At 58.4% G+C, this 69697-nt stretch overlaps 1 protein-coding gene across 1 annotated transcript; it reads left to right on the top strand.

Moving 5' to 3' along the window:
• Positions 1–11386: 11386 nt before the first annotated feature.
• Positions 11387–36398, top strand: LOC111142632 (reticulon 4 receptor). Its single transcript, XM_022495940.1, has 2 exons — positions 11387–11433; positions 34923–36398. The coding sequence occupies exons 1-2, from the start codon at positions 11412–11414 to the stop codon at positions 36320–36322; spliced, it is 1422 nt and encodes a 473-aa protein (XP_022351648.1). The 5' UTR covers positions 11387–11411; the 3' UTR covers positions 36323–36398.
• The last annotated feature ends 33299 nt before the right edge of the window (positions 36399–69697 follow it).

Raw genomic sequence — 69697 nt, 5'->3', positions numbered from 1 at the left:
AAGGAATTAGGGATGGTTGGATGTCCCTTTGCAATACAGAGTTCCCTCATGACCAGACAGTGTCCAAAACGCAAGTTCAAGGTGTCTGATGACACCACTGGGCCCAATTCTCTCAGACAGGAGGCCACAGCCATCTCCAGGCACTGCCTGCTAGCGTCTCGGGTCCAAAAATGGGTGTTTAAGTGGACACGGGTGCCTCAGGGCTGGGTCAGGGCTCCAGACTCCATAGAGAGAAAGAAGGTGTGCAGCTACCGTCTTCTCGACCTGAGTCTGAGTCTTGGGCTCTGTTCCTCGGAGGCTCTGCTGCGGTCGAAATGGTTGCCCCCCAATTTATAGGTTGAAATCTTAACCCCACAGATGATGGTACTAGGAGGTGAGGCCTTTGGGAGGTGTTTAAGCAAAGAGGGTGGAGCTCTAATGGATAGGATTAGTGACTTTTTTTTTAAGATTTTATTTATTTATTCGACAGAGAGATAGCACAAGTAGGCAGAGAAGCAGGCAGAGGGAGAGGGAGAAGCAGGCAGAGGGAGAGGGAGAAGCAGGCTCTCTGCTGAGCAGGGAGCCCGATGTGGGGCTCAATCCCAGGACCCTGGGATCATGACTTGAGCTGAAGGCAGACACTTAACTGACTGAGGCACTCAGGCGCCCCGATTAGTGACCTTATAAAAGAAGCTCCAGAGAGGCCCCTTACCCTTTCTGCCATGGGAGGACACAGGAAGCCTATGACCCAGACAGAAAAGGGCTCTCACCCGACAGGGCTAACACCTGATTTCAGACTTCAGCCTCCAAAACTGTGATCAGTAAATTTATGCTGTTTATAAACCAGCGGTGTTTTGTTATAGGAGCCTGACAAACTGCGACAGGCTCAGTACCCCTTCTCCATGGCAAGAACCTCCAGTGGGCCCGAGCCCGGGCCCTAGGATGTGTCTGGAAGGGATGAGGCTGGGTCAGACTCTTGGGACCTCTGGTGTGGTCCATCCTAGGGCCTGGAACAAAGCAGGTCATTAAAAGAGCTAAGCCTTTCCCCACCCTCACCCCCTAGTGCTCCATCATTCCCGAACACGAGCCAGCAGATATCACCAAGGCTAATCTGGGCTCCCCAGACCAAGGAGCAGAACCCCTCTTGGCCCTGTCCAGGATCCACCTCCCCTATTGCTTCAAGGGAGCTAAAGGGGTGCCTATTCCATCCACATCACTCAGTCAGGAAGGGTTAAGGCTACAGTGTGGGGGTTTGAACCCAGCCTGTCCGAACATCAGGACTGGGGGTCCCCCAGCACATTCTACTTTCCTCAGAAGAAATGGAAGGAGGCCAGAGAGTCTGGGAGACCCCATCACAGCCCACAAGAGAGAGCCAGCTGGGTCTGAGTCCACTGACCACTCACGCCCTCCCCCCACCCGGGAGCTCAGATGGGGCCACCCCCTCCTTCAGCCATCTGCGCAGCAGCCATTTCCTCAGCCCATCGGACAGGGGACCTCTGGAGAGTAAAAGCCAGATAGCTCAGAACTCACTTTCACGTCCAACAGTGTGGAATGGGTGGATGGATTCTACCCATGGGGCCTACCCACCGCCAGGAAGTGTAGTTCAGAGGGGGTCCCAGGCAGGACAGGTGTTGGGGAGAGGGGGGCAGAGGAGGGTGCTATGGGACTAGGCCCCACAGGGAGAAAAAATGGGCACAAACAAACCGCCTGAGCCACAGTCTGGGTCACCACTGGAGGGAGTGTGATCTCACTGCTCTCTTCTGTATATCCCAGATTTTTTGCTAACAGACATATATGTGTGTGTGTGTGTGTGTGTGTGTGTGTGTATACACTTTTATTTTAGAACAGTTTTATATTTATAGAAAAATTGGGAAGATAGTCGTCTAGGGAGATCCCATATACCACACACCCAGTTTTATCTATTGTTAACATTTTATGTTAGGATCTGTAATTGATGAACCAATGTTAATATGTGATTATCAGCAAAAGCCCATCCTTTATTCCTATTTCCTTAGCTTTTACCTGATGTCCTCTTTCTATTCCATGATCTGCCTGAGTTTTAGTCACTGAAACTCCCCAAGAGCAAAGGAACATGGAAGTGTGGTTGGCTGGGGGGGCCTCCAGCTCATACCTCCCCCAGCACCCACCCCAGGGCCACAGGCATCTCAGCCTCCCCAAGAGGCAGGCCTAGACAAAATAAAGAAAGGGACTCACCGCACATCTAGTTTGGTGCCCTTCCCCACTCCTTACTCCCAAGAGACCTTCCAGGCCTCAGTTTCTTCATCTGTGACATGGGCCCAGGCTGCTGTCACATCCCCACCCTGATCCAGCAGGCAGCAGATCCTTCCTTCTGATTTTGGCTGTGGCCAGATACTTTTGGGGGCTGGACTCTCCACTTCCAAGAGTCTGGGTCTCCCAGATACTGTGTCCCTGTCCTGGGGCTTGGGAGAGGGGGGAGCACCCAGCCTGCTACTTGCAGGGCCACACAGGAGGTGTGTGTTTCCTGACCTGGCAGGTGGAGTAGCTCCTGGAGGTACCTCCCCCAGTTCTTATTCCCCCCAACCAGTGCCGCCATCCTCCCACCTCCAGCTCAGCCTCCACTGAAAAGGTGACCTTTTCCCCAGAAAGCTCTGCCAGGACAAGACAAGCTGGTGAGTTATGGGGCAGGGGAGAGCCATGTGCTCTGCTTCGGCAAGAGCGGCTCTCCCATCTCTGGTCCCAGAAGCTCAGCCTTAGGGCTGTCCAGAGCTCCAGCTTCTCAGGCACTCCCCCCAACCTTGGACATGAGTAGATAAAGGGTGGCTATGTGGATCCCTGCAGAATGGACACTCAGCCTTTGCCAGCTCGCTCGGTGCTTAGGAGCTAGCAATCCGAATCTTCCAGGCAGCCCTCCCTAGATCACCATTTCCTTCTCCCAACTGATCTATACCTCTGCACCTCCACAGAGACATCCCTAGGTAGGCCCTGCAAAATCAAGGACTCTTGACCTGTTTTGGGACACCTCCCCCTCGGGGGTGCTGTTCCCCTCCATGTTCCACTCCTCTTGTCCTCCCTTTTCCTGTTAATTCTCCCTCCTATGAAATAGGTCTCAGCCCTTTTTGCCATCAGAGAAACTGAGGCTAGGAGGGACAGGGACTGTTCAGCGACACGTGGCCAGTCTGTGGGATGCCTGGGATTTGCTGGCCACCTGTGACAATTGGCGACAGCTGGGGCTGATAATGTGATGTGGGCGAGGAGAAGCACCGAGGGCTGGAGGACCCAACAAGGAGCACCGAGGGCTAGAGGCCAACCAGGGCAACTCCACGTGAATGTGGTACTGCTCCCCAGAAGCAAAACAAGAGACCAACTAAAGCAGGCCTCTGCCAGCACAGCACCAAATGAAGACAAAGGGGGAGCAGGTGCCTAGAGGTGCTTTTCAGCAGCTCCCCACGTTTGGGACAGCCAGGAGAGCCCCTGCGTGCTGCCTTGTCCAGATTGGTGCACAAAAGATGGTGTCATTTGTTTTATTTTAAAATAATGCTTTATTTCCTATTTTGGATCCCCTGGCCTGTGATATGGAATAAAAGGAGCACAAAGAAGCATCTCCCTCCCTCCCCATCTCCAGTCACTTGATACCCTCAGCCCTGCCTTCAGGTGCCCCCGTACTTCCCCCCACCAGCAATAAAAGTGGGTGTCCTCCTCATCACTCCCAGAGCCCTACCTGCAAATATCCTCTCCCTCACCACCTCCAGTCATACATATAGGTGTCCCCTCGCTCATCCCCCCCAGCCATACATACAGTTGTCTCCTCCCTCCTAACAGTAGCTGCAGGAGCGCCCCTCACCAGAGCGAGTACCCCACCTTGATGAACTCTGCTGCCCCATCAGGGCATGGGGTAACAGCATCTCATTGTAATTTAAATTTGCATCTTTCTCATTCCAAGTGAAGTTGAGCCTGTCTTTTGGGTTCATTTCAGGTCTTGGCCCATTTTTCTCTTGGGTAGTTGGTCTTTTTCTTACTGATTTGTAAAAATTTGTTACAGCGAACAGTGGCCCTTTGAGAAATGAGTTGCCTGTATTCCTGGTTTGTTGTTTATCTTTTTATTCTGTGCCCCCTGCCAGGCATCTGCCTTTTATTTTCATGAGAGTGAATATATCCATCTTTTATTTTATGGCTTCTAGGTTTTGCGTAATTCTTAGAATGATTCAAAATTACAGACTTTTTTAAATCCTTCTAGTAGTTTTACAGTTTTGTTTCTCCTTTTAAAGCTTTGATCCATTTGGAACTTATTTTAGTGTCAAGTAGTGAGGTAGATTTCCCCCAAATGTCTATGTTTAGTTGTCCCAAGACCCTATATTTATATTATGTATTTTGAACTAGTTATTGAATTATCCATTGTTTTCTCCTGGATTTCACCTGCTCCCTTCTCATATTTGCACCAGAGTCTCTTGCTGGATTTTCTTTCCTGTCATCTGACTGTCCATGGGCTGTGTTAATTATTGTGGTTCTAGAACATATTTTAGGATCCCACATGGCTGGTCTACCTCGGTTAGCTTATTTTTAAAATTTTTCCTGGGTTTCTTTGCTCACATATTCTTTCATGTGAACTTCAGAATTGCTTTGGCAGGGCCTCTTGATTTATTCAGAGAACAAGCAGTTAGGACTTCAGCAAAGCCAGAGGAAACGCAGCACCCAGGGACCAGCACTGGCTTCTTCTAGCTGACCTGTGCACGCCCCCCGCCCCCGCCCCGCTCTCCAGGCCGACCACGCCCGGGGGTGGAGTGCGCAGGCGCAGTGCTGTCCAGGGTGCTGGGCTGTGGTTCGGCTCCTGGCCTTGGAAGAAGAGTGTCTCAACAGAAGAGCAGAGGCTCAGGACCTAAAATCTGGATGTCCTCACTTGCCTATGGAAAGGGAGGTAGTCGTGGGGTTCTATGGGCCCAAATGTGGGTCGTTCTGTCACATGTCCCTGAGCAGAGTCAGCCAGGCCCCATGGCCAGAGCAGGTGGGCAGCACTGGGCACGGAGGTCCAGGTGAGGATCCAGGCCTTTGGAAGGTGGCTCTGGTCACTCCACTGAACACTCATTCCAGAAAAGGCCTACGGGCAGGTGGGAGGCAGAAGCCAGTATACCCTCAGTATGAACTTGTGCATGCTCAGCCCAGAGCCTGGAGCCTGGGACCTGGGGCCTGGGCACTGATTGGAGCCTTCCAGGAACCTGACCCCCAGGCTGGTCAAGAGTGGTAACTAGGAGACTTGCATCCAGGACATGGGTAGCCCATGGTTCTACACCGAGGACTCCCTTACCTGTTCCTCAGCTGCATCCCCTGGGGCCCAGTTTCAGTTTTCATAGTGGCTGACCTGGGAGAGCCTCACCTGGGAGAAACCAGCCACTTGGATGGGCTGGTGAGGCAACGGCACTGAGCAGGGGCTAAGCTGGGGTGGGCAGACCCCAGATGTTCTGATGTAGGCTGGAGAAGCGTCTCTGCAGCTGGCAACAAACCTCGGCCAGCCTGGACTGTCAGCAGGAATCCTGGCTAAAAATACCCCAGTCTCAGAGGCCCACCTGCTGCCACTGCCTCAGAACCCCTCCTCACACCAGGCACCAAAAATGTGCCCTTCAACCCCTGTGCAAGACACTGGCAACGGGACCCATTGAACAGATGAGAAAACCTGGGCCCTGTGCCCGGTGAGCCCCAGCCCAATCCCCAGTCTCCAAGACCAGCCGTAGAGAACAAGCTCAGTGATGCAGAACAAAACCTTCCTCCCTGGGGCTCAGTTTCCCTACATGTATCTTGTGAGGGTGAGGGGAATGGGAATCTAGCTGAGCTATGAGGTATCTGGAATTGGCCTCCCAGTGTGTTGAGTGTGTGTTGAATGACTGAATTACTGAGCAAGAGAGCAGATGAAGGCATTGAAGGGAACAAGGTGAAAGGGTCCTCCATAGCACCCTATGGGTGGGAGGTCTGAGCTCTGGGTGGGGCTGACCTTTCTCTGCCCTCAAACACTACATCTGGGAAATGGAGTACATCTGTTTGTCTGTGGATCATGGCAGCCCAGAGGAGGGGCTCAGAGAGCCCTAGGTAGAGCAATAAAGGGCACTGAGTCTGAGTCCAACGAAGGCCCCTCACTGTGGTCCCAGAATGGATCTGAGATGCCTGCCTTGCCTTTCACTCCTTTCCACTCCAGCTGACAGCTGGTGCCACGCCTAGTCCCACCTTCCCCACTCCCCAGGTCCCCTTACCAGGTGTACCCCCGGCCCGGTTTTGACCACTTCCTGGGCTCCTAGTATGAACAGTGCATCCCAATTTAGATGTCACTGTTGGGTGGGTGGCTCTGGAAGGATCCACATTCCCTGCAGGGGTGGAAGAGGGGCATGAATCAAACGCTGATGCTTTGGGCAAAGCCTGGGTACCCCATCTTCCAGAACTTTGCCCCGAACCAGACTTTGGGTCCTCAGGGACCAGAATTCTCTTACTCATCCCTAGCTGAGAGACCACCAATCTGCTGTACCTGCTAGGAGAAGACCCTGAGTTCACTCTTCGGTGACCACCAGGGAGCCCTGGGATTTTATGCTTCCCTTTGGAAGGCAGGAGACTGGGCAAATCTAGCCTTGGGAACCAAATGCCATCAATATATGTCCCACTCACCCTGAGTCTCCTCCCCTCTTCAGGCTCAGGCTCCTATCCTGGAGTCTGGCCACAGGAGTTCTGGGTCAGCCACAAGGAGAAGAGCAAGGTGGTGTGGTGAGAGTCACCACTGTGCATTGTACATGCTTCACCTGCAATCCCCAGCAGCCTTCTGGAGGTCAAGGTGCACATGGCTTAAGGGGCACACCTAGCATGAAAGAATCTGGGACTCTGTCCTGTAGGAGGAAGCCCCTGTTCAATGCAGAGGTTGGAGGTATTTGGAGACGAGCAGACTGGTGGGATACCTTGGGATGCTGCCAGGGGTCAGGCTGTCATCCGCTTCCCTATAACGGTTCCGATTGCTGCTGTGTATGGCTTTAATGAATAAGAGATGAGGAAGCAGATTAATTTTGGCATAATATGCACCAAAGTTGGGTAGAGGGACTCCTCAGGGGTGCAGGGCTGATGACAGAAGACCAAGACACCCCTTGAAGCCCTGAGGTTGGGGATGGTAAGGGGCTTGTTGGGAAAGCGGTGACTTTGGGCAAAGGTGGCCTTGGGAGGGGCTTCCAGGAGGTGGGTCAACCTAAACTCCCCTGACCTCTGTTTTCCTGTCTATAAAATGGGTAGTGGTAGTGGTGTCTCCACCACAGGACAGAATGGAACGATGCACTTAGCTGGCTTGGCATAGAGTCGTCTCAGGCCTCCGGCAGGCAGCCACCCTCTGTGGTGCCAGCAGATGGCAGGCTGGTGCCCCCCAGCTCCCTGGCACTGGGACCATATTCCCAGCCGCCCACTCAGAGTGCCAGGAAGGGTCACATTGGAGCAGCGCCTGGATGGCAGGCACAGGTTTGCTGCAGGAACTCTGAGCTTCCTTCCAGGTCTCTCTTTGCACTGCCCTGGGGTGGCCCAGAATGTGTGCAACAGAGGCCATGTCCCTTGCTTCCCCACCCACTCCCTGGGAAGACACTGGAGTACTGAATGCCTGTAGCTCCCGCTCTGGGCTGTCCAAGCAAAGCCACCACAGGCCTGTCTCTCCAGGATAGAAACAGGCTTCTAGGGTACCTGGGTGGCTCAGTCATTAAGTGTCTGCCTTCAGCTCAGGTCATGATCCCGGGGTCCTGGGATTGAGCCCCGCTTTGGGCTTTCTGCTCAGCAGGAAGCCTGCTTCTCCCTCTCCCACTCCCCTGCTTGTGTTTCCTCTCTCGCTGTCTCTCTGTCAAATGAATAAATAAATTTTTTTAAAAAAAGAAAGAAAGAAACAGGCTTCTGGGAGCCTGTGGAAGCAGCAGCCTTCTAAGGAGTTGAATTGTGTCCCTGTCAACACAGGACCAGCCACAGCCGAAGGGTCCCCTTGTCCAAGTTGGATTCTATGAGTAAACGTGGAGGTCTGAGTGAAAATCCCACACTGTCCATTAGGGCCCCGATTAACCCTCTCAAGGGATAGAAGTGGACAAAGGAGTGACAGCGACCAGCTGACCCAGCCCAGGAAGCATTAACATCTGCCTTGCCTACAGACTGCACTGAGCCCAGAGAGGCCAAGGGGCTGGCCCAAGGTAACACAGCCAGGAGAACTTTCTCATGCCTGACATGCTGATGGCGAAGGCCAGTCCCCAGGATGGCGGTGGTGGTGAGGCCGCCCCACAACAGTACCAGGTCTCACTGGTGGGGTGTGGTGGGCTGGCAGAGCTAGCAGAAGGCCATAACCTACATGTGATATATCTGAGAGGAGCAATGGCAGACAGAAGCCCAGCTCAGGTAGGAGTGACGGGTCTGTGTAGCCTAGAGAGCAGAGTTGTCTATAGTCCTCAGACCATGCCTATTCTTGGTCCCCAGGGCTATGTGTCCAGAAAGCCTAGGGAACTCAGATCACTGGGACCCAAGTGGCCTGTCATCTCTGCACCCCTGCTGGACCTTCCAGGAACTGATCAGTGTAGACTACGTTAAAGGGGCAGTGTGTGGCCAAGCTCTTCCCACAGGCTCTCTGGCTTCCCCCATGGGGGTTGCCCTCAGGGCTGGCTGCAGCCCCTGTCAGCCCTCCCCGCTGACTCCTCACCAACTGTCATGTGCCCTCTCTCTCTTGCCTTTGGGCCCTGGGTGATAATGGCTTCCCCACCTGCTCTCCTGGGAAATGTGCACTGTACCTCCTGCTGTCCCACACCTGCCCACGTCCTGATAATTGTGCCTCACCAAACCTTTCCCACATCTCCAGCCTGAGGAGTGAGCCTTCTCTTGCTGGAGGCTGAATGACTGCCACCCAGCCCTGCTCAGCAACCTCTCTACCTGCCTTCAGCCCCCTCAGGACTGGCCCTCACCTACCCACCCCAACAAACATCTGCAGCCAACACCCAGGGGTCATCCCACAGGTCCGGTTGCCCACAAGGAAGGTGCTGGCCAAGGTACTGACTGGGAGCCCAGGAAACCTGTCCTATGCCCCACGGGGTGGGCTCTCACTGCACAGACCTGTGGGCAGGTGGGAGGCCCAGGTGCCAGCTCAGAGCAGCCAGAAACATCCGGGCTTGGCAGCTGGAGAGGCTCCTGGTGCCAGAATCCTCCATACGGCAACACTGGCTCCCCGTTCCCTCCTATGTGCACTTGTGCCCCAGAATGACTGTCCCCAACTGCCCTCAGGAGGGGACTTTGAAATTACAGGAAAATGGAATCACAACCTTCAGCAGCAGTGGGCCAGCCTGGGGTCCTGGATCATTATAGCCACCAAGGAGCCTGAGATTCTGGTCCACACTAGCTCAGACCTCAGACCGATGGCCAGGGCCACATGACTCTTCATTTGGTCTAAGGTGGCCTTATGGAGAGAACTTTCCCTGATCTGGGAGCTGCTGCAAGCAAGGACCCCAGAGGAAGGGTGCTAGCACAGGGACAAGTCTCAGCCCCTGGCTGGCTGTGTGAGTTTGGCCTCAGCTTCCCCACTTGTTCAATGGGGGACACACCTCCCGTGTGGCTGTGGCAAGGATTCACTGGTGGCAATCAGTACCCAGCACCCCCTGGAGAGGCGACTGTGGGTATATAGCTGGGGGCTGGAGCAACTGCACAGATACTGGAGTGGTCTGAGCTCCACCTCACCACCTGTTGTGTCTGGGAATTAAAGATACTCCACAATGACCTGGTAAACCAAGGCAGGGATGAGAGCAGCAGGGACAGAGCAGGCGAAGGTGTGGACTGGGCTGCAGTGTACCCTCAGGGATCTGGGCAGGGCAGCCTCTACTGGGGGCCAGCCCAGCATGGGCACTCCCATTGGTCTCCACCCCATGAGGTTGCCTGCAACTCCATGCTCAGATGGGAGCACTGGGCTCAGGGTGTTACCTGCTTTCCCTTGGTGAGGCTGGCAGGCCACCAACCCAGCACTCTGCCGACCTCTCCTAATGCCACCTCTGTGGTCAGGAGGCTTGGTCTGGTGGGGAGGCAGAGTGCACTAGGATTTCTAGTGACCAGGTCTCTCGGATTCATGTCACCAGGTGACACTGGCTAGGACTTCCAGCGGGACCACCAAGTCCTTGGCCACCATGATACATTCACCGGGAAGGGTCCAGAGCCTGCCCTGGACACAGGGTTCTACGGATTGGAACCAACTTTGCCAGCCAGTCTCTTATCCACCTGGCTCAGAGAGGCCCAGGCCAGGCTGATCAGCTCCCAGCACTCCCGGCCTGGTAGCTGGCTGAAAACTCCAGATGCACCCAGGAGCTTATCTGTGAGGCCAGATAGATCCCCTGAGGACAGGGACAGAGGGAAATCTGTGCAGGAGTGTGTGCAGAAGGGGCAGGGTCAGTGGTTTCTCTGGCCCTTGAGAGTGGGCTGGCTTTGTGGAGGGTGAGGGTACAAAGCAGGTGGACTGGACGGGAATCTCCTGGACTTCCCCACTCCAAAGAAGGGAGCAGTTGGTGTGCACCTGTGGGTAAGGTCAGGACTGTGACTGCGTCCTCTCCTTGGGTTGGTGCAGAGAGGGCTACAAAGACGTCTGTTGGGAGCTTCAGAAGTCTGTTGAGCTTAGAGTCTCAGTTTTCTATCTGAAAAATGGAGCAATCCTACTCCAGCAAAAGGTTGTTCTGCCGTTGGGCGGGGAGGCTCCAGGATTTAGTGAAGCGAGGAAGCGAGTGCGCCAGGCAGAGGCGTGCCCCGGTCCCTAAGCCTCCGGACAAAGTCATTACCAGTGGCTGGACTTATCCGGGATCCCCACACGGGCCGCCACGCCCTCGGGCCCACGCCCTCGGGCCAGCGCCCCCAGCCGGCTACCGCTGGCGCCGCCATCCCCGCGGCCGCCTGCAGGGGCCGCCGCCTCTTCAGAAATGCGCCGCCTTTGTCTGGGGCCGCGCGGCGCCGGTGCACCGGGCGGGCTGAACCCCTCCTGCGGCCCGGCCTGCGCGCCTCGGGACCCCGCGCCGCCCACGCTCCCTCCCCGGTCCCCCGCCCCGCACCCCTTAACGCACCCCGCCCGGCCCGCGCCCAGGTGAGCGCCCCGCCCGCCTCGAGGCCCCGCCCCGCCCCGCCCCCGCCCCGCCCCGGCCCGGCCGGCGGGGGGGACCGGGCGGATTCCTCGCGCGTCAAACCACATGATCCCATAAAACATTCATCCGCTCCCGGCCCGCGCCGCGAGCGCCCCGCCAGTCCGCGCCGCCGCCGCCGCCCTCGCCCTCCGCGCCCGCGGCCCCGCCAGCCCAGCCGACCCGGGGAGCGGAGCGCGCCCAGCCTCGTCCCGCGGCCGGGCCGGGGCCGGGCCGGAGCGGCGGCGCCTGGATGCGGACCCGGCCGCGGGGAGACGGGCGCCGGCCCCGAAGCGACTTTCGGTCCCCGTCGCGCCCCGCCCGACCCCTAAGATGAAGAGGGCGTCCGCCGGAGGTGAGTGCCGTTCCGCACCCGAGCCGGGCCGGCGGGGTGGGGACGGTGGGGACGGCCCCTCCCAGAGCCGCAGGGCCAGGCCGGGGCTGCCGAGGCAGGCAGAAGGGTCACCGGGCGGCCGTGAGGGCCACCGCAGTGCCGCGCCGGGCTGGGGCCGCGGGCGTCCCGGCCCCGGGAGGGCGGAGCCCGCGGCAGCAGGAAAAGTTGCCGCTTCCCGGGAAAGTTGGCCGCGGCGGCGGGGCCGGGGACGGCGGGGCCGTGTGGCCCCGGACTCCCGACCGGGACAGGGGTGGGGTCTGCCGGCTGGAAGGGCGGGGTCCAGCGTCGGAGCGTCCCGGCCTCGAAAGGGTTAATGAGCAGGGTTGCAGAAACGTGGGTACCAAGCAGGGGTGGGGTATCGGGTCGCTTCCATCCTTGCCCGGAGGACTCCGCTCAGGACCTCTGGTTTCTCTGGGGTCAGGCCGCAGCGGGATGAGTGGGGGCGTTGGCTACCGTAGAGGGCGTGGGGGGCGGAGCTGACCCAGAGCTGCCCCCCCAGGGGGCTGGCGAGGTGGAGAAGAGGACGCCTTAGCAGCCTCCACCCGCAGCCTGAGGACCCCGGGGGTGGGGGGGCTCAGATAAGAGGCTCCAGAAGTGATGGGGCTTGCAGCGTCCCCTCCCTGGCAGCCCTCGTGGGACGCCTTCCACTCCCTGCTGCGAGGCCCAGAAACAGGGGTCTGGGCGAGGGGGGCGGAGGGGGGACCTCCTGGGAGGGAACTTGGGCATGCCCTGCCTGGAGGTTGCTCCTTTGGTGCCCACCCAGACCGCCCTGCTGATGTCCACCGTGCCGCAGGCGGCACACACGTTTCCTTGCACGTGCACGTGTCTACAAAGGCTGCACACTTGTACACCGCGTGTGCACATGCATGCCAGGCTGCCCCAGTGTGCACACACACACACATGCGCGTGCGCGTGCTGTGGACGCACATCCATGTCCTCGCCCCCGCCTGCACGCCCACAGCCACACATGCGTGCACATAGCATGCCTGCTGTGGTCCCCACACTTGGCACATGCTGGGGCCCCTTAGCGGGACCCGCTCCCTTGCCTACATGCACATGTGTTGAGGGGGAGGCTCTGGGCAGCCAAAGCTCACAGATGGAGGGGCGAGAATCCGGCTATGGGAGCATGGCCCCCTCTGTCTGCCTTCTGCCCGTGTCCTGGGATTCTCCCCTCCACAGCCCCTTGGGTCTTTGTGTGTGTGTGTGTGTGTGTGTGTGTGTGTGTGTGTGTGTGTGTGTGACTCTATGCTTCTGCACGTGTGTGTCTCTGCACGCATGCCCGTATGTGCCTGTGGTCACATCCGTGTGTGGGTCTTTGCCTCCAGTGTGTGTGCCCTCGTACACCCAGACAGACTGTGAGCAGGTTTTACCCAAATCCTTAGCAGCGGCACTAAGGGTGTGTGCCAGGGAGATAATTCAGGGCACCCAGCCTAAGTTGTGAGGCCAAAGGGCTCCCAGCCCCTCTTCCCCTGCCCCCTGGGCTGGAGCAATGGAGGCTGATGGGGGCAGGGACTCACCTGGGCAGGGAAGGCCCATTTCAAACCTGGAGGTCAACACAGTAACAAAGAGGCCAGACCCTTCCTCCATGCTCTGTAGTCACTGCCACTAAGCCCAAGGGGAGCAGGTATGTGTCCACCCTGAGGTTGACCCAGGGTGACCTCAGGAAGGCCCTGCCCTCCGGCCTCAGTCTCTCCATGGTAGGAGCCTTATCAGTAAGGGGTTCTGTGTTAGGTCACCTGCCTCAGGTGTTGTATGGGGCTCAGGTGCTGTGTGGGATACTGAGTAAGGGTGTGGGTGACCCACTCTCACTGCAGTGAGGAGGACGTTGGGCCAGGGTCTTAGAGAGGTGGGGCCATCCTGACTGGTCCCCATCTGTGTCCTTGTCTAGAGAATGGAGACAAGTGGGTCATCCTTCTAGAATGTGTGGGGGTGAAACAGAGGGGGGGGCCGGAGGTTGGGCCCCATGGCCAGGTAGGCTAAGGGGCTGGCCACTCCTCTCTTCTAAGCCAAACAAGGTGAGGGAGAAGCAAGCTCCAGGGGACAGACTGAGCCAGGTGGTGGTCAGCACACAACCACCTGGCAGAGGGCAGGGATCACAGAACTTCCTGGATTTGGGTCCTGGCACAGCCACCCGTTGGTAGTATGACCTTGGGTTTGACAGTTCACCTCTGTGTGCCTCAGCCTTCTCACCCATGACACGGGCCAGGAATCAGGTCCCCACAGGGTTCTGATGCCAGTGTTTTTGCCTTCAAAATACCCAAAATGTCACCATCCCCCCACACACACACCACCCAGGCAGTGGTTCCCACAAATGGAAGTCCTCCCAGAACTCTTGCACTGCCGACCAGACCTCTTTTCCACCTCTTTGCAGATGGGGAAACAAAGGCACATAGAGGTCACAGGGGAGTTGAAAGGTGTGATGGGCAGTTTGGGGGCAGGAAGTGAGAGCACTGCAAAAGGTGGGGGGTGGCCAGCCGCGTGCTTCCCAAGCGGCTCTGCCCCTCACCAGCAGGAAGCCTGCAGAACATCTGAGCCTCAGTTTCTCTATGTGAGGATTAACAGCCAGCTGCGTGTCCTGCAGTTGGGACTGGCCCTCTCCCTGTAGTCGCAGATGAAAGGTAGGGGAGAGGGCCCAGTGTGTCTCAGGAAGCAAGAGGGCTTATGGGGGTGTCTGTAGAAGAGCCCCCACCCCAGGATATGCTAGGGCTCTGGAAGGCAGAAGAGGGAGTCTTGCTGTCTGAGGAACCCGAGGGCTGGCCTGAGACCCAGGTTTGTTTGCCGTTACTCAATGTGAGTGACAGACCACTGGGGGCCAGCTGTGTGCGGCCCTGGTTCCCCCATGCTCTCTGGACTCCAAGCTCCCCCTCCGTCTGCTGCTTCCAGGCCAGGGGCCTCGGGCTCACGGTGCTCCCGGTGGCCAGTGCTGCCTCTTGGCTCCAGCCCCTCCTTGCTCCCTGCCCCAGGCCCAAATCCACCGCTTTGTGGCACGGACGCCCCTGGCAGCTGGTGCAGCACCAGGAGGGTCCGGGCTGGTGGAGGCAGAAGGAACCCATCCCCCGGGGCTGCATTTCCTGCTCTCCTGGGCCTGTGGCCAGAGAGTCTCCACAGAGCCTCAGTCTATGCAGCCGGAAAGGGGTTAGGAGAACAGGAGCACCAGGAAAGGAGTTCCACATTGAATAAGTGAATGGCTTTGAATGAGTGAATGGGAGTGTGAGGGGAGTGTGTATGAGTGTGACACTCCTGCCCCTGGGCCCTGCTGTGGGGCTCCTCCAAGGGCTCTTGGCTGTGCCTGCCTAACGAGTTCCTGCCACCCCGCCCTCAGCCTGGTGGACCCTGACCTCTGACCCCCCGGGGAGGGCTGCCTGTCCCTTGGTGGCCACCCAGGGCTTGGGCCTCAAGGTTCATAGGAGCCGGCCTGGCTGCCCATACCCCCCTACCCCATCCCTTCAGCCGTACTGGAGCACTGGCCCCTCAGCCCTCCACTTACCCTCTCAAGATAACCCCCTGAAAACACCCCTTGGTGTCCCCCAACCCTGTGACCCAGCTGCCCCATTCCAGACGTCTAGACATCCGTTCATTTACTCGTTCATTTGTCCCCAGCCTGTCAGACCCTATTTGGAGCCAGGCAAATAAAGGGATGTGATCCTTGCCCTCCTGAGTTTATAGGATCAAATGCTTTAAAGGACAGGTGGTCCCAGAGCCAAAAACAGAAGCCCAGCCAGAGGGTGGGCACGCCGTCCACACACCCTGCCTCTCCGCGAACCGTCACCGGAGCGTGTGGGCCCGGCCGGGTGTTGTGTGCTGCAGTTTCTTCTTTTGTCGCTGTATTTTAAACACTTTGCACATCGGGAACTATTCTTGTGCAATCATGGGTTTACTGGTGTATGTGGAATCCCTTCCTGAGGATTCGCCATAATTTATTTATCCGAACTTGCCTCGGCTTCTTGCGTTGTCCATGGTCCAGTAGCCAGCCCCCCGGGGAGGGGCTCTCAGCCCATGCCCCCGGTGTCCTCACTGCAGGCCTGGCCACAGGCACCCTGTCCCCACTGCAAAGGTGGCAGGCCCTGATCCCCACCCCCTCCCAACATTTTATGGGTGGGCTCTGCAAGTCATAGAATCCGCTTCTGGGCTTTGATCAGGATTCTGACTCTGGGGATGGCCTTTGTGCATCTGGATTTCTGGCTGCCTCTCTTCTGCCCCCTTCACACACCTCTGCCTTCACCCTGCAGCGTCCTGACAGTCCTGTCTCCATGTGGGCCCGCTGCCTTGCTCTGCTCAGAGGGTGGAGGATGGGCCATGCGGCACCATCCTACAGCCTTGACCACTCCCTCCCCCAAGGACTGGGCAGCCAGGCCCAGGAGGTACAGCTGAAAGGCCGGACTATGGGCAGACCTCTTGGAGGAGCCATGGAAGGTGCTGTCTGGGCAAAGGCCAGGGTCTTGGGTTGGCTCAGGTGGACTGGGCAGACTACGAGCCTTGTCGGGGCCCAGGCACATAGAGCTGGGCCAGCAGTGTTGTGGGGAGCCTGAGTGGAGAGTCTGGGTTGTCAGGAGCTGACCCAGCTTTGTTCAAGCAGCCCACCCAGCTCCCTGGGTGTGCTCCTCTGCTCCCAGGTGGGCACCTAGGCGTTCCTAACCGACCAGCACAGGTCACACTTCGCATAATTGAAGTTCTACAGAATGTTGGTGGTGACTGAGCAAGGGTTTCGTGGTCAAGCAAATTTGGGACTGGCTGGGTTAAGTGGCACGGGTAGATCTCCTTTACCGCAGGGTGTCTGGGGGCCTCGGGTTTGCAAACAGATTGGGTAGGGCCTCTGAAGGACACCCCTGTGCGACACACTTTGGGGACTGGTGTGCCCAGAAACTGTTTTGGGTAACAGTGGCTGAGATTTCTCAGAGGGCCTGGGAGGGAGACCCTCGGGCCGCCAGTAAGGGCTCCAGGGATGGGCGGGCCATCCTACACAAACCCTGCAGCCACAGCACCTGGTGGGTGGAGGGACCACACTTCTCCTGGCAGAGTGAGGCAATGTGCAAATTTAACCTTTGGGTTTATGACTCTATTTCTTTGCAGCAAATGTCACGGGAAATGTCAGACTGAGGCTGAAGCTAGTGAAGGGCCCATCGAGGAAGGGGGTGGAGTGCCGAGGGGCTCAGGCCAAGGCAGGGTTCTGGGCCCCTCACCTCCTCCAGGGAGCCTTCTCGGATTGCCCCTCTCTTGCTTCAGCACAGCGCCGTGTCCTCCATCTGTCCCAACTATTGTGACCTTGTTGAGATGTTGCCTTTATTCACCTCCTGCCAGGGCCCAGATGGGGCGGGCTCAGAGACCTGCCAGAAGTCTCCCCATCCCAAGTCTGGGCAGGCATTGCATTAGCCCGTGCAGTGCCGGTTCGCTGTGTGACCTTGGGCAGCACCCGCCCTTTCCTGGTCGCCAGAGGCTTCATCCATAATCCACGGCTGTTGACCAGAGGTGGTGCTTCTGGCTCAGTGCCTTCGTGGGTGGGAAAACGCTTGAGCCTGAGGTGTGTAGGGTGCTGGACTCTGGGGGAGAGAGATGGGGGCTAGGTGGCTGGCTCCTGGTATCGTGTCGCAGCCCCAAGCACACAGTAGGTACTGTGTAAAGAGCAAGGGACAGTGAGTCAACATGGAAGGTGAGGTGGTGATGGGGGGCACAAGACCAGCCGGGAATCCAGAGCCCCCCAGACTCTCTTGCCTCCCCGTCCACCCACCAAGGCCAGTTCTGAGGCCCCGCTTGGCCTGTCGCTGAGTTCTGCTGTGGCCCTCAGGTCCCAGTGATTGCTTAGCAAGCATTTACTGCCTCCCTGCTGTATGCCAGGCCCATGAAGCTGAGCAGGGGTCTCAGGCCCCTAGGCTGTCCCCCACCCAGCAGTTCCACATATATTTTCCCTGCATGTGTAGCTGTGCTCCAGTGGAGTCCTAGGTCCCCCAGATCCAGTCTGTCTGGTGCTGATCACCCCTGTACCCCCTGCCCCTCCAGCCCCAATATCTACCCCCCAAGGCCCAGGATCCTGGCTGCCTCCCATCTCCAAAGGCCTGTCCAGGATCAGGTTGTGTTCCAGGGAAATCCATCCCCTTTTATGCCTCAGTGACGGCTTGCTGCGGGCCGGTACCCTCCCAGGTCCATGGTCACAGACGCCCACAGCTGCCTGCCTGCCATCTTGTCCTCCCTTCATGCTCTGAGATGCTTTCCTAAAACCTGTTGCCTGCCAGCCAGGCCCCCTCCTGCTTAAACTCTCCCATGTCTTACCCCTGGAGGAGCCCCCATTGTTTTCAGGGCCTGGGCCAAGGAGTCTCCTTTGGGAACCTCCTCTTCCACCCCTACGAGAGGAGGCCTCCAGCTCCCTGGTCTCAGCACCTGCCATGCACACCTGTGCCTGCCTTCCCGTCTCCACAGCCCTGAGGCCTGGCACTGGGACACAGGGAGTGAGCTCCCAGGAGACGCAGGAGCTGGCAGTCCTGGCCCCCGGGGACGGCTGCCGGTCATCAGGGGCAGGCCAGCTGTCCCAGGTGGCTGCAAGAAGGTGGCCCCTCTCCAGGACTCAGATGACCAAAGGCACAGCTCTAGAGAGAGACAGAAATGCCATCCTATGGGGGAAGCCCTCCAGGCAAAGCCTGGGCAGTCAGTGTCTGGCCTTGGGACCCTCCTGGCTTTAGCCTAGAGCCATCTGAGCACCTGGGTATGTCAGTCACCTTCTGAGTCTTTCTGTCACACAGGAGACTCTGAAGGGGGAGTCAGTGTTGAATGCAGCCCACAAGGCCCAGCCCCTTATGGGAGCTTAATTGTCCCATTCAGGTGGGACCCGCTGCCCTAGGCTGGAACTTCCTATGGAGACGGAGGTTGGTGATGGGACATCCAGGGCCCTCAGTGGGTCATGGGGTCCCCACCTTCCAGGGGCCCCCTTGGGTTATCAAGTCTTACAGTTGCCCTGCCCTGAGGGGGGTAGTCTCTGGTGGAACTTGGTCAGCAGGGTAAAGAAGCGTGTGTGGGCCACTGTGATTCCTGGAGCAGAAGACTTAGTTGAGCCATGGGAGCACAGAGGAGGAACCCCTTTCTGGGCCTGCCACTCCCCCATCAGTCCTCCTGCCATGAGGGTCTTTGCTGCCTGTCCCAAGGGGAGTCTGTGACGTATCCATTCATGCCATGGGGAGCCAAGTGAGGAGTGGAGTTGGGACGCCATGGTGGGCTGGGGATAGGATGTGCAAAAGTCCAGCCAGGGCCAGTGGCAGGGGAGTCCGGAGGGGCGTCTGGGACCCCCAGAAGGTGAGGAGTCTCCAAGTCCCACCCTGGGGCAGGTGGACACTGGTCCTGGTCACCCCATACTGACTCAGAAGGAAATTCAAGGTCCCTTTGCCTTCACAATGTGGAGACTTCTGCCCCCACAGTTCACCTTGCAGCAGCTTCATGTTATGATGGAAGGGGCGCCCTGTGGTCTTTGGGCGGGATGGGGGCCCCTAGGTTTGGCTACCAGCCTGAAAGCACCTTCCATCCCCAGCAATGTAGCTGGAAGCAGAATTACAGAGAAAGGCTAGTCCTGGCCAGCCACCAGAATGGGCTGGGCACCACATCTTCGCAGTCTTGGGGGGTCCGTGGGCCCCACAGGATGCTCACACCCAGCTCTCCCACCTGCTTCCACAGGCCTTCACCTGCCACCACAGCACACCCCAGCCAGGAACTGGGAGTGGGCCCTGATGCTCTGCCCTGCCCTCACCCTTCCCAGAGCCCTGCCACATGCTTCCTGCAGCTCTCTACTGTCCACTTCCCTCAGCCGCCCTGCTCGAAGCCTCCATGGTCTCCCAGGACACACTCAGCCCCCTCCTTGTCCTTAGAGAGCACAGTGCTGCCTAGTCACACCCCTGCCCAGCCCTCACCTCCAGGATCCATGGGGCCTCCCAAGGAATGAGGCTGTGTGACGCAGTGGCCTATGAGCCTGGTGGGAATTGGGCTCTTAGGTTTCCTTGGGGGCTGAGGCCAAGACCCCCAGGGCCATCTGAGGAAGATGCAGGACTGTCACTCTCTCCCTGGCAGTGAGCACTCCTTAGCCCATGGCATGGGTGACAGGGATGATGGAGGAGCTGAGGGGGACCCTGAGGTGTGGTTCTGGAGTATGGCCTGGCAGCTGGTCCCCCAGCATCCCCTGGGCAGAGCCCTCCCCACCCTCCAGGGGATTAGCCAGGTACCAAAATGTACCCTAGGGGTGGGGGCTGGTCCTGGGCAGGTCCCAGAGGGTCACTTGTCTTTCCATTCTCTTGGTGAAGTGTTTTCTAGCCTTTAGTTTCAGGCCAGCCCTGTGTTAGGCAGCAGGGACCCCTAGATTCTTGTGATGCATTCTGCCCCCCAAGGCCCCTCAGGTCCCAGGGAGATACCCCAAAGTCCATGAGGGTCGCAGGAGAAAGAAGTGCTAGTGGGGGTGCAGTGAGGACTCTGAAGGCTAGGCCTCCGCCCTGAGGTCACACTGGCCCTGGGTCTTAAAGAGACATTAGAGCTATTGGTCTAGGTGGGGGGAGCTCCTAGGGGGAGCAGAAGACAGGAAACTCTGGGACAGCGGACTCCGGGCCGGGTGGCTGGGACTGCTGAGCTGGGCCTAGACTGTTTGGCAGGGGGAGGAGGAGATGGGAGTTAGGTAAGGAGCTTGTGGGGGCCAAGAGGGGAGCTGAGGGGGAATTTTGGGGGAGCTAAGGCTGGAAAGACAGGGTGGAGTGGGCAGTGGCCTGCCCCCCACCCGCCCAGCCCCAGTGGGAGGCCAGCCCCCGCTCTGTGTGCTCCCGGCCGTATGACACGTGGCCACTGCACACCGGTCATGTCCAGGCTGTCTTTCATCTCCCTGCCTCAGCCCCAATTTATGTCAGGCAGAGGCTGACACGGGGACAGGTGTGACAAGTGTCTGGCTTCCTGTTCAAAAATTGGCAAAAGAAAAACTCTCCCCATAAAGATATTCCATCTACATACCTCCTGGATGTCACCGAGAGGACCCATCACGGCTGAGACAGATGGTGGCCCTAATGGACTCCATTCTTTACCTGCTGCTGGATCCACGGCCCAGTCCCCAGGGTGGCCCAGGGTGGGTGGTGGCAGTGTGTGTGTGTGTGTGTATGTGTGTGTGTGCACATGCACGTCAGGGCCCCCGTAGAGCCCTCCCTAGTGCCATGGCTGACTCTTTCTCCACTCCAGATCACAGGAAGCCTGAGAGAGGCATGACCCTCCTCATCAGAGACAAGGGGACCCCGGGGGATGGAGGGTTGCAGTATGCTCCTAGAGCAGGTGGTGGCAATTAGGGAGTAAGGGGCTGAAGACCTTCCCCCTCAGGCCCTGCCAGGTGGCCAACACCAGCACCACTAAGTGCACTATCCCCACATTTCCTCGAGGCCCGGGTGGGGTCAAGACCGGCTTGGCATGTCACTCACGCAAGAACCCTCAGGCCTAGCTGATGCTTTCCCCCCGCCATGTACCCCTTAGTGAGAGCCCACGAGCTGTGACCCTGGCCAGGCTCCAGGGCTCACTCTGCTTATTCACCTGCTCCCTTCAGCGGTCCCATCGGAGCTGAGTCCAGCATTGGGGACAGGACTGAATGGGATTGTGGTGCTGGAGGAGAACATGTTGGGAAGGCCTTCAAGGGCTGGCATGGTGGGACTCTGAGGAGAAGAGCCCTTCTAGGGAAATGTGTTGGGAATAGGGCAGGCATTCTGGAAAGGGGAACTGTCTGAGCAAAGGCACGACCAAGAGTGCCCTTTCTAGCTGTGACTTGGTCCCTTCTGTCAGGTGGGGACGGTGGCTCCCTGCCGAGGGTGACATGCAGCACTCCTGAGATGATCCCACAGGTAAGCCAGGCATTTCCAGTGTACCCGCTGTGCACCAGCCCTGTGTGGGCTGTGTGGTCTCTCCATTCCCTGTGAGGTTATCCCCATTCTCCAGGTGATGGAACAGAGCCCAAGAGGTTGGAAGACCTACCTGAGTCCCCAGGGAGGCAGAGTGGGCACCAAAGCCCTGGACTTCTCCAGCCATCCCACAGGGCCAGCTGTGGTCGGCAGGGCCCCCATGGCATGGGGAGGTCTTGGAAGGGGGTCCCCCTGACAGAGGACTTCCTTACTCACCCTTCTCAGGGCAGGGCTGCCCTGTCCAGCGTTGGCACAGGAGACCAAACAAACCAAACTGAAAATGTTCTGATTTTACTGGTTCGTGTGTGTTGAAAAAAATCTGGGAAGATATATCAGAGATGTAAGAAAGAAGTTGTATTAGTCAGCTCAGGCTGTCATAACAAAATACCGCAGACTGGGTGGCTTAAAAAACAGAAATTTATTTGCTCACAGTTCTGGAGGTGGGCAGTCTGAGATCGGGGAGCCAGCACGGTCCAGTTCTGGTGAGACCTTTCATCCTGGCTTGCAGATGGCCACCTTCTCGCTATGTCCCCATGCGGAGACAGTGAAAACAAGCCCTCCACTATCTCTTCTTGTAAGGGCCCTCATTCTATCATGGGGGCCCCACCCACATGATCTCATCGGGGTTCCCTTCTCTCAAGGCCCCTCTTCCAAATGCCATCACACTGGGGGTTTGGGCTTCAACATAGGAATCTGGGGGAGACCAAAACTTTTCTTGTAATACAGGTGAAATTGGCATTGGCTTCCGGGTGCTACTGCCCTGCCCCCATGGGGATGTGGGTACCCCGTAGACTCTCCTGGGGACTCTCCAAACACATCCTTGGGGGAACGCTGTCCCCACAGCCTCACAGAGTCTGCGACTTTCCTGTCTGTAGTGGTGGACATTTCTTACACTCCTGTGTGACAAACATTTATGGTGTGTGCTGGTCACCAGCTGTGGCTCCTGTCCCACAGCCCAGGCCACAGCTCGTTGAGGGGCTCAACGGAAGGAAGCAAGCACCTGCTAAGTTGACCAGCGAGGTGCGTGGTGAAGTGGGTGCGCCCCGGCAGTGGATGGAGGTTGCGGGGGGGGGGAGTATCAGGGACCCTGGGTCCACCAAATGCCCCTAGCCCTGGGGATTTGTCAGGTTCTCAGACCCAAGCTCTCCAATTCACAGCTGACCAAGCCAGACCTGAGAGTCAAGGTCCCTGGTGGTATCTGGGCTGAGCTGGGCAACATGGCGGAGCTAGGAGGTGCCCCAGCCTCTCAGACCTGTAACTGCTGCGCTGGGGGGGCAGGGAGGCAGCTGGGAAGAAACAGGAGCAGGGAGAGGTGGGCACAGCCTGGTTTCCTGCAGCCTGGCCTGGGAGGGAGCGTTGAGCCGGGGGAGGAGGGAGTGAGGATGGGGGCAGGGCTTGAGCTTTCAGGGGCTCCTCCCCCAGCCTGACCCTTCCTTGGTGTCAGGTGGGGTAGGTTGGGCCTCTTGGGAGCCTCGGGCACGTGTTGGAGGTGGGGAGAAGCCCTGCTGGAGCACCTGCCCGGACCCCTCCCAGGTCTCAGGGGCAGGTGCTGGGGAATAAGGCCGCCCTCCCTAGCCCCCGCCCCCAAGGCAGCCAACCCCCTTCCACACGCCAGCTCCTGGCGCATCAGCCTCAGGAAGTAGCCGAAATACACTGACCTGCTTTTCCAGGAGGCGGCGGCGCCTGGTCCTCCCACCCTCACTGGTGAGAAGCCGCCAACAATTTCCATCCCAAATTGATTTCAAATAAGGAAGAGTTATCACACACAATCATATAGGAATAATTTATCACTCGTTAATAAAAGAGCAATTACTTATTCACGTCGCCCCTGCCTGTGTGCCGCGGGTTCGGTGGCAGAAATGCAACTGGGGCTCTTGAAGCCGAGGAAAGCCTGTTTGCGCTCAGCCAAGGTCAGGGCAAGCCCTCCCCTGGGCCACAGACTCCCACTCCTGAGGCTCCATGTGCACACAGCCCCCTGCCAGGTTTATCTGCTGGGCTCCCTGCTCTTGGGGGGCCCTCAGTCTGAGGTAGGGGGGGGGTCTCATGTCTGTGAACTGGGCAGAGATGAGAAGGAGATGGGGTGGGCATTTGTCCAGATGTGGGAGGCCTGAGCACTCAGCTGAATTTTCAGGCCAGAAGCTGTCCCATCAAGTGTACTTAGGAGATGGGGGATACACTTTATTTTCTCTTTTTTATTTCTATTTCTGAGATTTCAGCTCCAAATACGCAGTCATTTTGAAAAGATAAAATGGTCAACCATATCTTGCTCAAAGTTAAAACCTGCACCCAGTCCTTTAGGGCTAGTCTGAGAATTGGCTTGCTCTGCCCTGGCCCCCGTTCCTCCTTGAAGGCAGCCACTGTTGCTCTGTTCCCTGTTTTTCCAAGTGGTTGCCTTCATAGTTCCATGGCTCCTACCCCAGCTCCCTCTTCCCTAGCATACTTCCCAGTGTGGTTGTCTCACCACCATCAGTCACAGTGTTTTCCAACCGAAGTCACATAAATGCGCTTCACACAGGTTGGAGGAGCAGGGGATACTTTGGTGACCGTTCTGCTCTTGTATGGCCTTTGGTTTCCCTGGAGTTTACAGTTGACTTTGTCTTTTCTCCCTTGTCCCATCTACTACCCTCATGTGCCTTCTCTTTCCACCTCAGGTGTTCTACTGAGTGTCTCATTTAACTCCAGGGAGGTCTGACCCCAGGCCTTTGTCTTGCTGTCCCCACATGGACCAGGCATGCTATGGTTTACTCATAACTGCCCAGGACTTCCATTATCACCCAACGTTTCCTGGGCCCCACATTTTCCTCTTTCTGGGTTTATATCCTAGTTCTATCTGAAGCACATCCCCAACTAACTCTCTAAGGAATTCACAGTGAAAAATCATTCTGTGAGTCCTCATATATTAGCAAACCTATTCCATGTTGAAAATAATATCCCAGGGTACCTGGGTGGTTCAGTCGTTAAGCATCTGCCTTCGGCTCAGGTCATGATCCCAGGGTCCTGGGATCAAGTCCCACACTAGGTTCCCTGCTTGGCAGGAAGCCTGCTTCTCACTTTCCCTCTGCTTGTGTTCCTTCTCTCGCTGTGTCTTTCTCTGTCAAATAAATAAATAAAATCTTTAAAAAAAAAAAAAAAGGAAAGAAAAAAGAAAAGAAAGTCCCTCAGAATTTTGAAACCATTGCCATTTTGTTATATTCTTGGCATCCAGTGTTCTGTAGAGAGGTCTTATGCCACATTGCTTTTCCCTTGGGGGCTTCAGACCTCTTTTGACCCCCGGGGGACTGAAATCACACTGGGAATGTCATCTGTTATGCTAGACACTTGCCCAGTGGAGGGCTAGGTCTTCAGCTCTGGGAGATTTTCTGGTATTATTTCTTTGATAACTTTTTTCTCCTCTATTTTCTCTGTTTTCTCAGATATTTGACCTATATTTGTCTTCTGAATCTCATCAATTTTTTTTTTCTTTCTTTCTCTTTCTGTTTTTCTTTCTGGAAGACTTCCTTGACCTTGTTTTCCAACCCTTCTATTGATTTTTTTTTTTTTTTTAGTAATTTTAGTAATTCTATTTTTAACTTCCAGTTACTCTTCTTGTTTTCTGATGGCTCCTTGTTCATAGCACCCTGTTCTTGTTTTAAATCTCCTTCTATCCCTGAGAGGACATTGATTAGATTTTTTCCCTGATTTTTATCTATTCCCTGCACTGTCTCTGCTTCCTCTACAGTTGTTTTCCCTCTTGTCTGCCTTCAAGTCTTTTCCAGGTGCCTGATTTTCTGGTCATGTGTTCTCGGGAAACACTGCTAAGAGCAGGGCTTATAAACTGGCAGGTTTGGGGTGATCGGGCAGGGGCTACCCTGAGCGCCCCCAGAAGCCCACGGTGGAGACCCTTTCTCTGGATGTTTCTCCAGGGGAGCAGCCCCATTTCCCTGGTCCTTGCCCTTCTTAACACATACTTCTTCATCATCATCTCGGCTCTTGAGGAGGGGGGATGACCACTTGTCTGTAACACAGGTGGTGGGTGGGCAAGGAGGAAAACCACCAAGGAGGAAAATCTCAAGGAACCACCAATGTTCCTTGAGAAGCAGCAAGAACTTGAGGCCACGCTGAGCAAGGCAGCGTTCTCTCATGACTCAAGTTGGGCTGCACAGGCCTGTCTGGGAGCCTCCTCACTCCACTGAAGCTGAGCCTGATGCTGGGGATGGGATGGTGGCTCTAGGCAAGCTTACAATGTGCAGCCTGGCTGCTGGGCCCACCACCCATACTCTTACTTGGATGCCACCTCTCCTGGACAAAGCAGGACCGTCTGGCCAGGCTACCAATCAGGATGTCTCTGGGATGCCACCTCTGAGCTATAGGCCTCATCACCGTGGGTTCCTCACCTGAGATGGGACTTGACCGAAGATCCTCTGGGGAGGCAGGACACCAGCCACAGAGCTGGAGGCATCTCAGGGTCCCGGAAAGGCTGGTGCTAGCCTGTTGTCATCCCCAGATCTCACGGTGTTGAGACAGACCCAGAGCTGGCCAGCCGCTTCCCCAGCCACTGCACAAAGGGGTACAGAGTCCTCATTCTGAGCCTGGGACTACCAGACCCCAGGGTTCACTAGCTCAGGGAACAACAGGCTTGGGGCTGAGGATGAGGTGTGTGGGGGCCAAGTTGCTCAGAGCGTGGGGGTGTGCTCAGCAGCTGGCCTGCCGTGGGGGGAAGAGCTGCCCCTCCGCTATTTGGGTCTCTAGGGCTCAGGGCCTGCTCTGGTCACCTGGGGGCAGTGGCAGGGGTTCTAAGATCCTGTCCCCTGGCCTCAGCTGGTACACATGATCACCTCACCTCACTAGGCTTCAGTGCCCTTGTCTGGAAGTGGGGTCAATGGTCATCCCCTTTATGTGCTGTGGATGTCATGAGACCTCAGGGAGTCTGTGCCTTGAGCAGTGTCAGGGAGACAGGGAAGCCAAGGGCTCTATCTCTCCCCTCTCCCTCCCTGTCACCTGGTACAGGCCCTGTGTGGACTGACTTGGCCAAGGCACTGATGCTGGAATGGGCTTCCTTGGGCCACAACCCTCCTCAGGGGTGTCTGGTGTCCCCCCCACACTGGCCCGCTGCTCACCCACTTCTGGAGCTCCCCACCCTGGTGCGAGGCTGGCTGCACTCCAGCCTGGCCTCAGGTTGGTCCCAGGCTGCTTCTGAACTGCCTGCAATCTGAGGGACTTGCCCATGATTGGTGTGGTGACGATGATAGTGTTATTGGTGACAAGGATCATGGGCCTCCGGGCATCTGGGTGGCTCAATTGGTTAGGTGACTGCCTTCGGCTCAGGTCATGATCCTGGAGTCCCAGGATCAAGTCCTGCATCCAGCTCCCTGCTCAGTGGGGAGTCTGCTTCTCCTCTGACCCTCTCCCTTCTTTCACACACTCTCTCTCTCTCATTCTCTCTGAAATAAATAAAATCTTTAAAAAAAAAAAAAAAGATCATGGACCTCCATGACCGACTTTCCATTCATGATTCTGGCCAGAGGTCCACAGAATGGTCTAGGGAAACCTGCTTGCAAGAAGGCCCCTACATTCTGTGCCTCTCTCCTTTTCTTGACAGAGTCATCCCACCTGTACTTTTTCTTTGTTCTCAGATGGGAAGATTCTGTCAGCTGAGGCCTGGACCTTGTCATCCTGGGAAGTGCCTCAAACCTGACCTGCCATGTCCCCTCCTCCCAGCCCAAGTGGACAGGCTGATGGTAGTGGGCCAGTGGGCTGCCCTCCATGTGACCTGGCCACAGAGCCCCTAGAGGAGGACACAGGAATTGGCATGGAGGGGGTTGTAGCCCAGAGACTCCAAGACCATCTCCCAAGATTGTCATCCTGCAGCACAAGCAGGTGCCATGTGGATCAGTGCCTCCTCCCCCCACCACCCCAGACCCTGAGGACATCCTCCTCTACAGCCAGCTTTGTCCGACAGTGTTGTAAGCATCCTCTTTAACTCATGTTTGATCACCAGCCCCTCAACGGCCTCTTTAGCAAAATCATTGTATTTCTTTTGACCTACACACCATTTGGGGGTCACCTTCCCTCCAGCCCCGTGAGAGGCCACTAGGCTCTGTCCATCCCAGCAGTGTGGTCTCAGCAGGACAGTGGCCTTCTCTGACCCTTGGTTTACTTTTCGTTAGGTGGGCAGTGGGGCAGGGTTTCAAGTGACCTCTGTAGGACCACCATGAGGGTGAGAGTGGCAGTACCCACAGGTAGCAGGTACTCTGCGTACTCCAATCACAAGCCAGGTTGGCAGACTGTCTCTCTAAAGGGCCAGATCCCGAACAGTGTCATCTCTGTGGGCCACACCACGTGTGGGGACTACTCCACTAAGCTGTGGGGACGCTAGAACAGCACAGTAAGCACCCAGGTGTGGCCATATGCTGATAACCTGTTATTTACAAAGACAGGTGGCGGCTGGTGGGCTGGTTTGCCAGATGCCGATGGAAGAGGAGGCATGAGGACCCATTGGCTCAGACAGGGGCTTCACTCTGGTCACCTGGACACAGTGCCCTGGCTGGTGGTGACCCAAATGGGAGCATCTCATCACTGCCTCTGGAAACACTTGTCCCCTGGATAGGGCCAGATCCTGTGGCCCTTCCCACTTGTCTCTGTCCAGAGGTCCTCGCCAGCCCCCACTGGGCCTCTCCATGGCCTCAGCAGGTGCTGCCCCCTACCTCACCACCCCAGTTTAGTTACAGAGCCCCTAAGCACCCTTGATTCTTTACCTCCCTTCCGAGGACTGACTGCCCTGGTCAGAGTGTTTGCAAGACCTCAGCTGTCCTGGGACATTTCAGGTAGGCGGCAATCCAGCTCCCCCGACCCCGGGACTAGGGCTGATCAGAGACAGACAGCCAAGGGGCGGGACTGGCAGATCCCAGGGGGCGAGGGGCTGCACGCCTCCCGAGATGTGCACTTGTCGCCTCGTGGAAGAATGAACCCCAGTCATACAGAGGCCACCGGCCTGCCTTGCCCGTGATGTTTGACAAATGCCGAGGGCTCCTGAGCAGGTGGGGATGCACCCTCTGGTCTAGTCCCACTCTGGCCTCATCACAGCAGCCCTCTGCTATATGGCCAACTCACCCACTGTGCCCTGACCCACCCAGGCCCTGGCAGCCAAAGGCCCAGAAGTGTACGCCTGTTGTGTGTTCCTGTAGCATGCACCCCGAATGTGTGTTCCCGTAGCGTGTGCCCTCGGTGGGTGTTACTCTTGTACGCACCCCAGGTGTGCATTCTGACAAGTGCACCCAAGAGCGCACTCCTGCACCGTGTCTGCCTGTTGGAGGCTCTGTCACTCCCCTCTCCCCTCTCTGGGCCTCACAGGGACGGTGAACTTTGGGAAGGTATTGGATAGATGCAGGGTCCTGGGAGGAGGTGGGGTGTATTGGGGTGGGGCTAGGCGCCCAGTTCTGGGTAAGAGCTGGCAGGGGGAAGGGGTCAGGGAGGGCAGATGGGCATGGTGGCAGGTACGTGCCAGGGCAGGTCCCAGGCCCCGACACTGGGAGATCCCCATTCCTGAGCTGCGCCCCCCTGCCGGGGCAGACCAGGGCCATATTGGCCCCCGGCTGATACCTCATTCACATCCTCCTGGACTCGAGCCCACGCTGGCCACCAGATTGAATGAGCTGAGAGCCCAACTGGTGAGAGGTTGTGGAAACAGATTCTTCAGGTAATTGGGCAATGGGTGTTTGTTGGTGGTCTCGATGGAGGGGGTAGGGGATGCCCACCTGCGAGGGAGAGGTTGCTGTCTGAATCCCTGCAGTGGGGGGAGGGGGTCCTGCACGCTGGGTGGGTTTTCAGGTGAACAGAGCCTCCAGAGGCTGACATCATCAGCCCCCGGTGTGGGGCTCCCTGGGGCGGGGGCCAAGGGAGGTGGGCATCAGATGGAAACACAGACAGGATGAGCTTCCAGAGCCCTCAGTTCCAGCAGCCCAGCCTTGACCAAGGATGGATTCCTAAAGTGTGATTGCAGAGCCCAGGATCCCACCCATTGGAGGGTCTGCCTGGATGCTCACCTTGGCAGTGGGCTCCGGTGCCCCTCCCTGGTGTCCCCCTGATGTCTGGAGCCAGGGCAGGATTCCATGGTCCCTTAAATTCCCATTGTGGCACGTGCCATGCAGCAGGGTGACCCCCTATGGTCAGCCTGCTACTTGACCAGAAGCATTATAAGCCGGGGACTGGTCTCAAGCTGACAGCGTCCAGTGGGGCCCCTATCGTGGGGGATCCCCTCGGGGACATACCCTTAATGCAAGCTGTGCACCCAGGACCTCAAGCTCTCAGGTGGACTGGCCCCTCCCCTGGCAGCCTTGGTTTCTTGCCTTTGAAAGGGATCCAGGGCCCTCCCAGGTGCTGTGTCAGCTGGAAATTTTAAGGGGGAACGTAGCTTGGGTTTAGGGGTGGGGGTAATGGGAAGGTGGGGATGGGGAGCTTCAATTCCCTACTGCCACGCAAGCCCTTTTAGTGATTAGACACCATGGGGCTGGGAATCCTATTAGTCCCGGTTCTGTGAGCAAGTGCTTTCCCCTACCAAACGTCATTTTCACCCCCCGTAAGATGGGAAAATAAAATAGCCTTCTAGGAGGATTCAGTAGACCTTTGTCAGCCCTCCGTCCACCTGGGCGCTGAGTGCATTCAGGATGCTGCTCCTGCTCGCTCGGCCTACGCTGGGCCTCAGTTTCCCCACTGCATGCAGCTTGGCCTGCTGGAACTGCTCAGCCCTGGGTCCAGTGCCCTCCTTCCCTGACAGGTGACCTTGCCTGTTATCGAGCTGGCCTGCCCCTGCAGCTACTGCCCCGAGAAGATCAATAAGGAGTGGGGCCTTGAGGGGCATGACCGGCAGCGGGGGCTGGCAGCTATACCCCCAGGAGAGGCAGACCCTTTCACGGGTGGGCTGCCCCTCTCCTCCCCCCGCCCCCCTGGAGCCAAAGAAGGGGGCAGGGAAACGCCAAGGGCATGCACATGGTCTAGAAGTTGGGAGGTGAATGTGAGCAAGGAGTAAAGACTGAGGAGGGGACCAATGGATGGTGGGGGGTGAGCCCATCACTGGTGGAGGGCTGGCAGGGATGGGGAGCAGGCACGGGACAGGAAAGAGGGAGTACAGCGCTGCTGGGGGACCCTGACCCTCTACCGTGTGTCAATGCCACCAGCCCCCTACCCCCGCCCAGAGCTATTTCTGGCCTTGGTGTGCTGAGCTGTGGCCTCTCGTTCTGCCGTGTAACTGTGGTCTGTGACGTGACCCTTCTGGGGACGTTCTTGGTGCTCGAGAGGGTCCTGAGCTGACCAGTGTCCTGGTTGTGCCCCAGCTGTGCAACCTCCCCTCTCCCAGCCTACTCACCCCAGTCTTCTGGGAGTGATGGGGGCGGCAAGCAGCCACTCAGAGCCTCCCCGGAGATGTCCCCTCCCAGCCATAGATGGCCCAGGAGGGAGCTATGTACCCCTGGTGCCTGCCTACGCCCTCGCAGCCTGGGCTCCATTACTGGCTTGGCTGGATGTGGTCCCTTCTTTTTCCCATCCTTCCTCCTGGCCATCTCCAGGTTGGAGCAATCCGGGGCTTAACTGCTCTCTACCTCAGTCTCCTAATCTGTAAAATGGGCTTGTGATATTATAAAGAAAATGGATTCTTAGGCAGCTCTGACTCATGCCTTCTATGCCAACTGGTAGAATCTCATGCTGCCCCCTGGAATAGGGTGTTTCTGCCACCATATTGCAGTGGGGAGGTCCAAGGGCACTGAGCAAACAAGGTGGCCAGCCCTGTGCTCTATCTATGACCTCATGGGGTGGGGGTGGCAGGCGGCAGCAGAAGGGTCCCCGAGGACCTGGGGGGAGCTGCACACCCCAGCCCAGGCTAGGGGACCCCCGAGAGAAGTAAAGGCCAGGAAGCAGAGACCTCCCCTGCGCCTATAGCCTCTGGCAATCCCCGCTCCCAAGCTGCTGACCTCAGCAGCTGCTTGTCCGCCCGCCCACTGGCTCCTGCGGCTGCTGGTGAGTCCCCAGAAGTCTCCCGCCCCTCCTGGCTCCTCTCCCTACTCCTCCCCTTTCCTCCCCCAACACCCTGCAGTGCCCATGAAGGAGAACCTGGGCCCTTTGCTGCCCCGGGGCAGGGGCAGCAATGCAGGGGCTCTTTGGGACCACACCCAGACCTGATGGGATTTGGGCTGCATGGCCTCATTAGTGGTCATTCCTGCTTTGTCCAGCTGCCCTAGTGGGAGAGGCCCTGAGCAGAAGCCAGTCACTGCCTCCCCCCACAGCCTCCCAGGCAGGAATGGCCAGTCCTTCCCCAGTGGTGGCCTTTGTGCCATCAGCACTGCTCCTGAGGCAGAACTGAGATAAGGGGGGAGTCCCTCCCGTGAACCCATGGGCCTCCCCATGGGTAGGGCACTGGAGAAGCTCCCTAACCTGACAGGGCCATTCTGAGGTGAGGACTAAGGAAAAGAGGAGGTCCAAGTCAGCCCCAGGGATGGCAGGAGAAGGACCAGCTCCAATCTGTGCGAGGCTCAGGGGGCCAGGCGGCCTGTGCGGGAATATGCCTTTGCTGTGAGTGAACCGGGGCTGGGGCAGGGCTGTTTTCTTGTCATGTGCTTGGAGGCAAGCTGGTATTGAATGCTCACTGAGAACAGGAGCCCAGTGAGCCTGGGTACAAGTGGGAGGTGGGACTGAGGGGATGGGTTAGGGGACAGGATGGGGAGACCAGATGGCGGGGGCACTTTTTAGGGTTCGGAGGCGGTTAGATGAGTGACTGGGTCCAGCCCCTGGGGTGGGGTCAGGGATCACCATCCCGCAACCTGGCAGGGCCTCCTGTGTCCCTAGGGCCCCTGCCATGAGTAGGAACACAGGCCACAAAGTTGGGTTTGATTATCTCATAAAAAGATGCCCCCTCTGCTTGCTCAGCGGAGGGGTTGCCATGGAGACCAGCAGGCAGGCCCCAAGGGGGTCCAGGCTGGAGCCAATTACCGTGGCTGCAGCAAGGAGCAAGCCCACCACTGGCCGCTGCACTGACAGCACACCCGTGCAGAGGGACCGACCCTCAGAAGTTGGCTTCCGAAAAGCGGTCAGCTCAGCAGGAATGGAGCCATGCCTGACGCCAGATTCCCAGCAGGGCCGAGCCACACTGCTGCTCTGCCACTTATCCCCGTGGCATAGCTCAGCCCTGGAGCCTCGCTTGGGCCATTCCTGGAGTGGGTGTACCCCAAGCACGTGGCTTACAGCCTGCCGGGGGCCTGGGCAGGGGAGGGCTGGAGGCTGGAGGAGCAGCTGGTTCTGGGGAAGTCAGCTGAACCTGACACCAGCCCAGCTCCCAGACCATGGCTTCAGGCCTGCCTGGCAGCGGGGAGGACCAACTCAGATGGTGGCAAACGTGGTTACGACGGGTGGCTGCTCACATAGCCTGCTGGGTGGTGTGGCCCAGTTGTGGCCGGGTGCGGCTGATGACATCGGCATGCCTGTGACATAGCATGGTTGGTGACGTGGCCCATCCGTGGTGGTGAGGTCCAGAGCCTGGCCTGGTGAGTACCCGGAGCCCCCATCCCACCCCATCCCACGTCTTCCTCTTCCGTGGGTCCTCGGGGACAGGAAGTGCTGTTTTCAGAGCATAGTGACAGGTGAGACGTTGGTTGAGAGCTGGCATAATCAGGCCCGACTTCCCTGAGAAGCCCCATCAGGAGAGAGCCTGCAGAGGATGTCAGCAGTTTAAGTAGCACAGCAGGTTGAGGGGCCCTCACAGCCTCCTGGGCATGGCCAGCCTGGGGAGGGGTGTCCTGGGTATGGGGAGTTCTATACCAGGCTTGCCTCTCTGGACCCCCGCCTCCAATCCTTACCGGGCAGCTAACAAACAGCCCCACCTGGGAGGCTGACGGAACACAAGGGACAGATAAGTCCCAGGATGTGGGTGCCTATCCTGGGGACAAAAGTCCAGGAGGGCAGACTGTTTATGACCACGAAACATGCTGGTCTTGCTACGGCTCTGGGCTTGGGGCATGCATCTGTGCCGGCCCAGGCAGGATCCAGTGTGGCGAGGGCCCCAGCGTGAATGGGGAGCCCCCAAGTTCACAGGTCTGGGTGGGGGACAGGCCTCATTGTCCCGTCCTTCCTCCCACCCGGCTCCAGCCCCAGCCCTCAGCCGGCCTCCTGTGTGCGGAATCCTGCTCTTAGCTAACTGCCAAGAAAGGTGTTAGCTGTCAATGCAGGTGTTAGCTGTCAACGAAGGTGTTAGCTGATAAGCCATAACCCTCCCAGGGGGATTCACGTTTTAATAGACTTGCTCCTGAAGGAGGAAAGAACCTTCGACATTGGAAGAGGGGGGCTGTAATGGTGGGATGAGAGGCAGTGAGCTTCGTATTTGGCTGTGTGGCCCCAGTGGGGAGACCAGGGTGGATGCAGTGCCCCAAGAGTGTAGGTCTTTGGTGAGGCCCTGTGTGGGTCTGGCCTCGAGATGGTGGTGGGGCAGGGAGGGGGGATGGATAGGATGAATTGTGCAGGCATCGATTGGTTGGGAAGGAGTAAGCTCCTCACCCAGGGAGGAGATCAAGCAGAGAATGAGGCCGAAGGGAGGAGGCTGCAGGAGGAGTTCCATGCCAAGTCAGGATGTGTGGAGGAGGGAGCAGCCTGCCTGGAGGGGGCTTATGGGGCGGGCAGGGCTGCACCTGCCTGGTTCCCTTGCCCCTGCCCTTGGGCGTCCAGGCTCCTGATCCTGTAAGAGCAGAGTTGCTCTGGAGCCCATGGTGCCTGTAAGTTTCGTGTCCTGTGTTGGTGGGACCCAGACCCCTTACAGGAGGGCTGCTAGGGGTTGTGGCTCATGGCTCTGAGGCCCTTGCGGTTTCTTCATTAAAGCACAGCTTTGTGCCGTGGTGAGGCCTCCTCAGAATCCGGGCAGCCCTTGGGCCTTAGGGGCTCTGGGAGCCTGGGCAGGGGGCCTGCACAGGGCACAGAGTCTGAGCCCCAGTGCACCCCCCCCCACCTTCCTGCAGCCTGGGAGGGCCCTCAGGAGGAGCTGCTGCAGAAGCAGCTGAAAGCCCGGCAGCTGGCTGCCTGGCAGACCTGGGCGTGAGCCTTAGCCCTGTCTGAGCTCAGCCATCCCGGTCCTTGGTGTTTACCAAGGGCTTCTCTCCCAGCCTGGCTGATGGGCTGGTGGGGCAGGGCTGACAGGGATGGTGGGCAGGCCCGCGGCGCTCCCTGGTGTACTGAGAAAGTGTCTGCAGGCTTGAGTGTCCATCTCAGGAGGGCTTCCAGTGGGCCTTGGTGGTGATCCAGCCAACCTCAAGTGGCTGGTGTGAGCATGTCAGCTTGTATGTTTGGGCTCTGGGCAGGGCAGCATGGGGCATCTGCAGGTGAGGATGCCCAGTGCAGAGTGTGGAACCCCCTGGTAGGTTTCAGCGAAGTCAATTCCATGTGGCAGGCGGAGCAAGGATCCCAGCCCCTGAGTCTTCAGGGCTGACAGCATGTCCTGGGCCCTGCTCAAGACTATCCCAAGGACTGATCCCAGGGGCCAGCCTGGCTCCAGCATGCCCACCAGCCTCACGGGGCCCTCAGCCCATTAACCACCGTCTCCTCTGCCCACAGGGAGCCAGCTGCTGGCCTGGGTGCTGTGGCTGCAGGCGTGGCGGGTGGCAGCCCCGTGCCCGGGGGCCTGTGTATGCTACAATGAGCCCAAGGTGACGACAAGCTGTCCGCAGCAAGGCCTCCTGGCCGTGCCCGCCAACATCCCGGCCGCCAGCCAGCGCGTCTTCCTGCATGGCAACCGCATCGCTCACGTGCCCGCCGCCAGCTTCCGCGCGTGCCGCAACCTCACCATCCTGTGGCTGCATTCAAACGCGCTGGCCCGCATTGACGCAGCTGCCTTCAGCGGCCTGGCCCTCCTCGAGCAGCTGGACCTCAGTGACAATGCGCAGCTGCGTGCCGTGGACCCCGCCACGTTCCGCGGCCTGAGCCGCCTGCACACCCTGCACCTGGACCGCTGCGGCTTGCAGGAGCTCGGCCCCGGGCTGTTCCGAGGCCTGGCTGCCCTGCAGTACCTCTACCTGCAGGACAACGGGCTGCAGGCCCTGCCGGATGACGCCTTCCGTGACCTGGGCAACCTCACACACCTCTTCCTGCACGGCAACCGCATCCCCAGCGTGCCCGAGCGCGCCTTCCGTGGCCTGCACAGCCTCGACCGCCTCCTTCTGCATCAGAACCGCGTGGCCCGCGTGCACCCGCATGCCTTCCGTGACCTCGGCCGCCTCATGACGCTCTACCTGTTTGCTAACAACCTGTCGGCACTGCCAGCCGAGGCCCTGGCACCCCTGCGTGGCCTGCAGTACCTGCGGCTCAATGACAACCCCTGGGTGTGTGACTGCCGGGCACGCCCGCTCTGGGCCTGGCTGCAGCAGTTCCGCGGCTCCTCGTCTGAGCTGCTCTGCAGCCTGCCCCTGCGCCTGGCCGGCCGTGACCTCAAACGCCTGGCCGCCGCTGACCTGGAGGGCTGCGCCATGGTGGCCCGGCCCTCGCGTCCCGTCTGGACTGGCAGGCCTGCGGACGAAGAGCTTCTGGGGCTGCCCAAGTGCTGCCAGCCCGATGCCGCAGACAAGGCCTTGGTGTTCGAGGCTGGGAGCCCGGCCTCTGCCGGCAACGCACTCAAGGGACGGGTGCCGTCCGGGGACAGCCCGCCGGGCAACGGCTCTGGCCCGCGGCACATCAACGACTCCCCCTTCGGGACCCTGCCCGGCTCGGCCGAGCCCCCGCTGAGCGGGATGCGGCCTGAGGGCTCGGAGCCCCCAGGGCCCCCCACCATGGGCCCTCGCCGGAAGCCAGGCTGTTCCCGCAAGAACCGCACCCGCAGCCAGTGCCGCCTGGGCCAGGCAGGCAGCGGGGGTGGCGGGGCTGGGGACGCAGAGGGCTCGGGCGCCCTGCCCAGCCTCGCCCACAGCCTGGCCCCGCTGGGCCTCGCGCTGGTGCTGTGGACGGTGCTCGGGCCCTGCTGACCAGCCACCGAGCGGGAGGCCCTTCTCAGCAGTCAGGTGTGTGTACATACGGGGTCCCCTCGGCGCCACCAGCCAGCACCAGGCAGCAGGCCCTCCCTGATGGACGCGTCCCGCCCGCCCACCCCATCTGCACCCCGTCATGTTTACAGGGTAGGGCGGAGCGTTTGTTCCAGAACGCCACCTCCCACCCGGATCGCGGTATATAGAGATATGCATTTTATTTTACTTGTGTAAAAATATCGGACGACGTGGAATAAAGAGATCTTTTCTTAAGCCGTGGCCTCTCAGGCTGGGGTGTGGTGGGCAGGGAGAGGCAGGTGGACCCTGGAGAGGCAGCCCTGCCCCAGTCACAGGCCCATGGAGGCCCGGAAGGGAAGGGAGCTGCCTGCTGCTTCATCCTGCCATTTCAGCCCAGTAGCACCCGTGGTGGTCACCAGGGATGCGTCACACCCCTACCCACCTCCCCACCCCCCACACCCCAGCCCTGAAGATTAACCGTCCGTTAGTCCATCAGGCAACTTAGCCACCTTCCCTTCGAGCTGGGTTGATAGCTGCATCTGTCTAGGGAGAGGTGTGCATCTGGCTGGACCACACACCAGGTGTAGCCAGTGCCCCCCCAGCTCCCCCACCTGCAGCTCCATGTGGGTTGGGGGTCGGGGTCCCAGGAGGACATTGTGCGGGCAGACAGGGTGGCCCTGAAGGAGAGCTGAGTGGGTGAGGCCAGACCCCTCCTGTCCGAGATCTGGCAGGGTCATGTGTACTCTTACACCATGGCTCATGGTCTCATTCCAGACCCACGGCCAGGCCTGCCTAGGCTCGTGCCCGGGTACATACGTGTGCACTCACACCATGCCAACCCCAGACACGGCCCTGCATGGGTCTGCGTGACCCCGCACACCCATGCACACCCACAGCAAGCACACGGGCAGGGCAAGGACCATGCGCGTGCTCACACAGGCACGCACACGTGTGCTTGCAGACACAGCACCCACAGCGCAGGCAAAAATATGCACACGCACGTTTTCTCAAGGCCTGGGCCCGTGAGGACGCAGACACAAAAGGGAAAGAGGCCACGTGGCCCATGGCTGAAGTTCCCCCATCCCCCTGGGGCAGGGGCCTCAGGGAGCAGGGTGAGGGAGGAAGCACAGTGAGTTGGGGGAGGGAGTAGGGGGAGCGTTGCTGGTGGAACCAGATGGCGGTGGGGGCGGCCAGGGCTCCAGAAGCCCAAGGGAGGGAGGAGGAGGGGGACTCGCTCAGCAACCAGGCTCCCGGCTCCCCTACCCAGCTCCTCAGTGCCCACAGTGTGGGCTCAGACCCTCCCCACCCTGGGGATGAGGACAGAGCCAAGGGTCTTTTCGTGATCCTAGGTGCACCAGCACTGCCTGCGCCGCCCCCCCCCACTCACCCACTGGTATGGGCCCTTGCTGTTTGTCCTTCTGCACAAAGGATGTCAGCATATTTGAGCGCAAAGACCTGACTGCTTTGAGACTCCCCAGGCTCAGAGGGGGCAGCTCAGGCAGGCCCGCACAGGGGTAGGGACACTGGTTGTGCAAAGCTCCTTTTCCAGCCCCTCTGGACCTGGAGACCCTATTACTGTCCCTTGATCGCCTTTGCAGCGGTAGCTCTGTGGAGTCTGGTGTGGAGGTGTTGGATAGCCTCAGCCCCGTGCCTCAAGGCCCGCCATCAGTGCTCCCCAGTTCCTGGTCCCTGGGCATCAGTGGGCAGAGCTAGGATGAGGGTTTTTTAAATCCAGCTTTCCCTGGAGGAGACCCTGCCACGCCCAAGCAGATGCAGCCAAACTGCTAGGTCTGGGGAAGGGCTCCAAGCTGAGGCTGAGGGGTTTGCATAGCATGGTGGCCCCTGCGTTCCCACCACCTTCCTGGCCGTCAGGAAATGGCAGATGCCCCTTTGCAAAGAGCAGCTGCCCACCTGAGCTCCTCAGCTTGCATACCTCTCAGGACAGGGCACTCACTCACTAAGTTGAGCCTGCTCCTCACTGAGAGATACCTCAAGGCACTTTGAAGGCTGACTGTGTCTGTCATCACCAGCTGGCCCTCACATGGGGGCTGGAAGCCCACTGGCAGCTTGGAAGAGCCTGGGGCCCCATCCTGAGCCACGCCTTGCCTGACCGCCCCTCGCCCCAAGTCCTTGCTGGGCCCTGCCTCCATAGCACACGTTCCTAGGGGTGCCACCAGAGCTCATAGCCCCGACTTTGGGACTCTGCTCCCTCCTTCCCCCTGGGAGGGAGAAACCAAGGCCATGGCAAGGAGCAGGGACAAGAGGCCAACTAGGTTTTCAGAGGATGAAGTAGGTGGTGGGAGCCCAGGTGGAACTGGAGGGGCTAGAGGGTCATATCCCACAGGTCTTGAGGCTTTGTCCTGAGATGGGCAAAGGCAGGATCTGATTTCCAGAGAAGGTCTGTTTGGCTGCTGTGTGCCCAACAGAGGCTTGTGCAGTGGGGAGGGGGACCGGGGCCCAAGCAGGGTGCGGTAAGGGGATCAGGAGGGACATGGCTGCATTTCGATTTGGATCTGGCAGAAGGCAGAGATGGTGGGCAGGGCTCCCGGCGTCTGCCCTGAGCAGCCGGCATGGGGTGCCCCTCCCTGAGATGGGGGTGCAGGAGGAGCGGCCACCGTTGTCGAGGCCCAGGAGACATCTGGGCGGGGGTGTCGCGTGGGCTGTGCGGGCTGAGCTCAGGAGAGGGGCCTGGGCTGGAGGACAATTTGGGAGTCGTGAGCGTTTGGGTGATATTTACAGCCCAGGAAGTGATGAGATCACCGGCCGGCCGGTGCTGGTGAGGGGCAGGGAGGGGTGGGAGTGCTGAGCCCAGGGCTGCGGGCTCAGCTCCTGCCTGCCCCCACCCGATCCCCAACCCTCAAGCGGCTCCCTGCAGATTCCCTGAGGTGGGGCCCCTGCCCACCCCCGGTGGGCGGGCGGCTGAGGTCCAGCCTGTCTCTCAAACCCTGAGATCTGTGCAGGAAGCTAATTAAACCCATGAGAAGTGGTGTTGGGTGTCAGCACCCCTCACCCCAACAGTGGCTGCCAGTTTACAGCGAGTGCTCCTGGCCTCCATCCAAAGATGCCAGGCCAACCACAGGGCAACCTGTGGACAGAGCACCCTTCACAGCTCACAGGTCAACACCGTCAAGAGCAAGCAGGGGAGGGTGACCCCTGGTGCCGGGATTTGCTAGGGGTTCATGGGGTGGGGGAGCAGCCCTCTTGGGGTGCCCCCAAGGGTCACTTCTCTGCCAGCCCCGATTCTGGGACCCTAGGAAGATAGTGAGGTGCCCCCGCAGGCCCTCTGGAAGCCAAGGGGTCCCTGAGGCCGCCCTGTGTTGCCATCCACCCAGGGCCTGCAAGGTTGGCTCAGGTCCTGGGATAGAAGCTTCTGCCCCTATTTATCTGGCTGCCAGGGCTTTGCCCAGTAATCAAAAGAATTACTTTTTAATGCTTAAATTAGTTCTGAAATAACAGAAGCAGCAGAATGTTCAGCAGTTGATGGTCGACTGATGTCCAGCGAGACCAAGAACATGCTGGAAACACGCTTACGGAGAAGTGTTTATTTGTTGGCCAAGCTGGGGCCTGGGGCAGCAGGGGGGGGTCTCACAGCCAGGGCACCTGCCCTGCTCACGGCCCTACCCCAGCGGGGACAGCTCACACGCATCGCCTCATTTCAGGTCCTCACAGGAAGAGGCTGCTGACGCCTCCAGTGTGCAGACGAGGACACTGAGGCCGTGGGGCAGGCAAGGAGGCGCCTGGGCAGCACTGGACCTACCCGAGGCCAGCGCGCTTGTGCAGACGCACCTGCTGCCCACACGGCTCGGCCCCGAGCGCTGTGGCCAGCACGTGGCTTCCTCACCGCCTCAGCAGTCTCGCCCCAGTGCCAGGACAGCACACAAACCGAGCAGCATTCTCTCTGCCTTATGCCAGTCAGTCTCAGGGTGTCCACCCAGGGCTGTCCCTCGGCCTGAGGGCAGCCCTCAGCCCCATAGGCAGATACACTCCAAGCTGTGGTAAACATGGGACCACAATGACGCAACTCGTCCCCCTCCCACCCAGCCTCTCCGGCAGCCTTGCTCTTGGTCCGCCTTGTTCCACAACCCATCTCTCTTCTACCACCCTGGATGACAGGAGCCCTGGATGACAAGACCGGTCACCACAGGCAGCACAGCCTGGCAAGGCTCCCCACGAAAGACACGGGCAGCCCCCGGGGGACAACAGCATTCTGGTTGCGGCTGCCCGCGCCATGTGGCCAAGCTGGAACCCCTGAGGGAATCCCAGGGTCCGGCTTCATCTCCCACTTCTTACGCCCACCCCAGCTCCCAGTGCTGGAATGCCTCAGAATCCTCTTCCCAATACCCTCCCCTTTGCTTCAACTCTTCGCTCCGATTCAACCCTCTCCTCCAGGACGTCCTCCATGATCTCCCAGGCCCAGCCAGGTGGTTATGGAATAGATCCATATCACCCAGACCTTGCACAGCCAGAGCTCAGGGAGGTCCAGAATTGGGTTCTGGCCCAGGGCAGGCCACCACACCTCACTGGCTCTCAGTTTTCCAGCCAGTCATGAGGAGTGAGTAAATCCTCACGGCAGGGGTCCCCACAGCCCACAAAGCTGCTGTGAGAGGAGCCCAGTTCAGATGGACCCGGAGAGGCTCGAAGGCTGCCAGGATGGCTGAGGTGCCAACCGGTGGGGCTGGTTGAGGTGTTCCTGCTACGCCATCCCGAGGCAGTCCCATCCTCCAGCCGACCCACACACTGCAGGCTTGTCACTTTCCCTCGGATCTCTGTGCAGAACACACCCTTGGACCCTCAGGCCCAGGCAAGCCAGGGGAGTCTCCTGAGGCCATGCAGCCGGGGGCGTGGCCAGGCCCGGCCACCTGAGCACCACTCACCCCAGTGGGACTGCTGGAGCTGGCCTCAGGGACCCCTCACCCTGACGTCATCCGGGTGCCCAGTCTGCCGCTATCCTGAGCATTGCACACGCAGCACTTCCTTCCTCCCTGCAGCCGACAGGGGGGCAGGGAGGCAGGCGAGGACCTGCCGACAACGGGAGGGCAGCAGGACTCAAAGCTAGCTCTTGGGGTGACCTGGCCTCCTTGCTGGGGTGAGGTCTCCTCCAGTACATGGCTGGGTTGGGCTCAGTACAGGGGATCTTTACGCTCTGGCCCAGGTTGGGGAAGGGCAGGGCCCTTTCATCCAGAAACCTCCCAGTTCACCATGCATTTATTGGGTACCTACTGTGTGCCGAGTGGAACTAACGGGACTCCTTCCTAGAGACCAGCACAGGTCCTGCTGGGGCCTCTACTGTCCACCCCCAGGCCACCTGGGCAGGAAGGGTAGGCCTGGGACTGGGTGAGGAGAAGCCAGTTACACGGGTCCGGCGTGTTGAATCCACACAGACGGAGGCATGAGGGGGGAGACTTCTGTTGTCCCTGCACGCGCCCCAGCCTCGGTTGCCCTAGACAAAGCACAGGGACAGTGAAAGTCTCCTTCCCTGGCCTAAGCCCAGCCTGCTCTTCTGCGGGGAGGGCTAATTAAACCCGCCACTGACAAACACCGGGGAACTGGAGGCCTCCGATCTGTCTTCACAAAGGGCTGTGCTGAGATTTATGGGCAATAAAGGAACATCCATCTCGGGGCAGTCAGAGGAGCGGCAGCAGGGCAGGAGGGGTGGGGAGGGGAGGCAGCCCCCTCCCAAGGAGCACGCCAGCCGCATTTTGATGCCAGCAAAGGAGGGGTGGGGGCCAAGGCTTCAAGGGATGCTCGCCAAGGAGAGAGAGAAACTAATGTGAACAATTAAGGAATGATGAAGACCTTACAGAGAAAACACCTTGACACACACATCGCGGCCTGGAAGGGTCTCAGGGAGGCAGAGCCAGCAACGAGGTGGGGGGGGCAGCCTGACAGGGAGCAGCTCAGTGACAGCCTGATGCCACACAATTATTTTTGAAAAATGATGGAACAGAGAGAGAGAGAGCAGAATCGGGGGGTGGGGTTGGGGGGGCTGCTGTGGCCTCCAGGGTCTCAGGGGCCTCTGGGAGGGAGTTGCTCTGTTGAGGGGGGCAGAGCTCAGAACCACCAGGGCCTCTGAGAAAGGAGCAGGTCCCTTGGCCACCAGGAACAGCCACAGCCACACCCATGTACCTGGAGGTTCTCACCTACCAGCACTCTCTGGCTCTCTGCCCAACCTAACCTCCACCCCAGGACCCCTCTCCTGTGGCTGGCTAGGCTCCAGTCAGAATTGGACCCTCCCTGAGTGCCAATTGCCCTGTTCATGCATCCCATCCTCTTGCCTGTCTTTCCACCCACCACTCAGCCCATCGATAACACCATCCCTGCTCTTCTCAATAGGTCCCACTCTGTCCGTCACGTGCTGGTTGGGGGACCGTGGTTTTCCCATCCCCAAGGTCAATATCATCCAGGACATGCTCTCCCGCTCCAACCACAGAAACCCCCCGCCCCCCCACCGAGAAGTGCAGAGGGACAAACTGGTCACAAGTTCACATCCTGGGCCAAACGGACCCAGAGTGACCGCCCATGCCGTCCCAGTGGGGCTATTGCCCCCGTTTCTGCCTTGCCGAAGGAAGGCTGTTGGCCACCCTTCTCCCCACCCCCACCAACTGCTGAGTCTGGTCTGTTCAAGGGCCTGGGCTTGGAGGATGTGGATGACTTCAGCCCTGACATGCCCAAGGGGCAAAATGCCCCCCAAACCTGCAGGTTAACTGGAACACAAAGACTTGCAGATTTTCCCACCCCTTTAGGCTCATTCTGTAAAAACCAACCCCAATTAACACACCAAATAGAAGCACCCAGCACCAGCGCCGCATTCTAGAAATAGGACATGTGCTGGGGTGAGAACGGTGGTGGGGGCGAAGTGAGGGGGCGCCCGGCATCCACCGTCTCCACGGTAGCATCTCAGGAAAGTCTCAGTGTCCTCACCGCTGACGTGGGCATTCCAGACATCAAGCATAGCGTCTGGCACCCAGTATTCCCCACCCAGTGAGTCCTACAGATGCTCTAAGACCAGGCTCTGAGGCCACCTCCTCCTGGAAGCCAGCTCTGACAGCACTCACTCAGCCCTGGAGTCTGAGCCCTCACCCAGCGCTACACCCACTGCTGACAAAGCCCCTATTGTGTTAGGTATTGACTCAAACTCTCCAAATGTAACCCAGGGTGACCCTGTCTGCTCCCTGGGATGGGCAAGGGTCAGGCATGCCCTGGATGCTTCTGGAAAGGATTCCTTAGTCTGGAAAAGGAATGAAAACAAAGGTGACACCTAGAACAGCATCCAGCTTCCTGGAACTGCAGGACCAGCCTGAGCCAGAACCAGGCACTGAGGACAATTGGCACCGCTAAGGGGGGACCCTGGTACCCACTTAGGAGGAGTCTGTTCCTCCTCCTGCTGGCTGAGACCCAGCCGCCTACCATGCAATCAGTCATCTGTCTCAGTCAGGGTCTCTCTCCTGTAGCCCTCGGGGGCTGGGGCCCACCATCACCAGTAGGGGGAAGGGACTTGGAAGGACAAAGGAGGAAAAGTTGGGGCGGGCAGTGGGGGCCTGTGCAGCTTGGATGGGAGACAGCTCTCGTCCGGGGACCCTGCACCAGCAGCCCCTCATCTCTCACCCAAAGAACTGCTAAAAGCCAGTGGGGAGCTAAAGAGCAGATGACCCTCCAGATGTGGGGGTCCCAGCCCTGCCAGAGAAACTAAAAACCATTTCTCTTGGCCCTGTGGAGACCCAGCCTGTGGTCACTGGCATCCTCTCCTATGCGTGTCACAGCTGCTCGTCCCTGAGGGCCCCATGGAAGGAGGGACTCACTCCTCCCCACCCCCACCTGGCCAAGCACCAGGAAGACCATCCTGGCAAAAGGAACAGCCTGTGCATGGCCTGACACAGGACAGTAAGAGGCCAATGGCTTACCCTGAGCTTGGGGAGCCTCCGTGGGGGATGGGACAGGGCAGGGACCTGAGCCAGGTGTGCATGGGCTCACCTGACTCCCTTACCAGCAGCCTATGTAGGGTGGGGGCAGAGTGTCCCCAGGAAATCCAGTAAAGGGTGCTGAGCAGGGCCAGGGTGAGGCTGAGAAAAGAGAGAGGTGACCCTGGACCCCGGTAGAAGGATGAAGCTGTAAGGTTTATCTCACTTGCCTCTGGGGTCCCCAGGCTCCTTTGATGGATGACTGCTGTTGCCTGACACAAAGACTTCCTTGCTCCCAGCTGGCCTCTAGCTTGGCTGGCTGCCTATCAAGCTGGAGATCCGAGCAGGCGCTCAATAATGCAGGATTTGACTTGCAAAATTGGCGAAGCAGCGCTAATAAGAGGACGCACTCATATGGGAGTGGGGGTAGGGACCTGAAATCCAGGCTTTGAGGGCAGAACACCCCTGGCCTCAGGGGACCCTGAGCCTGCCCCCCTAGTCCCTGCCTGCTCAGGGCCCAAGGGCATAGAGTGTTGTGAGCAGACAGACAGCCCATACTGGGGGAACAGTGCACCCCACCTGCTCATCCCACAGCCTTAAGTAGGCAAAGCCACTGGGGCCAGGGGTGGGGGCCTGCAGGCCACAGCGTGTGGCAACTTTTCCTTCCCTATGCCCTTGTGAGGAAGGGGCTGGGGGCACAGGGTGTGTCTTACCTGACTCTCCCTCATGCCATCTCTCTTCTGGGGGCCTCACACATCCCTCCTGTCCCAGCCAGGACCACCACTGCTGTGGCTCTGAGTGCGGGTCACCTTCAGTCTTTACAACAGCAACCCATCCCCTCTGCCTGGCCCCCCATGGGGACTCAGGGGCTGGCGGGGTGAGCCAGGCAAAGTCAGGGACCTGAGTACCCTCAGCAGGGACTGAGCTCCGCACATGGATGGGGTGACCTACAGGTGACATGTGGGGAAAGATGCTGTGTCTGGGTGAGTGTCCCCATGGGACAGGCCAAAGGCACGTGGCTGGGGTCAAAGGTTGAGGTCCCCTCCCTGGGCCATGTGCAGGCTGAGACAGGCCTTGTTTGAGTTGGAGGGCCACAGACCACGAGGAGCTCCTTCATGGACACCCTACAGCATGTGGGGCCTATGGGAGGGGGACAGAGGGAGGAGAGTGAGGGGCTGGCCAGGGACCCCACGGAGCCCCAAGGTCTCAGCAACACATTCTCCTTCCCCTTCTCAACGTGTCCCCATCACAGCGCCGGCCACACCGAGTTGTGGGCCAGCAGAGGAGGACACAGTCCAGGCTGCATATTGTGGCCAGCTGTTCATTTAACCAGGAAATTCCCCAATTACGGCTCTGTCACTGAGGCCGGCTGGTGTGCTGGCTGCGTGTGGCCATGGCCCAGAAACAGAGCTGATCTGGAACATCAGAGAGTGCAAGCAAGAGGCACAGGGCACCCAACAAAGCTTTGCCACCACGTGGCATTTTCCCAGCAATGGCTGAGTGGATGTGAGGGGTGCCTGGTCCCCAGCCCCCACTGTCCCCAGCAGGTCCTTGTCCTCCTGTGTCCTGCCCAAGGACTCTGTGCCCGCCCTCCACCTCCCCTCTGCACCTGGCTGGAGTCTGTACCCAGAGGACTCCCAGCACACCGGCTGAGGGGGCCAGCAGGTATGGCAGCAAGGGGGTCCCCTAGGAGAAAGGCTCTCTCCCTGGTACCCAGCATCGTCACCACTGCGCTGTTCAGTCTGCCTGCTGCCACTGGTGCGCAGAGGCTGTGTATGGTTGCCCCGGGGCAGGCTGGGCCCAAGGGCGCCCCTGCACTCTGCCTGGCCTGCAGCACGCCCCCACACTTCCCCTTTTAATTGGGTCTTCTCCCTGACAGAGTGCCATGCCAGCCTGTTCTGTCAATGTCGGCACAATCTTTGCTCACTGAAGCCTGGCGGAGTGGAGAGGCCGGTGCCGCAGAAATAGCTCCAGGCCCCTGGGAGACACGCAGCCAGAGCAGGGACGGGCATAGACCCCAGGTGTGTTGGCAACAGGCCTTCCTCAGGCCATGGCTTGGTCCAGGCTCCAGACACCTCCAAGGGACGCAGGGAGGTTCCACACCCAGCTCGGCCACATGGGCACTGGGCCAAGATAATGTGCACGGTTAGCATCTGGTGGGGCACCCAGCCTGGACAGCAGGATCCAAGAAGACCCAGGATGAACTGCCATCATTCCTCCTCCTCGAGGGCAGGTGTGGGGCCCACGTGGGACTTAAGTCTTCTCCCTCCACCAGCCACCTTCTCCCTACCTGCCTAACACAGAATCCACTGGTCCTTCTTACAAATGTGGGTCCAGTCTGCTCACAGGAGGGTGGGTTGGCAAGTCTGGGGACCTGAAGTGGATCAAGTACGCTCGGTGACTCCTATGACCAGGCACATCTGGGACATGGGCCCCAAAATGCTGTCCTCCAAATGGAGAGATTTAACTAGGAAGAACCAAGGATACACACTGTGATTTTGTAACCGGGGAAACTACAGATGAAGACACCGAGAGGAGCGTGGAAGAATCCCAGGAGGAGACAGAGCAGGGCCATCGGGCTAGCCCTCTACTGGCCTCCTGCTGCTGGAAGGTGGTCCTTTGTCCTCCTCAGGCCTCAGTTTCCTGGTCTGTGAAATGGAGTAACAATGAGACTCACAGCAATGCCTTCAGAGAATCATCCAAAGGCCCTGGGCCAGCTTGTCTCCACAGCCCAACCATGGACACTCCCTGAGAAAACTGGACACTGTGGGCTGCACCCAGGGAAGGCCAACCACAGATGTATAAACCACATGCACACACAGACTCTCATGCATGTATGTGCACAGTACACAGAGGGAGACCCCAACACCACACCAACACATCCCCTAGCCGATCAATGCTCAGGCTGGGATTTCAGTGGATTCATTCTCTTCTGGGTTTCCACATCTGTGGCTCCCCTCCTCCAGCCTGTGTCCCCTTCGTCTAAGGCCTCTGCCTATCACCACACAGCCCCCAGTGGCAGTCAGCAGCAGACGCTTTGTCAGCCCAGGGAATCTTGCCAGGATGCTAGGGGTCTCCTCACAGGTCCACCTGAGGAGACTCCAGCTCAGGACTTGAGCTCCTGCCCCAGGCTGCCCCAGGGTGGATTTCTCTTGACCAGCCAGCCCTGGAAAGCATCATTCGTATCCACACTGGGTGTGCTATCACCTCCAGACACTCACTGGTGTTCAGTGCTGGGACACAGAGGTGGACAAGAGGGCCCCCCCCCTTTTTTTTCTTTTTAAGATTCTATTTATTTATTTGGTAGAGAGAGAGAGAGAGAGCGCATAAGTAGGGTATCAGCAGGCAGAGGGAGAAGCCGGCTCCCCATTGAGCAGGGAGCCCAGCACGGGACTTGATCCTTGGACTCTGGGATCATGACCTGAGCTAAAGGAAGACACTCAACTGACTGAAGGAGGTCCCCATCTTTTAGCCTTCCCATCTGTGGGCTGATCCCAAGCAGGAAACTGTGCTCAACCTACAGAGTTGACCTCCTCCCCAGGGCATCACCCACCTTGACTGTGGAGTCCCTGGGCCCAGTTCAGGCAGGGGAGGTGGCCTGGAAGGACTTGTTCCCAGAAGGCTCCAAAAGCAAGGCCCCTGGGGCGCCTGGGTGGCTCAGTGGGTTAAGCCGCTGCCTTCGGCTCAGGTCATGATCTCAGAGTCCTGGGATCGAGGCCCGCATCCGGGCTCTCTGCTCAGCAGGGAGCCTGCTTCCTCCTCTCTCTGCCTGCCTCTCTGCCTACTTGTGATCTCTCTCAAATAAATAAATAAATAAATCTTTAAAAAAAAAAAAAAAAAAAAAAAAAAGCAAGGCCCCTGAAGTCCCAGCCCTGTTCTATGTGTTCACACACTCTTCATTGTTGAATGGTGTGTTGTTCACAACTCTCTCAACATTAAAATCAGAAGCTACTGCTGAAACTCCAGCAAATTCTGACCCCAAGGGCAGTTGCTTCAATGAGCAGTGGAACGTGGTAGGAGCAGCTGGCTTGACCTGAAGTAGGTGCCTAGCCATTAGGATCCACACCAGAGCAAGTGCTAGCCAGGAGCCTCCTGAGAGCTCAGGGGCCTCTCCAGAGATGGGCGTGGAAGGCAGCTGCATGGGCCACTCTGGCTCCCTGCTAAGTAAAGGAGAGATCAGGGATGAAGCCCCTGACCCAGCCATAGACCTTGTCAGAGGGTTGTGGCCCCTTTGGGACTGTGGCACCCAGACACTGCCAGGTCCTTCCTGGGTCCTGGGGGCCATCCAGTGATGTGGTCATGCGGTCCAAGGCCCAACTCAGGTGCCTGGCAGGGACACTCACAGAGGACACTGCCATGCTCTTTCTGGCCCCTTGTGGGGCAGCATACTCATGTGCCATCACACAGGGAGGACATAGGTCAGGCTGAGTTGCTGAGAGCTGACCCCAGAGCTGTGGCTGCCCCATCCAGACTCGCTTCCACATCCTCCCCTCAGGTGGCTCCCCGCCCACACCTCTGGCTTCTCTCTGGCCAAAAGCTGGGCCACAAGAAATACCCAAGAATACTGGTCCACTTGTCCCAGAGTCCACATTCAGCTCCCCTCCCGGAACCTTTTTTTTCAAGACCCCAAGGACTTTGAGGGGCCCTAGTAACATGGAGGGAGCAGCTGGCTTCTCAGCCACTATGGACTTAGACCAGGGAGTCCCCATGGTGAGCCTCAGACCAGAGTCTCCACCTCTCCCAGGCCTTCTGGCCACACAGTGCTAGGGTCCCCGACCCCCACCTACTGTCCCTCCAGAAGCCTTGTGGCCTCCTCAGTCCCTGCTAGAATCACCCTGTGTGTCTCCTGTCTGCTCAGGAGCTGCCTCCCCAGCCTCCCCACCCTACTCCCACAGGGTGGGAATAGGACAAAGACAGGAGTAACAGGCAAGTGGAGGGGATTTGGAACCGTAGAGACATCCCCAGGCAGTGAGCCCCTACTCCTTGTCCTTATGGCATGGGTGTGGCCTCTGGGCCATTGCACACTGGGCTCACCCAGACAGCAGCCCCAGGCTCCAGGCAGGCAGCCAGAGACCCTGAGTGTGCACAGTCCTACACCTCCGAGGACCCTGTTCCAGACTGTCATTTTTAATATTCAGCAACTGGGGTGCCTGGGGGGCTCAGTTGTTAAGTGTCTGCCTTCTGCTTAGGTCAGGATCCCAGGGTCCTGGGATTAAGCCCTGCATCGGGCTCCCTGCTCGACGGGAAGCCTGCTTCTCCCTTTCCCACTCCCCCTGCTTGTGTTCCTTCTCTCATTGTCTCTCTTTCTCTGTCAAATAAATAAATAGATCTTTTAAAAAAAATTAGTTCATTCATTCATTAATTGATTGATTGATTGATTAAAATTCAGCAAGTAGTTATGAGCACCTACTGCATGTGCACACAGTTGAGGGAGACACTATGTGACCTTCGTGACAGGCACAGGTCTGCCGAGTGGAAGGAGTTTATGGGTGTCACAGGAGCCTACCCCTGGGCCTTTGCACCTCCCGGTTCACCAGCCCCGCTCCCTCTCTGTGCACTCTCTCCAGGCACACCTCTACTGCTGCTCTGGGCCTGTGCTTCCAGCCCACCTTCCCAGCAGGGCCTCCCGGACCGCCCAACGGCACCCCATGCCCTTCCCCTCTGTGGTCATCCCTGACCCCCTCAAATGCCCCATGTGCACCCAGGATCAGCCCCATAGAGTGCTGCTCTAGTTGTATGACCACCGCACTCCTCCAGGCCAGTGTCCAGAGACCTCAGTGACTACCCATGATAACTGCCAAGGGGATGTGGACCAGAAACATCTTGGGGTCATGAAAGTGGCTGGGAAGGCCATGGCCCAGCCCTCAGTGTCATCCTCTGCTCATTCTGACCCTCAACCTGGCATGGCCATCCCCTATACCGGAAGCCAATGGGAAGCTGAAGCCCAGTAGACTCAGCACCCCAGGGAGGGGCTCAGATGGGTTGAGTATCAGCAGCTGTTAGTTTCTTGGAGAGCAATATAAATTGTTTTAATGGCACAGCAGTTATTCTGCACTGTGCAGCTTGGGACTAACGGCCTTGGAAGTTTTGTGTCCTGTTAGTCTGCCTCCACCATGGACAGCCTAGTCAATCTTGGAAGCTTGGGTAAGCCTGCCCAGTGAGTGACAGACCCTGCCCAGAAGTGGACTGGGTCCCTGAGACCCTCACAGGAGCCCAAGCCAGGCCTGAAGTCTTCTTCCCTACCTTCCACCCAGAAGCCTACAGTTCTCATTCCCTCCTTCCCATCTTCACCCCACCCCACTGCTGCTATACCAGGGAGTCTGGGAACCTGGGACGCTTGCAGGGACCTGGGAATGCCCAGCCTCAGGGACCACACTACAGAGTCCCATGTCCCACAGCTCCTGCCAGAGGGAGCCTTCTAGCAGCTCCCGAAACACTGGAGAGTGAGGGTGAGGGCCTCGGAGATGGGCAGCAGCTGCCCTTGGGTTTTGGGGAGGGTAAGCCAGGCACAGCTACTCGGGACCAATTATCACCGTAGCAGCTGGCCCTGCCTGCCCAGGGCCCCCACTTCCTCCACCGCAGGCCTGATGGCGAGTTCTGAGTGAGCATCTATGTGCATGCTGGCCGCGGGGAGCGGGGCAGGGGCACATGTGCTTCTGGATACACGTGTCTGTGTGTGTGTGTCTACATGAGTGGGCACGTGTGTGTGCCAGTGTGTCTGCCTGGGAGGTCCTAGCATCTGCCCTCTTGTGCTTATACACCTACCTCTGTCTCTACCTGGCATCTTCCCCTTCACCATCCCACGGGTCCCCCAGCCAGCGCCCTCGCCCCAAGCTCCCCACCCAGAGCAATGGGGGAGGAGATCAAGACCCAGAGCATGCACTTCTCCCAGGGCCCGGCTTTGTGATCCTGAGGGACCGATGGCCCCTTTCTGGACCCATTGCTATCATACTGTCCCCTGCACAAGGTCAAATGTATGCAGGGCTCAGAGATTTTGTCCCAAATCTTAAACTTCAGCTTCATCTTTGTCCCAAATCTTAACTTCAGCTCTAGAAAGGGTCCCAGGGTGGTACCCTGGGGAATGGGCAGAGGGTCCTAGCTGGGGAGAGGTTTGGCTTGATAGCTGCCTGCACCACAGGGCACGGTCCAGTACCCATGCCAGGCGAAGAGCCCCTAAGCCACAGGCAGGAGGAGACGCCAGAGTTCTGGGCAGCTCAGGCCCACTTGGCCCTCCCCAACAACAACAGAAAAACATCCCCAGGCCGGCGTCCGCTCAACAACAGCACCGGCCGCGCAGCAGCCTCGGTGAAGACAGGAAATCCATACTGAGCTGAGCAATATTTCCAGTGAGGTCAGACCTGTTGGCGAGGCGGAGGCTGATAGCGGGGGGCTTAAGCCAGCCTGCCTACCCTCACCCGCTCACAGGCTGAAAGCCGGCCAAGGTGTCTGGGCCAGCTCTCCACATGCCTCTGCCCAGCCAGGCCATCCCGGGGCCAGGTCCTGCCTGGGGCCATCTTCCCTTGGGAGGCATCCAGCATAAGAACCCTGTGCCCGGTCTCCTCTTACATGCAGCAGGGTCACAGGCACCGAGCCACTGCCTGCCCTAGCACAGGGGGTGGGGAGCCAAAACAGGGCTAGCCTTGCCAAATCAGATGGAGCCCATGCAGCCTTCTCCCAGCAGCCCCTTTCTCTCTCCCCTACCTGCTCCAGGGGCTGGCAGAGCTTCAAAGGCACCTGCTGGGACCCCTCCACCGCTGCCTGAGGGCACAGCTAATTTCCATAGGGAGCTGTAGTCTTGGACCACCTGTGCCCCAAGCTCCACTGGCAGTGCCACTCTGAGATGCTCCTCTGGCCCCCCAGACCCCTTGGCCAGGTGGGGTGACTGACGGGCATCAGGGTCCTCAGAGTTCCAGGGAGATCTACCCACCCACCAAGGTGAGCCCAAGTTGCCTGGCCCCAGGTGCGGGTGGAGTGATGCCTCTGGGATGTTTGTGAATGAACAATGAATGAATGATTGAATGAATGAATGAAACAAGAATGAATGCCTCAGGCCTCCCTGGGGTTGGCCCCAGGTGATGACAGGAGCCAAAAGCTCCAGGATCCCATGGGTGGGTGGGTGGACCTCCATTTAGGGCCCTGGACCCAGCTTTGTTTGAGGTCCCTGTCAGTCCTTGTTGGCCACCGCAGAATGGCCAGGGCCTCTTGGCACCGATCCCCGCTGCACACAGTGGGCAGGATACTCTGTGCAGCCCATGGGGGAAGTGGAGGCTGGGGTGGGAACTCCTGTCACTGCTCCCCAAGTGTTTCCCATGGTCACCTTCTGGCCACAGGACCCCACCTGTTTGCACCTGGGGGCGTGGCTGGCTCTTGCCAATGGACTGTGGGCAGGAGCGGGGTAGGACACGTCCAGCTATTTAGAGACCTACACATTCTCCCTCTCTCTGGGCCAAAGCCAGTGAAATGGCCCATCAGCCTGGGTCAGCCAGTGACTGAGAAGTGGGTCCCTCCACCAAGTGATAGGGCATTGAGTGTAAACAGGAAATCCTCCTCTGTTGCTTTAAGATTTGGGACTATTTGTTTTGCCAGCATAACTTGACCAGCCTGACTGATAGAAAAGACAGCCACTGGGTGGGCTCCTCACCAGACACAGAAACAGGGCGAGGTACCCCCAAGTGTCAAGGGTAGAACCCTCCCTCCCAGGCAGATGTCCGAGACGGTGGGCCAGCCGATGTCCACAGACTTGAGGCCTAGAAAAGTGGGCCCAAGAGAGGGGACTTGACTGGGGCAGGCCCACAGGGACAGGTAGGCAGCCACTGCCCCCTGGGCCTTGCCAGGATGAGTGGCGAGCACTCTGTAAGACAGGGAAGAGCCTTGAGCTGCGTCCCCGGTGTGGTTGGTCTCGGGAGCTACGGCCTGTTGGCTCAGCCGGGCTAACTCACCAGTGTGTCCACCTAGCTGTCCCCTGGCCTGAATCATCTCATCAGGATGACCCTACCAGCCTTCATCCTTGTTTCCCTCTGCCACCCAGCCAACCCTGCTCCCTACTCTCTCCTCCTTCCCCCACGTCAGACTCCACCCTCCTCCCCGGACCTGAACATAGAAGCCAGGGATGCATGTGGACTGGCCCCCAGTAGCAACCAGCCCCTGCTGCTCACTCCTGCAGGCTGGTCTGTGTCCTCTGTTCCCCGCTGGGTCCCACGTCCTACTGCAGCCTTTGCCTGACACACACTTAACAGTCTCGAGGGGTGCTATGGTCACCCCATTTTACACAGGGGACACCGAAGCTCAGAGCCACCGGCCCCCGCCCCACAGGGTCTGCCACATAGTTGCTCATCGCTGGAGGCACCCAACTCCCTACCCTCAGGCCAGACTTGTCAAGAGCCCCGAGACCCCCATGGGGGGACTGCCGTACCGCCTGCAAAGGCATGTTTTCATTAGCAAGAGATGAATAATTAATGCCGCTGCGCCTTTAAAACTGTTTTGGTTTTATTTTAAACCTTTTTTTCTATGTATAGAAACAGCACTTCCGTTAGGCACCAAATTTATATTTTAATAAACACGGCTTTATTTATTCAGTCCCTAGTGCTCCCAGGGGCCCGGGGCGTCAAGGACCTGCTGGGCACCGCCATTGGCTCCCCCGTCGCACCAGCGCAGCCCCCAAAGCTCACAGTGAGGACAGAGGGCAGAGGACAGAGGTCATGGGCAAGAGCACAGATCCCAAATGCCCCTCCTGGTTCCTCTCATCTCCTCCATCGCAGGCCTGGGATGGGGACATGGGTGATGAGGGTGGGAGGGGGTGTTGTGCCAGCTCTGAGATGAGCTGGGATAGAGCCCAGGGTAGGATGGATCCCAGGCGGAGTTCAGGTGGAGGCTGGGAGCTCCCCTGGCAGGGAGAGCATGTGATGGGGGACAGGTCACCTGTCCTAGGTGAGGTCACTGGCCCCAAGTCAGCACCTGCTTCCCACCATCCAGGAGACCCTCCTTCATTCTGGAACAGAGCCTGGGACCCAAGCTGGGGGTCTGGATAATTCAGCTCTGTGATTCGCTGGGCCTCAAGTCCATAAAGCTTGATTCCTTAGCTCTTTAAATGGTGCTTTCTCAGAGAGTAAGTCAGAAACACTTATTTTTAAATTACAAGCCAAGGAGAGTGTGGGCAGCAGCAGAAAAACAATATGCTAACACTCTCCAAATGCACCTTCCCAGGCTCAAGGCTCTGAGCACCAGGAACCCAGAAACTCTCCCACCCATCCACAGCCAAGGTCATGGAGGGGGCGGCCTGACCCCACTCTCTTGTCCTGCTGCCCAGCCTCATTTCCTTGGCAAAACCATGATGCTGAACAAAAGAATTAGGATGTAGACATTTTTTGTCTTGCAAGAAGTCGTCATTAATTTTTTAAAGTGTGCAATATTGTCCTCAACGAAACATGTGAAAAATGAGTTGTCTGTTCCTAATAAATATTTTCTAGATTAAGTATTTGTAATGCTATCAATTATTTATCTCCATATATGGAGAATGCATAATTTGTAATAAAGTGCAGAAAGGGTTTTAATTTTTCTGCACAATATATGAAATTGAGTTTTTGACTAATACACAAATAAATTGACTCTAATCCCATCCTGTCATGGTGTACAGTATTGTTTTAGGTATAAATCTCTTATTTTATAGATGTTTTCAAAAAATTAATCTCCAATATTTAAGGATCAGAGTAAATCTCCCTAACGGGGTGTTTCAGCAGATTCCCATTTACAAGACTTGTCATTTCCACATGCCCCCCTCTATCCCTAAATCGTTGACTGCATGTGCCAAAATCTCGCGGGGCCTCCATAAACACTTACAAATGTTCATAATTTACAAAATAGAGGCTGCATCACCCATAATGAGACTCCAGGCCCCTCAACAGCAGGATGTTTGGAGCCTGGCCCATCCTGCAGGCGAGGTCCATGCGGTTCAGGGTGCCCGGCCTGGTCGCTGATGAGACCAGGCCCATCCCATACATGGGCAGGTCCCAGGGGAAAAATTATGTCTGGGCCCTGCTTGTGTGGCCTGGACTCTAGGGGTGGGAGGCAGAAAGGGGTCAGTCAATGTGCCAGGAAATCAGTAGGGACCCGGGAGAGTCGGCACGTGTCTGGGTGAAAGGCAAAGAGCGGCAGGGGAGAGAGCCCAGCCACAGCTCTTAAGCCATAATCATGAACTCCACAGACATCCTGGGCAGGGGGGTAGGCCAACAGGACCCAGGAATTGTGCAGCAAGCACTTATCCTATTCTGGACACTGGAGACATCTACAGTGTGACCACCCCAGGCCCTGCTGGGCCAAGCCAGGAAGGCTTCCTGGAAGAGATGGTATAGTATAGTAGAGGGACTCTCAGTCACACTGTGACTTGACACAGCTTTCTATGTGACTCCAGTGAGTCTGCTGTTGACCTGGAGCTCAGTTTCTCCACCTGGAATCAGAGAGCCCAGGTTCGAGTCCCCACAAGGCTGCAGGTTCAGGCTGTCCCCTCCAAGTGAGGCCAACAGCTCAGCAGGGTACATTGCTGTCGAGATGGCTGATACCCCAGGCATCAGGGTGGGCCCAAGGCCCAGGCAGGGATAATCCCAGTACCTCCTCCTACTAGCCATTGCAGTGATTGCATGGAGGGCGAGTTACATGACTCGAGCCTAACTAACTAAGATGCCTCCTTTTTCAAATGGAAGCAGAAGGGGATCCCCTTTCTCCCTGGAAGGAGGGTACTGGTGGAAGTCTGGCACTATGAGGGCCACAAGTCCAGCTTGGGGATCAGCCAGCCAGGAAGGCTGACCATAGAGGGAAGTGGTAACGGGAGCTGGGAGGGGCCTCCCAGGCACTCTGCGTCCTGAGCTCCTGTGTCCCAGAACTAGCTCATCCTCATGGTCCTGAGGCCATCCTGGGAGCCACTGCCCTGAAACACGTCCCTGGGTTCTGGGGTGGGGGCGGGGGTGTCCCATCAGAGCATCGGTGCTTTGGGGTCCCTAAGAGCACCGATTCAGGGAGCCAGTGCTGATGTCCTCCTAACTCAGGGGACAGGCAGGAGGGGCACAGAACCCAGGGGTCCGCATGTTAGGAAGTGACAACTATTGTTTCAACATGAGCCCCTGATCATTGCAGAGCCAGAGGGTCAAGTGTATTTTTGAAAACCGGGACTCAAGCCCAGAGAATCAAGAACAGGACGTCTATCCAGCTTACCACCCATTGCGGCGGAACACAGAAAGCCAGAATGCCAGGCAGCAAAAGGGTATAAAGCAGAGGGGTGAAACAGGCCAGCCACAAAAGGACACCTACGGTAGGACTCCACTTCCGGGAGGTCCCTGAAGCCATCAGATTCATAGAGACAGAAAGCTGATAGGGGTTGCCGGGGGCTGGGGGCGGGGACTGGGGAGCTGTGTTTAATGGGGACAGAGCTTCCGTTTAGGAAGATGAAGAGTTCCAGAGGTGGATGGTGGGGATGGCTGCCCAACCACATGAATGTGCTTAACGCCTTGGAACCGGACACTTAAAAATGATTAAAATGGTAAATTTTATGCTACATATATTTAACCACATTAAAGAAAAAAAAAGAGTATTTCCCCTCCAAACCTCCCCTCCCCAACATTATAGGTCTATATGCCACTGAATTTTTTTTTAATACATAAAAATAGGTCTCTGGTTCATTCTAGATTTACTATGCAGAATCACCACCGAGGAAATGTTCTGGATATGCAATCTTTAACTGAATAAATGGATCATTTTAGTTAAAAAAAAAAAAAAGGAAGGAGAAGAAAAGAGCATAAAAAGGTGCCCATAAAACTAGACGACTGAAGCAGAACCCAGCACCAGCCATGAAAGATGTCGGTGTTTCCCATCGTCCTTCTGGAAGGCAGATGTCCTCGGACAGGGACAAAGCGATGGAAGGCCATCTGCGCAGCCGCAGCAGAATTGGCGAAGGAGTGCCAGGCAGGTAGTGTCGAGAGGAAGGAAGCAGCAGGACAAGCCAGGACTTAGCTCCTGAGGTGCTGGGCTCAAGGCCATCGTGGCTAACGGGGCAGAAGGGGCATTCTCAGGGGACACAGAGAACAAGAAACAGAAAATGCCCATATCGGAGCGGTCCCCTCCAAAACGGATGGTTCTTCCTTCTCATACTCTTAAATATTCCCCCAAACAACAATTGTAATGAAAGGCCGCAAGAACCACGTGAAGATGGGCTCCCTGGAGGGACCCAGCCTGGGACAGAAGGCCAGTCTTCTTGGGGCTCAGCCACCCCACCCAGGCAGGTCTCTCTGTCCCCTAGTCGGTGACGGGCTTAGATGGCTCAGTGGGGCAGGCGTGGGCGGTGGGCCCTGGTGTTCCTCTGCAGACAAGGGGACTTGTTAGACACCCCTTCCCCATGCCCTGGGCCTTCCCAGAACATACACTGTTAACCATGCCTTTTATTGTCTGTATTCTGGTGCTTTGATCAGGTCCTGGCTGCCCCTGGAGGGACTGCGCCTGCCAGGACTAGCCAGTCTCTAGATAGCAAACAACTCATCTGCGAGCACACATTTCACAGAAAAACCAAACAACCCAGAGTCCACTCCCAGCCACCTCCTCCATGGTTCCCCCACTCTGGGTCACTGCCTACGTGTCCTTGTCACCTAGGGCTGCGTACCAGACAACAAGGGACAGCCCCTAGGCTCCAGAGTGCTGATCACTGGAACTAGCCAGTCTTAAGGCTGCTTCCCCTACAGGCTTCCCTCAGAAACCACAACAGAGGCTCCTACCCACAGTTTCCCTCTTCTGATCCACCTGCTGACCCACCTTCCCCGGGGGGCTCCCTGGAGCATGGCAGGCCCCCTCCTCTTAGGCTCTGTGAGTAACCCATTATCTTCTCAATGACAATCTTCTCCTGGTCTATTGGCTTTGCCAGAGCTGAATAATCATAAAACCTAGATTTAAAGCAAGCAGCGCATGACAACAGGGACAGTGGAAGGGGGTGTCACAAGCTGCGGGTGGCCAGCTGTAGGGGTGTGCAGGGACACAGTGGGCCTCATCCCTCTGAGCCAGCTCTTCCCTCACCTGGGGGGGCCTCTCGGGGACCACCAACTCCCCAGAATGGCAGATGGCCGTGGGCATGCAGAGGTGCTGGGTGGGGACTGAGAGTTCTGCCAGACAGAGGCATCCGTGTGGGGGTTGGGAGGCTGTGGTGGGACCCTGAGCCAGGGTCCCTGTGACTGCGGCCTAACCCTGAGCCCAACTGCCGTCACACTGGGAGGACCCCACAGCCCTGAGCTCTGGCACATCTGTCTGGCAGGCATGGAGGGCGTCTCTGAGGCCAACGGCATGGGAGGCTGAGTAGAGTAGTTACCAGGGAAGCTCCACAGCCTCAATTTCCCTAGCAGTCTCCCCATCCTCAGCTTGACAGGCAGGAGAATCTGTCCATGATGGTGATGGGCAGGGTGGGGCAGGAGGGGCCCAGGTGGAGCTGGCAGGTACCAACCAGAAAGCATGTGCCCCCTGTGCCGGCCCATCTCTGCCCTCAGCCTGGACTGCTGGATGGGAGCTCAAGTTTGCCAGCAAAGGACCCTGCCCTGAAGCCCCAGTGGACCGAGACGGAGGATGTGGGAGACTCTGGGGACCCAGGTTTGGGGATAGAGAAGACTATGAGCCCGAGCTGGGTGTGAGCCACAGGTCTGGGGTCTGAGGGGGCAGATCAGGCCAGGGGAGAGCGAGAGCCAACCTGCTATTCCCTGCATGTGGCTCCCCAGCTGCCCCCACCCCTGGGAGCTTCTCAGAGCTGCAGTCAGTCCCCGTGAGGGATCTCAGGGGCAGCAGAAGGGGGTCCTAAACCACGGTCAGCACGTGCAGGGAGGCCAGCCAGGAGAGTGGGCCCCAGGCTCCTCTAGCTGTTGGGGGGGGGCCTGCAGGAGTAGGGGCATGTCTACAGGCCTGGTGCACACAGCGGAGGCCCCCACTGACGGGCCTGCTTACTCACAGGTAGACAAGCAGAGGAGCCTGAAATCATGCTGCGACAACTGAAGGCCCTTGGGGACTGACTCGGAACAGCCCTTGAGTCTGCAGCCTGGGGCTCACCGGGGTCAGTAGCATTCAGGGACCTCAACCCCTCGCACTGCTGGGCATGGGTGTGCCCCCCAGGCACAGGCAGGACTCATCTGCAGACCCCGCCATTCCTGGGCCCGTAGGTCCTCAGCCGGACCATGACCATGGTGCAAGGCCGTGGCCCACAGCCCTGGCCTCAGCATCTCACAGGCTCGAGGCATCCCCTCTGTGTCTCCTGTACCCTAGGTTGGAGACCTCATGTGCCAGGTGAAAGGACTTACCTGACACCCTTGGCCCTGGGCTGGGATTTAAATCCCCAACTCAGATCCAAATCCTGGCCCCGTTGGCTCCCTGCCTCCAAAGAGAGCCCCCTCTCAGGTACCTGGAGGGGCCAAGGCCCAATCCCAGCCTGCTGGCAGTCCTGACCTCCCTAGACCCTCGCTGGCCAATGTTTCTCATCTGGCCTGTATGTGTGTGCATGCGCACGCACACACACATGCAAACTCGTGCACTAGCTGTGCTGGTACATATGTGGACATGTGTCTGTATATGCATGTCCATGTATGTGAGCATTTGTGCACATGTATGTAGACATCCAAGCTATGGCACCTGCCCCAGGGACAGGTCTCTGTAGGAGCTCTGTCCCCATGTCCTCGTGTCGTTAGATATGTGGGACATCATGGAAACAGATGCCCAAATGGGCTGAGACCAAAGCAGCCCCCAAACCGGCAAGGCACCCATGCCCAGTGCCAGGCTGCAGGGACATGAAGACCAGGCAGGACCCTCCTCCACCAACACCCAAGTCCAAGTTCAGGGTGTCAAGGTCAGGCAAAGGTAGGTGGGCCCCAGGAAGGCCTCAAGTGATGGAGTCTATTACTTAGGAAAGGACAGGCACTTCCTATGTCTGAAGGAGGGCACTCCCAAGGGAGGGCACCTGCCTTGGAGGACAGCAGCCCTGCCCACCAGTGAAGCAGGTCCCGGATCCCCAATGAACCACTCACCTGCTGGGGACAGAGACATAGGACTGGCAGGCGCTAAGAAGCCTGGAGAGGATGGAGGAGCCCAGTCTTCTCCCCCACATGGAGATTAGGTGCCATTAGTGGAAATTGAGGCTTGGGGGTTGCAGGCCTTGACCAAGGAGCCAGAAATTTCTATGGGGCCTCAGAGGGTCCCCTAACTCTCAGAACCCCCAACAAAGGCCGGAAACCGTGGTGAGGTCCATGATCAGGGCAAGATCCCTTCCATGGGAAGACAAGGGTGGCTGTAGGTGAGCTTAAGGACAGGAAGCCCAGAAATTGCAAACACATGACCCCACTGGGGTACCAGATCTGGGCCCCAGGAAGAGCAAGTGTCAGGAGGAAACCAAGACTGGGAGGGCAGCATGGGTGCAGATAGTAGGGCTGCCCTTTGCGGGAGGTGGGATTTGTATCCAGCTACCCCTAGACTCCGTTTCAGAGCCCTTGTGGACTATTGGGGAACCCAGGGCCAGCACCATCCTCTTGGGCCTCAGTCCCATGTGTGTGACCCCTCTGCACCCACCCTGCCCTGCGTAAGAACTCCCAGGTGCTGCTGTGAGCACCAAGACGCTCTTGTCTTACAAATCAACAGCACAGATAATGCTCCGTCAGGCCCCCAACCACACATCTAGGATCTGGGCCCCTGGAACCAGCCAAAGTCGGGCAGTCCTGCTCTCCATCGTGCCCTGCAGATAGATGGTGCAGGGCCCAGCTGGACAGTCCTCTTCAGGCCAGCCCACAGCCTATGCCCACCCTGGGCCCTCCATGTCTCAGTTTACCCTCTCCTGCTTGCCTGGAGCCTGTGGAGGCATCCCAATGGTCCAGCATGGGGCCAGGGGAGGCCAAGTCCAGCAACCCACCCAGCCTCCCCCTGGGCCGGGACCCACTGCCAGCCTTGCCCTTGCCTCCTGCCCCATTCCCTTCGGGGCTGCAGTGCTGGTGATGCCCCCCAGAGCTTCAGGGTCAACAGTGCTCCTTCAGGACTGCTGTGTCTCAGTGCCCCAGCCCCCACTGTGATGCGCTAAACAGCACCCTATTCTTTCAAGACACACAGCTTTGAGGATGTAAAGCCAAATCCTCCTTCTGTTTCCTAGGAATGCTTATCATTTTGTTGGTAAATCACAGAGCATGCAGTTTGCCCCTTCCTGTCCTTCTCCCTTCTAAGCCTCAGGGGCAGAGTGGAGTTCACACCGGCTCATGAGACCTTTGAACATCAAGCTCACAGACCTGCTGTGCCCTGGACAGCAGAGATTTCTGAGAAAGCCTTCCAAACAGTCCTTGCTGGACTCCAGCAGTTCCTGGGAGACCAGCCCCAAGCAAGGGCGGTAGGTGACGGAGGACAGTGTGTCCCTCCCACACCTGAGGAGGCTTTCCAGAGTGGGCAGGTAACATTTAGCAGCAGAGCAGAGTCAAGTAACGGCAATGACAGCAGAGCCACCTCGAGCCACAGCCAGCCACCTCTGTCCCTCTTTGTGGCAGCCCCAAGACCGGCTACAAGGGTCAGGATCTGAGCCCGGGCCACAAGGCTGGCGGGAGAAATGCCAGGATTCCAACCCACCCAGGCTGACGCCTGTTCCACCGGGGCTGTCACCCACCCCACAGGAAGGGTGTCCCGCAGGCAAAGCTCCTGCCCAGAACCACCACTGGGTCTCTAAGCATGTGGCTGCCAACAGGGCCTAAGGCCCCCAGCAGCTGTGCCTATCCCCGAAGACCCTTCCTCTGGCTCTTGCGTACCCGTGTGGTCCCCGTCACTCTGGGCCGCCCTAGGCTAGAGCCGGCTCCCTGAGTGACAGCAATTAGGGCCGTGGCTGGCAGAGCGGCCTGCTCCCCCCGAAGCACCTGACGCGGCAGCAGCTCCCCGGGGGCCGCCGCACTCTGCTGCTGCTGAGGCGCTTGGAATCGCTGCTTTCTGCTGTAAAAATGGAAACATCCCCTACGTGAGACACAAGCTGGCAAGGAGGACGCCACTGTGAAATCTCGCACCCCGAGGCGGGCAGCGGCGGCGGCCAGGGGCCCGCCAGGCAAGAAAGGCTGCGCGGTGGTGGTGGGGGGGAGCCAAGAACTGGGGGGGCGCAGGGGCGAGGCGCAGACCCCCCAGCCAGACAACCCTGCTTGGGAACATGGGCTAGGCCCTCCCTGCCTACAGCGGCCGTTTTCCAAAAACGCCAACGGAGCCAGCCGCACCCGGCTTCCAGCCCCCGCAGGGAACCGGAAGAGCCGTGAGTGAGGTGGGCGAGTGGGCACAGTCAGGGGGGACATCAGAATGAGAGCTGGAGTGACTTCCTGGGGCCCAGATAGGCAGGGCTGGCCCAGAGTCTACAGCTCTGCTGCCAGGAGGGGTCTGGGGTCAGCGATGGGGGTCTGGGCCACAAGGAGGGTCCCTGAGCCACGCCTGGCTGTCCTAGCCAGGGCTTCGGAATGAAACACACAAGCTTAGCGCACACAGGACCTTAGCCCGTGTCTCCCGGACACAGGCCAGCATGGGGGACCCCAATGACCCCATCAGACAGCATTTTCCTGGCTGGGACCCTTCTTCCCAGCACCCCTGGGCACTGCTCAGCTGCAGGCTTGGCAGCTCAGGACTGAAATGTTCTTCGTGCTAACTAAACTAGCGCCTGCAAACACCCAGTAGTGCCAAGAGCCTGCGTTGTGCCTGTGAGCCCTCCCCCACCTGGCAGGGCTGTTCTCACCCCCAGATTCACGGAGAACAGTGCACGATGCCCGTTTGTTCTACTGCCGGTGGCCACTGGCCAGCGCAGGCCCTGGGCTGTGAGCCCCAGGTGGCCTGGTGGGGAGCGGAGCCACCCTTCACCCACTGGGGACAAGGGTTTAAGGCGACGCCCGCTGCGAGATGTGGTCGAGTGTCCCCTGGCAGGCTGGCACTGGGAGCACTTTCCTTGGGAGTTGCTGGTTGTCCTGAGGAAAAGAGGAGGGCCAGGGCTTGTCCTCTAGCCCTAGGGCCCAGGCCCAGCTCCCAGGCTGGTCATGACCTCCCCTGTCCACATCCTCTGGCCAAGGACTCCACTCTGAGAGCCCTGGTCTCCTGGGCATGCCACCAGGCACTCCTGCTTAGGACTGCCCCAGAGCTTGGCCAGACTTTTGGGCCCCCCAACTGTCAAAAGTAATTCCCTGAAGGGGCGCCTGGGTGGCTCAGTGGGTTAAAGCCTCTGCCTTCGGCTCAGGTCATGATCCCGGGGTTCTGGGATCAAGCCCCACATCTGGCTCTCTGCTCAGCGGGGAGCCTGCTTCCTCCTCTCTCTCTGCCTGCCTCTCTGCCTGCTTGTGATCTCTGTCTGTCAAATAAATAAATAAAATCTTAAAAAAAAAAAAAAAGTAATTCCCTGGAAACTGAAGTCAGCGTAAAGCCTGGACCACCCGCGTACTCACACCCGTGTGCACCCTCACCAACCTTTGTTAATACCTACTGACTCACGCATGCACCCACGCACTCATCAGAAACATGCACGCTCACACCTGTGCACAGTTGCTGTGCATTTGTACTGACAGGCGTGCACGCTTATCACACACGTGCACACCCACACGCATGCATACACCACACAGGCACGCTTGCATGCTTGCTCGCTCACGTCCTCGTATCCCCGAAACTCGCACCCACACATGAGGACGCCAGCCTGCTCTCGCACATGCAGCCTTGCACACGCACATTCTCGTGCTCACAATTCACATGCACACGCACGAGCAGGTCCTAGCTTTTCGTCCTCACTCAGGCCCCTTGTGCAGGCCCCTCTCTGACCTTGAAGGGCAGGCGCCCCCTGCAGCTGCCGCCAAGCACCCTCTCCCATGTGTAAGGCAAGCAGCCAAGGGCCTGTCAGCTACGCCAGACCTTCCTTGGCACCCCAGGGACTCCGGGTGTGCCCTCGTCACCTAGGCAGGCCCTGGGCTGAGCGGTAAGCAGGTGAGCAGGGAGCGACTTCAGACGGCTGGTGGCTGGCCAGCCTATCTGCTCAGTTGCCCACCTGCTCAGTGGTTGTGGAGACCGGGTACCCCGGGGCTGGGTGCTCTGGAGCCCTCCCTGGAACGGGCCCCCAGGAGGGTACGCAGTGAGGTATGGGGCAGGCAAGGACTGGGAGGACAGAAATAAGGCAGTAAAGATGAGAGCAAGGCCCCTCCCCACATAACACTCATCCCTGAGTTTTTGGGTTTTTTTTTACCAAAGACCTGGAAGTCATGTGATCTATAGGAGAACTCCCAGCAAGTGGCTTTGCTGGCCTCTGGCAGCACGGGCCAGGAGGACCCTGGGTCAGGGTCCTGTGCCAAGACAGGGCAAGGGTCCAGGTGGATCCCTGGAGCCCAGGTGTTGGGAACCATACCGAGGGGTGTAATCAGGTGCAAAGCATGGGCTCAAAGTTGCATGCAAATGCCACTGCCTGGGGTGGGACCACAGGTCATAGTGTGGTGCTGGGGCTCCCCTGCTAGGGGGAGAGGTGACACCCACCCTCTTACAAGGCCCAGCCAGGAGGGTCTCCTCCTCAGCCAGGGGTAGCCCTGCCCCTCCAAGCACTGGGCAGGAGCATGGGGCTGCTCTGCAAACAGGGTTGGTAAGGTGAGGCAGGACCAAGATGGAAAGGGAGGCTGGGGGACTTACCGGGGGTTACCTGTCTTAGCGCAGCTGTGCACGGAGGCTCCGTGGGGAGAGTGAGGGAAGCTACACAGGGGAAGCGAAGCCAAGCCGAGGGTAACCTGACCTCACGGAAGCACTGGGCACAAGCAGCATCCAGCATATTCTGACTCTGGGCAGAGGTCAGCTCTTGTACCCCACATGGGTCAGACACCACAAGCTGCCCTGACTGCACCCCACACCCAGGGCTGAGCCTGACCATCCTCCTGCCTGTCCAGCTCCTGTCCATACCTGAGCAGCCCCTGGGCACTTGGTACTGAGCAAAGAGTCTTGTTAATCAACTTTGCGCTAGGTTTGCTCAGTGTTCAAGGGCCTCCCACCAAAGGCTATCTACAGCTTCAGGCCCTTCCCTGTGCCCTGGGCCCCACCTGGCATGGCCCAGATTCCACACTCCAAGCTGCAGGGCCTGGTTCCAAGGTGGCTGTCCATGGGGGCTTCCCCCACCCCCAGGCAGAAGGCCAGTCTCCTTCACACAGTGGGCTCCGGATGGGACCATCCACCACCAAGAAGTTCCAGCTCTCAAGAAAGAGGAGTTGCGGGTGCCTGGGTGACTCAGTTGGTTAAGCAACTGCCTTCAGCTCAGGTCATGATCCTGGAGTCCTGGGATCGAGTCCCATATCGGGCTCCCTGCTCGACAGGGAGTCTGCTTCTCCTGCTGACCTTTCTCTTCTCATGTGCTTTCTCTCTCTCATTCTCTCTCTCTCTCAAATAAATAAATAAAATCTTTAAAAAAAAAAAAAAAGAGGAGTTGGGGTCCTAGGACAGCACCCAGGACCACCCATGCCTATGCTCACAGAGCAGCGAGTGAGGAGAAGCCCGCCCAGCTCTTGAGGGCTGGCTGGGGCAGGTGGAGTTTCCAGTCGGCATGACAAGCTGTCCTCATCACCTGGGGAAACCCAGAACCCCCCCAACAAGAGTAGACCGAGGCAGCGAGTTGAGGGACATGGTGCTTGCCACAGCGGACAGAGACATGTGGTGCTTCAGGAACAGAAGGAAGCCAAGCTGAAGGGGTGGTGACTCAGCCAGCGGTCGCCCCCACAGTCTGGGGGTCTCTGCTTGCTCTCACTATCTGACTGTCACATGACTCCCAGGCCTATCCAGCTTTGAGGAGGGATTGGCCTGGGGACAGGGCCTGGGCAGAGGTGGTCAGGGCTGGGGATGGATCTACGCTCTTCCCTCCCCATTACCTGCCATGTCTCAAACATCCAGAGCTCAAAGGCCAGAGGCTCCAGGGATGGAGGCCTTAGGTGTGAAGAGGTGGCCAGCACTTGGTCTCCATCTGCCCTGGACACTGGCCCGACCAGGTGGTGGGATGCTTTTCTCGGGTTCCCATCCCTTGTAGCTCCTGAGGTCGCCCAGGGAGGCTGGCCCTCGGCATGCCCTTTGGTCTCCCAGCTCAGGGTTTCTCCTACGGTCCATGCAGCCACTAGGAAAGGGCAGGCCCACAGTCAAATTGGGAGGGACCGTCAGAGACCACTGGACAGGGGGTGCACAGGGGCCTTGTATCACCCTGGGCCAAGGTCCGCAGCCTGGGTATGTGTAATCAGGGGCTGGGTATGCTGCTTTAAGGCCTCAAAGCATTTGCTGGGCAGGTCGCCAAATGCAGGGGGAAATTAAGGCTCAGACACACATTTTGACAAGTGCCAGGATCCCCAGCCAGATCCTCAAAGTGGGTGGAAACACAGAACTTCTGGTGGGGGGAGACCAGTCTGGGTCTGGAAACCCCAGTGATTACCCAGCCTGGCTGTCACTTAAGTCACCACGGTTTTATTTGTGCCCCTTTTGGGGGAGGGGCACCGTGTGCTGGGAGATGTCCAGTGAGGAATTTAACAAGGCCAATCATGCTGCCACTATCCAGCAGCCCCCAGATCACAGGGCGTAGAGTGCCTCTCTCCCAGGATCTAAGAGAGGCAGTCCCTTCTAGGCCCCCTTGGAAAGGGCTGAGCAACTGCCTTGGGCCTCCTGGGCCCCTCACAGTCTCCCTGAGTCAGGCTGGGGTGGGCCTACAGCACCAGCACCAGGCTGGGCACTGACTAACCTGCCCTTCCTCAGCCACTGCCTGCCACATCAGCGGCCATGGCTGCCAGGCCCAAGGTAGAGCACGGTGGAGATCACACTCCTGCCTCTCAGGGGCCTGTCCACGGCCCAGAGCCACCTGAAGTGCCCACGGGGTCACTGGCCATAGTCCTAGGCTCCTGCTACCAGAACAAGTGAGTGCCCATCTTTCTTCTAACTCAGCCCGCACCTGGCTCCGCAGCAGAAGGCAGACGGGAGGGCAGGGTGGGCACTGCAGACCAGGGGCCCCAGCCCAACTCCAGCAGGCTGATAGGAGTGTACATTGGTGAGGCTCTACACACCGGCCAGGCCTGTCTCCATTGCCACTGTACGTCCTGCCGAGGCTTACCATGCTCTCTTCACCACAGGGCTTGTCAAATGCATGAATGATTGAGCAAGAGGTGAGTCATGGGCTCCCCCGGGCTCACACTAAGGCCATCAGGATGCAGAGGGGACAGGACTGGCCAGTTCACATAACCGATAGGGGAGGGAGTTAGCCTCTCTTCCCTTGCCCTGTCAGAGAAGGGACTTGACACAAGATCCCCCCAGAGACTGGGCTGAAGAATGACCCCACCTCTGTCCCCAGGGCCACCCCCTCACTCTCACCTCTGTCCCAAGGGCCGCCCCTGCCCAGAAACTGATCACCTGATTGAGAGCAGCATTTAAGGGCCCAGGGAGAAAAATCAATTCTCCTGGTTCTACTCTAATCCATCAGTTCCATTTCTAATCAATTTCCTGGTGCCCAGGGTCAGCACGGGGCTATAGTGCCCAATGCAGATTAGCTCCTGGGTCAGGACGGCTGAGGTGGCAGGGGCTGTCCCAGGGCCTCAGCTCCTCCCCATGGCAAGACCACCTCAATGCCAAGGCCCTACCTGTCAGGGGCCACCCCAGCCGCTTACTCTCTCTAAGGCAAAAGTGACAACCTCAGCCTCCCCTGGGAAGGTAGAGGCATCGCACAGGTGGGCCTAGAGAACCAGAGCCTGAGAAAGGAGTGAATGTGCTTTCCTCTGCTTGGAGGTTTCAGGCTGCCACTCAGGGAGGCCTGCAGAGCACTGAGCCAGAGGGCCATTGAACCAGGAAATGGCTGTCCCTCCTGAGTTTGGCTGACCAGGAACCAGACTCCAGGCCCTCTGTGGACGCCACCATGCAGTGACCCACAGGCACAAGGCATGACAGAGGCCCAGTGCCCCTGAACCCTCCCCTTCTTGGCCCCTCCTTGGCCTCCTCCCAGCCTCCCTAGGCCTTGAAACCACACGGAAGGTGCAGGGGTCTTGAGCAAAGCATGTGAGGGGGCAGAGTCAAGGTCCCAGATAAAGTATAGGGAAGCCCCGTGTCAGACAGGGGCTAGCCCAAGGTGGGGCAGGAAGAGGTTGGAGGGCACACTGTGTGCCCAGGATATCTGAGGCTGTCATGCTGCTAGGGAAAGGACCTTCACAAGGAGGGACTTTGTCCCACCGCCCCCGCCCCCCTTACAGCCACCAGGCCCAGTAAGGTCCCCCACACAAGCCCAGACTCAGGGCAAGCTTGGGCTCACCCAGCTCCCCAACCTGGGGGGCTAGGCTGAGTCTCTAGCCGCTCCCCACCATGACCCCTGGCCCACAAAGCCTGGTAGACCCTCAGCCGGCCTAAGCCCCCAATTTACCCCTCAGGCAGAGTTCGTGGTCATCAGTGGCCTCCCTGTGCACAGAGGTCAGACCCCAGCCCTGGCCCCACCTGCTGGGGGCCTGGGGGAGCCTTAGCTCCCTCACTGCGATCCAGTGACATTGTTGGGGCCCAGATTAAACAAGTTGCTGCGGCTGCCGCACTGAGAACCTCAGCGGAACAGGCCAGTGCTGGAGGACGAGTGGATTAGACGGTGGTCAATATTTGTGGAATTGAATTGAATCCGTCATCTGGGAGCCGTGCGTGTTCTGGTTAGTTCTGCAGTTTCTGCCACAGGCAAGCAAAACCCAGGGCATGGGACCCTCAAAGGCCCCAGTTGGAGCACAGTCCAGGAGCAAGAGGCCCATGGGAGCCCTGTGTCCGCGGCTATGGCAGGCTGGGCTGGGTGGGCAGGGGGTTGAGGCCAGCGTGGGCAGTTAGAGGCAGGAAGATCCTGGAAGTGCCGGCACAGTGGGGGGTTGGGGGCGTTCAGCTGGGATCTCAGGTTTGAGGGGAATCTGCCCTGGCCCCCAGTGGGGCTGAGATCCCACAGCCCAGGTGCCACCCCTCTCCTGGCTCTTACCGGTCCTTGAGGAAACGGGATGTGTTGGGTCTGGTGTCCCGGTGGCCAGACTACAGGGCTGCCCCACGTATTGTGCTGGTTCCCATTCAAGACAGACGGACAGTGGGGACAAGGTGGGAGCGGCACCCCGGGGAGGGGACCCATGGCCCTCACTTAGAGCCCACACTCGCACACCCAGTTCCTGGCCTCAGCCCCAGCCACGGATCATTCTCTGGCTGGTGCTGCCCACCTCCAACCCCCAAAACCCAAATTGGATTAGTTGTGTTTAGAAAGAGGCAAAGCTCCTTGTATTTGAGCAAAGGCTCAGCAGATTACGCTGGGCCCAAAGGGGGCCTGGCTGCAGGAAGGGGGTTCAACTCAGGAAAAGCTGCACCAGCAAGGGTTCGTTGAAAACAAACTCAAGGGCATGATCTGCCTCAACTCGGCCTTCCGCCCACCCTGCAAACACCCTCTCGACTAGACAGTCAGGTCTCCACCACTGGGCCCCAAAGCTGC

This window comes from Enhydra lutris, unplaced genomic scaffold (genome assembly GCF_002288905.1).
Source record: "Enhydra lutris kenyoni isolate GAN:26980312 unplaced genomic scaffold, ASM228890v2 scaffoldscaffold8, whole genome shotgun sequence".
NCBI lineage: Eukaryota > Metazoa > Chordata > Mammalia > Carnivora > Mustelidae > Enhydra > Enhydra lutris.
This window is presented reverse-complemented; position numbering and strand designations above follow the sequence as displayed.

Bases quoted from the DNA above. Each gene is read 5' to 3' on its own strand.
- LOC111142632 (XM_022495940.1), top strand. From the start codon at position 11,412: ATGAAGAGGGCGTCCGCCGGAG. The intron at 11,434-34,922 runs GTGAGTGCCGTT...CTCTGCCCACAG, and splicing joins GAAGAGGGCGTCCGCCGGAG to GGAGCCAGCTGCTGGCCTGG.